Source organism: Bufo bufo, chromosome 5, assembly GCF_905171765.1.
Source record: "Bufo bufo chromosome 5, aBufBuf1.1, whole genome shotgun sequence".
Classification (NCBI taxonomy): domain Eukaryota; kingdom Metazoa; phylum Chordata; class Amphibia; order Anura; family Bufonidae; genus Bufo; species Bufo bufo.
The window spans coordinates 15,551,208-15,623,296 of NC_053393.1; the positions used below are offsets into that span (position 1 = coordinate 15,551,208).

General features: G+C 45.3%; 2 protein-coding genes across 2 annotated transcripts; both read left to right on the forward strand.

The window, feature by feature from the left end:
• Positions 1-9,254: 9,254 nt before the first annotated feature.
• Positions 9,255-21,088, forward strand: LOC121002104 (secreted Ly-6/uPAR-related protein 1-like). Its single transcript, XM_040433412.1, has 3 exons — positions 9,255-9,513; positions 12,535-12,651; positions 20,614-21,088. Exons 1-3 carry the CDS (start codon positions 9,396-9,398, stop codon positions 20,826-20,828), a joined length of 450 nt encoding a protein of 149 aa, XP_040289346.1. The 5' UTR covers positions 9,255-9,395; the 3' UTR covers positions 20,829-21,088.
• Positions 21,089-27,979: 6,891 nt separating this feature from the next.
• On the forward strand, positions 27,980-49,925 carry LOC121002069 (ly6/PLAUR domain-containing protein 2-like). Its single transcript, XM_040433370.1, has 3 exons — positions 27,980-28,264; positions 37,383-37,505; positions 49,354-49,925. The coding sequence occupies exons 1-3, from the start codon at positions 28,216-28,218 to the stop codon at positions 49,482-49,484; spliced, it is 303 nt and encodes a 100-aa protein (XP_040289304.1). The 5' UTR covers positions 27,980-28,215; the 3' UTR covers positions 49,485-49,925.
• Positions 49,926-72,089: the final 22,164 nt, after the last annotated feature.

The window sequence follows — 72,089 nt, forward strand, 5'->3', positions numbered from 1 at the left end:
GTAGTTATATTCTTGTACATAGGAGCAGTAATTATAGTAGTTATATTCTTGTACATAGGAGCAGTATTATAGTAGTTATATTCTTGTACATAGGAGCAGTATATAGTAGTTATATCTTGTACATAGGAACAGGTATTATAGTAGTTATATTCTTTGTACATAGGAGGCAGTATTATAGTAGTTATATTCTTGTACATAGGAACCGTATTATAGTAGTTATATTCTTTGCACATAGGAGGCAGTATTATAGTAGTTATATTCTTGTACATAGGAGGCAGTATTATAGTAGTTATATTCTTGCACATAGGAGCAGTATTATAGTAGTTTATATCTTGTACATAGGAGCAGTATTATAGTAAGTTATATTCTTGTACATAGGAGCAGTATTATAGTAGTTTATTTCTTGTACATAGGAGCAGTATTATAGTAGTTATATTCTTGTTCATAGGAGCAGTATTATAGTAGTTATATTCTGTACATAGGAGCAGTATTATAGTAGTTATATTCTTGTACATAGGAGCAGTATTATAGTAGTTATATTCTTGTACATAGGAGCAGTATTATAGTAGTTATATTCTTGTACATAGGAGCAGTATTATAGTAGTTATACTTCTTGTAAATAGGAGCAGTATTATAGTAGTTATATTCTTGTACATAGGAGCAGTATTATAGTAGTTATACTCTTTGTACATAGGAGGCAGTATTATAGTAGTTATAGTCTTGTACATAGGAGGCTGTATTATAGTAGTTATAGTCTTGTACATAGGAGCAGTATTATAGTAGTTATAGTCTTGTACATAGGAAGCAGTATTATAGTAGTTATAGTCTTGTACATAGGAGGCAGTATTATAGTTGTTATATTCTTGTAAATAGGAGCAGTATTATAGTAGTTATATTCTTGCACATAGGAGCAGTATTATAGTAGTTATATTCTTGTACATAGGAGCAGTATTATAGTAGTTATATTCTTGTACATAGGAGCAGTATTATAGTAGTTATATTCTTGTACATAGGAGGCAGTATTATAGTAGTTATATTCTTGTACATAGGAGCAGTATTATAGTAGTTAGTATTATAGTAGTTATATTCTTGTACATAGAAGCAGTATTATAGTAGTTATATTCTTGTACATAGGAGCAGTATTATAGTAGTTATATTCTTGTACATAGGAGCAGTATTATAGTAGTTGTTATTCTTGTACATAGGAGGCAGTATTATAGTAGTTATATTCTTGTACATAGGAGGCAGTATTATAGTAGTTATATTCTTGTACATAGGAGCAGTATTATAGTAGTTATATTCTTGTACATAGGAGGCAGTATTATAGTAGTTATATTCTTGTACATAGGAGCAGTATTATAGTAGTTATATTCTTGTACATAGGAGCAGTATTATAGTAGTTATATTCTTGTACATAGGAGGCAGTATTATAGTAGCTATATTCTTGTACATAGGAGCAGTATTATAGTAGTTAGTATTCTTGTACATAGGAGGAGTATTATAGTAGTTATATTCTTGTACATAGGAGGCAGTATTATAGTAGTTATTTCTTGTACATAGGAGCAGTATTATAGTAGTTATATTCTTGTACATAGGAGGCAGTATTATAGGAGTTATATTCTTGTACATAGGAGGCAGTATTATAGTAGTTATATTCTTGTACATAGGAGCAGTATTATAGTAGTTATGTTCTTGTACATAGGAGGCAGTATTATAGTAGTTATATTCTTGTACATAGGAGGCAGTATTATAGTAGTTATATTCTTGTACATAGGAGCAGTATTATAGTAGTTATATTCTTGTACATAGGAGGCAGTACTATAGTAGTTATATTCTTGTACATAGGAGGAGTATTATAGTAGTATATTCTTGTACATAGGAGGCAGTATTATAGTAGTTATATTCTTAACCATATTTCTTTTATTGAGGTAAGAAAACAAGGCCACAGTGCCCACACAAGACATCAGTATCATAACATTAAAAGTTACAGTAGTTATCCAGCATACAAGTCATGTGTAGACAATACTAGCGATTATCATCATCATCACCATAAAACAAACATCAAAAGGAGGAAAAAGGGGAGGAGGGGGAGACAATGGGTTAGGGGGGGGAGGGGGCAGAGAAGTGAGGGAATCCTGCTCTATCATGGTGAAATTCCTATGTGATTTCCCACGGGGACCACAGCTTTAGGAAACAATGGCGAGAGTTGTTTTCCCAATGCGCCAATTCCTCAAAGCGGTAGATATGATCTACCTTGTCCGTCCACATATCTAGATTTGGTGGGAATCAGTTTCCACAAAAGGGGAACCAGTAATCTCGCAGCTGTATCGAGCATTGTAGGGAGATTATTCTTAGCAGGGTTATCGTGCTATTAGGGCACCACAGTAGGATAAGTTTGGCATCTAATACGACTTTAGTTTTGCAAACGCTATTAATCATTGATTCTATCAATTTCCAAAACGGTTGGATCTTATGGCAGAGCCACCAGATATGTGATAATGAACCGGTTTCTATGCCACACCTCCAGCACACCTCGGGTACCTCAGGATTAAGTTTGTGCAAGAATTCAGGAGTTTTGTACCATCTACTTAGTAGCTTAAAAGAATTCTCCTGAATTCTTACACAGCGACTGAAGCCATGAGAGTGGGCTAAAACAAAGGCTCTCTCTGGTTCCGTCAGGATCATGGAAAGCTCTCGCTCCCATGAGGTCACATAGCCGAGCTCTGGAGGTAAAGAGGAAAGCAATTCCTTATACATCTGGGATAATGGCCTAAGAGGAGGCCTAAGAGGAGGCCTAGGGGCCAGGACTTTCCTCTCAAGCCAGGAAGGGGAGCTATTACTAGCAAAGTTCACTACGCATAACTTAGTATCTCTCTTAAAGTCTGCTAAGTGGAAAAAAGGAGCTGACTTGATTTCGGGGCGATCCATTATTAAATCCCATTGCAAACTACCGTCTGGGAGAAGGAAATCCCGCAGGGACAAACCAGCGAGCCTAGACCAAATCCCGGAGGGGTTTTGACACAGAAGGGATGAATATAGCTCTGTAACAATTTAAGAGGCATACAGGGGTTAGGAAAGTTAAACTGCTGGGATTTGACCATTTTAGACCATTCTACTAGCATTCCTTTCCAAACCGGGGAAGAGGCTAGTGATTGGCGTGAAAAGGACCTAACTACCCCCATAAGTGAGCTGATCTTGGCTGGTGAGTAATACAGATTCGAGCCGTGAGCAAAGAGAGTTAGATTTGTGGGACAGGGCAGATATACATCTACATAACTGAACAGCAGTATAATATGACTTTACATCAGGCATCCCAAAGCCCTCCAAACTTCTTGTCCCTTGTAAGGACAGAGTAGGCGAGAGCGTGAGACTTACCATTCCAGAGGAAGCGCGTGAACACTCGGCGGACTTCTGAGAAGTATGAGTTTTGGCAGCCATATGGGAATGGCTTGCAGCAAATAAAGAAATTTGGGGAGAATGAAAGTTTTCAGATAGTTTTTCCTCCCTATCCACGAACAAAAGGGAGTTTCAGATTCTGTAGGTGAGTGCGAACCTCTTGCAGGAGTGGAGCATAGTTAAGGGAGGCTAGTCTTGAATATTGGCCGAAACACGGTTCCTAAAAATGTAATGTCTCTGGAGGCCCAGGTAAATGGGGTGGCACGTTTTAGACTATTGACTACAGATTGGGGACATGAAATATTAAGTGCCATGGATTTCCCATAATTTATTTTAAAATTGGATACAAATCCAAAATCCTCAAAAGTATTCAACAACTTGGGCAAGCCTCTGCAGGGTTGGAGTCATAACTAAAAGGTCATCCGCGAAGCTGCAGTAACATGGGTTTGCGAGCCAATCTGAAGCCTTTGATAGCAGGGTCTGACCTATTTTTACACAAAAGGGTCTCCATGACCAGTACAAACAGTGCCGGGGAGAGGGGGCACCCTTGTCTTGTCCCGTTGGTGATGCGAAATGTGGGGACAATGCTCCATTGACTTGACCATGGCAGGAGGGGGGCCGAATAAAGGGTGTTAACAGCACTAAGTAAACTGGTCCGGAGGCCAAACTTCGACAGGGTCCGCGACATAAAGAGCCAGCTGACCCTGTCGAAGGCTTTTTTCCGCGTCCGTGCTCACCAGGACTAAAGGCTTAGAGGATCTCTTGGCCAATTCACAAGATGTAGAAGCCGCACCGTATTCTCCGACCCCTGTCTGCCATGGACAAAACCTACTTGTTCCTCATGTACAATGTCAGGGAGGACCTCCTGAAGCCTGGTAGCCAGAATTTTCGGCCCACCACTTCACATCATTATTGAGTAAAGATATTGGCCTATTAGTTTACTGCAGCATGTTGGATCTTTGTTTTTCCTTATGGAGGACAGTGATGTGCGCCAATAAGGAATGAGGAGCAAGAGACCCCCCTGTCAGAAGGTAGTTGCACAAGTTCCTGAAACGTGGGATTAACACATCCTGAAAGGATTATAGTATGCAATGGAAAATCCATCCGGTCCGGGGCTTTTGCCGATGGGGATAGACATAAGGACCTTGCGAACCTCGGAGTCAGAAATAGGCTTAGTCAGGAGGGAAAGTTTTTAATGGGGAAACAGAGGGAAGATCTAGAGACTGCAAGATTTGTCAGTAGCCTCGGATAAATCTCCTGGTGTAGTCCCATTAGGGGGTGGCAAATTATATAAGGCCTCATAGAAGGCACAAAATGCTTTAGCAACATCTGGAGTGACTTATGTATTTGCCCTTGGAGTCTTAATAGAGGAAACAAAGGAGTCAGAAAACTGCTTCTTGGCAATTGCCGACATCAGTCTGTTTCCTCTATCCCCATGTGCATAGGCCTTGAATCGGGAACGAAGTACCAACTTTGCTGAGGTGACATTCAATAGATTTTTTAGTTTTGTTCTGGCTTCAGTTAGTTTCTGCTAGGATGCTTATAGCCCGAGATTCCTTATGAGAGGATTCTAAACTGGGTTATGTTCGCCAATAAGCGCCAGGGCTAGTGTCCTTTGTTTTTTCAAAAAAGCTCCCAAAGCTATAAGCTCCCCCCTGAGGACCACCTTATGGGATTCCCATAATATAGAAGGAGAAGGAGGGCGACTCTGGGGGTATCATTAAGCGTGAAAAAATTCAGATATTGAGGCCTTAATTTATCTGCATGTCTGGGGTCTAGAATCAGGGGGTATCATTAAGACGCCACAAGCGCTCCCTTCTCTGTGGTCCAAACAGGAAAAATTAACAATGACAGGGGCATGTCGGACAATGTTATATTACTATCCGGGGCTCCAGAGACATTACGCACGTGAGAACTCGACAGGAAAATGTAATCCAATCTGTGGAAAGATAGTTTAGCATGTGAATAAAAAGTATAATCTCGGCCATTGGGGTTTAGGGCCCGCCAGATATCTAATACTTTAAGTTTCCTCAGGGAAACTTTTTAATCTTCTCAGGAGCCTGTAAGATACTGAAGGTCTGCCCGCCGAGGTGTCCACCGCTGGCTCCAGGGCAACATTGAAGTCGCCCCCCAAAACTAGTAAGCCCTCAGAGAAGGAGGACAACGCATTAAGGGGTCTGAACGAGCCATGGTACTTGCCTTTTTATGGGAAGCGTATAAGTTAGCAAGGGTCACTGGAGATTCGCCCAGTAAACCCTTTACAAAGATGTACCTGCCCTCAGGGTCCGCTGAGATAGCTGAGTGCTTAAAGGGAGGCATTTATGCACAGCTATACTAACCCCTCTACTGGTGGAATCATGAGTACTGTGAAACCACTGGACAAATTTCTGGGGGGAAGTTTAGGAACTTTGCCTGTTCTAAAATGGGTCTCTTGCAAAAAGGCCACAGAGACCTTATCTTTCAGAAGGAGAGATAGAGTTTGAGACCTTTTACATGGCTCGTTCAGCCCGTGCGCGTTTAGTGAGGGCGACTATTATAGAAGACATTTCTGCATACATTCAGGTGGGTAAATGCAAAATACAACCATGGAAGTATGGAAGAGCAGCACAGATGATATGAGCAGGGAGAAGGGAAAAAAGGTAAGGGGAGTACAAAAGAACAAAAAATGAGTAAGAGAACATTAAACATGTCAAGTTGACAAGTGAGTAAACTCAGACTAGATACCCGTCCGAGGAGGGTTAGGCCTCTACCTATCACCAGCCAAGACAGGGATTGGACTGGCGAGGGGGCAAGTAAAGCACCTGTGGTCTAAACAAAAGAGACCAAAAACAGAAAAGTGTCCAGCATCTTAATCCGTCCGGTCATCACCCTGCAATGAGGAACGAAGTGTAATACTCTAGAGGTAGTATCCTTTAGCGACAGAGACACGGTGCAAAAACATTCAAATATGACACAACAATAAGCCCAATGAAAAGGTAGGCCATAAAAATAAAACCGTAAAATGCTGAAAACATAGAAAATGTAAAGAGGCTAGTCTGCCTTTAGAACCTTATATCGTAGAGGTAAGCAACAGTCATCTCCAATTCTGTGGGAGGTAGAAATATCAGCAAGGAATGCCTGTAGAGTGCTTCTAATCAGGTGGGATCTCTGTCAATCCTGTTGCGGCCCGAGCGATCCGACTTGCCTGTAACGCCGTCTGCCATGCGGATACGCGAGGTGGTGTGGGAAGAGCGCCATCTTGGTCAGCTGGCAGCCATGAGGGAATTTTCCACCGGAGAACGTCCAGAGACCCGCCAGACAGAATCCAGGTCTGCAGGTGAAGCGCACGGTGAGTAGCTTGCCATTTCTGAAATTGCCAGCCCAAAGGGGTATAGCCAGCGGAATGGGGTCGAGGTTTTCCTTAGGATTTCTAGGAGAGGTCTGAGGAGACGTCTTTTGGTCAGAGTGGATGGCGCAATGTCCTGAAACATCTGAATCGGGGTATTTTCATACTCCAACACTTCCATCTCTCGTTGCCTTTTTAGGAGGGCCGCGGTGTCTACATAGCTCAGTAGGCCGCAAATTACGTCACGTGGTGGCTCTTGTGGTTTAGGCCTAGGGCGCAGCGCCCTGTGTATGCGCTCCACCACGATCCCCTCCGCTCTGTCTGGCCCAAGCATTTTGGAGAACAGCTCACGCGCCACAGTCGGTAAGGCCTCCGTCGCAATCGACTCAGGTAGGCCGCGTATGCGTATGTTGCGCCGGCGACTCCGGTTCTCCTGGTCTTCTAGTTTCAGGAAGGCCTCATTCAGTAGAGCTTTGTGGGAGGCCAATACTTCTGATGCTTTGCCTTGATAGGCTATAATGGCGTCCTGCGTACCCTCTAGCGTGACCACTCTCTGGCCTAGGTGCTTCATATCGTCTTTGATGTCCGCCAGATCTTGTTTAAGAGGTGTAAGGGCCGATTCAAGGACCCGGCGGAGGGTCCGCTCTGATAAAGGCGAATCTCTGGGCCTCCTGTCTGAAACATCAGAGCCGCTGCCCGCATCGGATAGTTCTCCTGCGTCAGAGTCCTGGGCAATAGACGCCGCCATATTGGCGCCTTTCTGCGCGGCAGCTCTCGGTGCTTTTCGTAGGAACTTCTCCATCTCAGGCTGTCTGGAGCGCAGTGGGGTAGACTCTGAGCTTCCTCTGTTCTTTTCTTTGCCAGGTTTCCCCATAATCAGGTAAAATATAGGCTTTTATAGGGTAAATGAGCCGGAATGCTGGAGGAGCTCAAGCTCGTGCGGCCATTCAGCTGCGTGGCTAGGCTCCGCCTCTATAGTAGTTATATTCTTGTACATAGGAGCAGTATTATAGTAGTTATATTCTTGTACATAGGAGCAGTATTATAGTAGTTATATTCCTGTACATAGGAGCAGTATTATAGTAGTTATATTCTTGTACATAGGAGGCAGTATTACAGTAGTTATATTCTTGTACATAGGAGCAGTATTATAGTAGTTATATTCTTGTACATAGGAGCAGTATTATAGTAGTTATATTCTTGTACATAGGAGAAGTATTATAGTAGTTATATTCCTGTACATAGGAGCAGTATTATAGTAGTTATATTCTTGTACATAGGAGGCAGTATTATAGTAGTTATATTCTTGTACATAGGAGGCAGTATTATAGTAGTTATATTCTTGTACTGTACATTTTCCTGTAGCTGGGCAGCATGGAAATATGCAGGTAGATATGCTTAAGATATATTTTGGCCAGAATTTTTTTTTCTACCAAAACACTATTGATCAAATAGTCCTCATTTTTAATTTTCTGTTTCTAAAGATGGCACTTCTTCTAATACTGTCTTTTCCAATAATCTCTGGAGGAGCTGTAGAACTGGATTTTTGATTGCATCTTGAAGAAGTTCTCCTGATCTGGATTCTGCCGCCTTCACGTCGGGCCCTATTCACTATAGCAGGGTCCACCAAATATCTAGCTGCTACCCCGCTGATGTCTGGCCGATTAACGGTAATCTATGCCGGAACAGCCTGCTGGACAGTGCGGTGCAAGTGTGAAACTAGCTTTATTTGTTTAAACCACAATGTTATGTTGTCCTGATGACTTGGAGATACTACTAATCCTCAACATCAAGATCTGTATCGGTCATAGTCAAGAATTAGAATGTCTAGTTATTTCTGTTATTTGGTGTAGCCTCAGTACAGTGTAACATATGGGAGGAACCCTCATTTACACGGCTTTAGTCTATTAAAAGGTTGACTCATGCAGACAACCCTTTCTGAAAGAGAAGACTGAGAGGTTAGGTAGAGGTTAGCGTTTGTGGAGGCCGCTGTGCAAAAGAACTTGGAAGAGATCGCCATCAAAGCTCTGGAACCTGGAACCCCCTAATAGCAGCCAAATGAAACAAAGGGGGCTGCAGATGCATGTAGACTTGTCCATGCTTCTGAGTCACTGACGCTCCCAGACATCAGAAGTTGCCGCTCTTCTCTACCTTTCTTGGTTGGATAGGATTATGAACAGAAATTAGGGAATACAAATGCACGCCAAACTTTCCAGGTCTTTATTTATGAAAAATGTGGAAAACCTTGTATAATTTTTTTTTTCACTTCACACATATTTGTTACTTTGTGTTAGTCTTTTACATAAAATCCCAATAAAATATATTTAAGTTTGTAGGTCTAATGTGAAAAAATGTGGAAAAGGTCAAGGGGTATGAATACTTTTTCAAGGCGCTGTATCTGGCACATAATAAGATTCACCTCCGGACAATAAGCAGTTTTCTGCCTGCTTTTATTGCTGCATTTCTCAGCGTTTAGGGAGGGACCCCGCGACCGCACTGTTATTTTACAGTTATTTCATCATATCTAGTTATTATTGAATTGACTAATTCCTATAATCAACCAGGTCACAAGAGATAGTTTTATTACCTGGCATAGACTGTATACCTAATAATATAAAAAATGGGACTTGTGACATTATGATTATTTAATGTAGGTGGTAATAATGGGCGAGTGATGAGTATAAAACACAGGTACCTCCAAGAAGATCAAAACACACCGAGGAACCTGAGGACCATGAGAGCATCAGCTTTCTTCTACCTGGTGGCTGCAGCTGCGTTTGCTTGCCCTATAGGTAAAATGGAAAGGATAGATCTGCTGGGATGTGGGATTTATGATCATACTATTTATTGCTAAGTTGGTGCCAGCTACCATAATAGATGGTAACTGGTCAAAAACACAGGGAGGCATCTACAGTATGACTTAGGTACAGCATCTGAGCTATATCTCTAGAAGCCAATGTTCAGCCTCTTGACTTTGAGACATAAGTTAGGAGTATAGCCAAGTCAGTACATCATCTGCAGACAAGTGTTTTGGGGTGAATTCCCCTCATCAGCGCAGAGCAGTGAGAACTGGCTTAATTGGGTGAGAGGCCTTTGTCGGGATCCGTGGAGGGGGTACTATTTCTCCTTCCAGCTAGTGCTATGAGAGGCACAGCTTTCTTTTCTTTTTGGACAGTGACACGATTTGCATACAGATGAGAATTTCATGGTCTGTGATACTCCAACAGGCGCTGTCCACAAAGAGAAATAGTAACTCTTCCTCCAGATCTTCTCTGCGCTGATGAAGGACAATCACCACAAAACTGTCTGGTTTGACCATAATTATGTCTCAGGGCCTGTTAAAAAGTGGTGACACCAGCAGCAGCTTCATTTTCTTTTTGGAGGCAGATTTAAAACACATGGAAGTAGATTTATTGAGACTGATGTTTGTATACCAGTCTTAACCCCTTAGTGATCGGCTAATTTTGGGCCATATTGACCAAGCAATAATTATTTTTTTTTCATTTTTTTCATCGTCACCATCCAAGAGCTATAACCTTTTTATTTTTCTATCTATGTAGCCGTATGGGGGCTTGTTTTTTTGCGGAATAAGTTGTGGTTTTTAATGGCACCATTTTGGGGTGCACATAACTTACTGATTAAGTTTGATTAACTCTTTCTTGGAGGGGGATATGAAAAAACAGCAATACTGCCACTGAGTTTTTACATTATAAATTATGTGGCGTTCATTTTTCTGCATAAATAACCTGATAACTTTATTCTCTGGGTCAGTACGATTACAGCGTTACCAAATACATATACGTTTTACTATTGTTGTGCAGCAAAAACCCTTTTCTTTTTGAAAAAAAGTAGAAAATGTTTTTGCATCGCTGCATCCCAAGACCCATAACTTTTTTATTTTTCATCCTATAGAGCTGTGTGAGGGCTTGATTTCTGCAGGGCGTCTTGTACACTTTCCTGGTATCATTTTGGGGTACATAACACTTTTTGATTGCTTTTTATTCCATTTTATTTGGTGGTGAAAAGTAGCAATTGTTACTTTTTTTTTTACGGTGTTCACCGTATGGGATAATTTACATGATATTTGTGTAGTGCGGGAGATTTTATTTTCGCTATTTTCGCTATTTTTTTCCATTGAAATAAAAAAAACTTTTTTTAATGAAGAAAAGCTTATTTTTTTGTGGAAATTTTTTATTTAATACATGTTTTTTTTTTTACTTTTTTTTCAACAATTTAACAGTTCCACAAAGGGACTATAATAAGCAACTTTTTGATCCCTTCTAAAATACGTTGAACTATTCATATAGTTCAACCTATGTTAATGTCAGTGCTACGGGCTGGAGACAGGCTTGGGGCCTACAGTAGGCCCTGGACCTGTTTCACTGGCATCAGCAACGGTTCTCAATTATAGGATGCAAATGGGATACAGAGGGAGTCCGCTCCCTCTGTAACCGCTTACATGCAGCGGGCGCTATTGCCTGTGGAATGTAAAGGGGTTAAACAGCCCGGAGACCCGTGCAGTGCTTAGACTGGGCCACCATAAAAAGTCATATCGGCGGTCACTAAGGGGTTAAAGGGGCTTTCCAGTATTACTATGGTTTTGAACAGATATGTATAGATGATTATCTCATCTACATCCTCCCCAAGCTTTTTTCTTTTCAATTTCGACTCTCCTGACCCATTTTCATCATGTGAACAGATGTTTCCATCCTGTATGTAGCACTTCCTGTTGCTGTAACCAATCAATCCCATGATGCACTTTCTCTGCCATAGCTCCAGCCCCGCCCCCAACAACACCCTGCTACTTTATAGCTCCACCCACCCAGCTAGTTTCATGGGCACTCCCCTATCATTGCCCCGCCCATGGACATGACATCACAGAAAATAAAGAGCTGCATGGACATGGTCATGTGACCACAGCCCAGAACGGGAGATAGAAGCGATAAGGGTAATGATTTTTTTTTAAGGATGCTGATGCAAGCCAAAAGACCCCTTTAAAGATCTGTCTATTGAAGTACCAAGTATTAAAAGGTATGTGCCTCATAATAAATTTGATGCATCTCTAGGCTGCCCTAAATGGCTGTTACCAGCAGAAATAAAATGGTGTAGCATTTTTTATCATTTTTTTGTCTTCAGAATTGACAAATTTGCCAGAACATTTCTGACCATGCCATATCAAGTTTAAAGGCTATGGACACCCATAGGACAATTTTCTAATGATTGCATTTGACTCATTTTGTGGTAAAAATAATTTTTTTAAATAAAATTTCTTAATTAAACATGTTCAGCCATTTCTGAGATGCAGGGTTAAAAGTTAGTCTGTTTGGAAACTTTTACTCCCTTTGAATCCCGTCATCTGACGGCTCATGTGTAACTCTTATCTCTGATCTCCTGACCTCATAAACACTCATATATAACTCGAATCTGAAAATATGTGGCTTAAATAAGTGTTTATGAGGTCAGGAGATCAGAGATAACAGTTACACATGAGCCATTACCTGACAGGATTTGGAGAAAACAGACTATGACCACTTCCAAACAAAGGAAAGAATCCGTGTTTCTCAGAAACGGCTGAACATTTTCAATAAAGACCAATTGAAAAATTATTTGTAGCCCAAATTATAAAAATGCAATCGTAAAAGGCGTCCATGGCCTGTAGCCTGTTTCACAATAGCATACACAGTGATGTGATCATAGGGTTGTCAGCTCTAGCAGAGACTTCACAGACCGAATAGCGTGACATTGATTTTACTAGAAGAAAGAGAACATATCCCATTATCATCAATTGCTTGATAAACGTTGTCTGTCCACAGCTCACGGTCTGCAGTGTTACCTCTGCCAGTCACCGACCGCTGCTCTGCAATGTACAACAACCACTAACTGCACAAATGAAGAGACCTGGTGCTACACAACTGTCTATGGACCTGCTGGTAATAGTGACCTTCCATAGAAATACGTAGAATAACTGTAATTACTTACATTGTATCTACATATGATGCTTACATACATTACATTACTCACCTTGTACTGATCCTCAGTTACATCCTGTATTATATTCCAGAGCTGCACTCACTATTCTGCTGTTGCAGTCACTGTATACATACATTACTTATCCAGTACTGATCCTGAGTTACATCCTGTATTATACTCCAGAGCTGCACTCACTATTCTGCTGGTGGGATCACAGTGTGCATATATTAAATTACTTATCCTGTACTGATCCTGAGTTACATCCTGTATTATACCCCAGAGCTGCACTCACTATTCTGCTGGTGCAGTCACTGTGTACATACATTACATTACTTATCCTGTACTGATCCTGAGTTACATCCTGTATTATACTCCAGAGCTGCACTCCCTATTCTGCTGGTGCAGTCACTGTGTACATACATTACTTATCCTGTACTGATCCTGAGTTACATCCTGTATTATACTCCAGAGCTGCCCTCACTATTCTGCTGGTGCAGTCACTGTGTACATACATTACTTATCCTGTACTGATCCTGAGTTATATCCTGTATTGTACTCCAGAGCTGCACTCACTATTCTGCTGGTGCAGTCACTGTGTACATACATTACATTACTTATCCTGTACTGATCCTGAGTTACATCCTGTATTGTACTCCAGAGCTGCACTCACTATTCTGCTGGTGCAGTCACTGTGTACATACATTACTTATCCTGTACTGATCCTGAGTTATATCCTGTATTATACTCCAGAGCTGCACTCACTATTCTGTTGGTGCAGTCACTGTGTACATACATTACATTACTTATCCTGTACTGATCCTGAGTTACATCCTGTATTGTACTCCAGAGCTGCACTCACTATTCTGCTGGTGCAGTCACTGTGTACATACATTACTTATCCTGAACTGATCCTGAGTTACATCGTGTATTATACTCCAGAGCTGCACTCACTATTCTGCTGGTGCAGTCACTGTGCACATACATTACTTATCCTGTACTGATCCTGAGTTACATCCTGTATTGTACTCCAGAGCTGCACTCACTATTCTGCTGGTAGAGTCACTGTGTACATACATTACTTATCCTGTACTGATCCTGAGTTACATCCTGTAATATACTCCAGAGCTGCACTCACTATTCTGCTGGTGCAGTCACTGTGTACATACATTACTTATATTGTACTGATCCTGACTTACATCTTGTATTATACTCCAGAGCTGCACTCACTATTCTGCTGGTGGAGTCACTGTGTACATACATTACATTACTTATCCTGTACTGATCCTGAGTTACATCCTGTAATATACTCCAGAGCTGCACTCACTATTCTGCTGGTGCAGTCACTGTGTACATACATTACTTATATTGTACTGATCCTGACTTACATCTTGTATTATACTCCAGAGCTGCACTCACTATTCTGCTGGTGGAGTCACTGTGACAACCACCCGCCAATCCCGTCGTACTATGCCAGACAGGTCTCGTCCGCTAGAGACTTCTGGAGGCGAATCCACTGTGAGCACAGTCAGGGGAGCACTCAGGAATTTTTTGTCTTGGGGGGGTCCGAAAGGCAAAAAATGAGGCACGTGTAATGCGCTGTGCCAATTCTTTTGCCCGCCCATTTTTCAAAGCCCCCTTCATATTTAAAAATGTGGGGCACGTAGCAGGCTGCGCCGATTCTTTTGCCTGGCCATTTCTAAAAGCGCTGTAGGACTTGAAAAATGCGGCGCACAATGTTTTTAGCCCCGCCCATTATTTAAAGCCCCTCCTACATATAATAGGCCACTCCCAACAAACACAGTAAAGCTGACATTCTATAGTTGAGGCCTGTCATCATACGGAGAGGGGGGGGGCCTGTCCTGGCTGCACTGCCTGCTTATACAACAAGCTACAGCCAGGAAGCTCCTCCGCTCTCCTCCCTCCCCAGATCCTGTTTAAGACCTGTGGTTCCCCCCACCATCTGCCACCCGCCCGTGGCCTGCTGCCCCCCTTGGCCGTCCTCACCCAGCTCTGAATCCTCCTTCTGCAAATGGCGGGGGGGGGAGCCGGAGCATCTCCTCTCCTACATACTGTAGCACCTCATACCTCTTACATCCAGTGATGTCACCTTTGTTGTAGACGTTCTCTTTCCTCATCTTCTCCATTCAGACCAGACCGCCATGATGATTTTTCAGCCATCGCCCGTCTCTGCAGAGATTGACGAACAGACATTAGTTTCCCACATTTCCATCATCTTCACATCTTCTGAACACCCTTTCCTGCCACCCCCAATACTGTGCCCGCTGTGCCCCCAATACTATACTGCAGAAACAGTCCCCCTGGAAATACTACTACCACACAGATAGTGCCCCCAATACTGTGCCTGCTGTGCCCCCAATACTATACTGCAGAAACAGTCCCCCTGGAAATACTACTACCACACAGATAGTGCCCCAATACTGTGCCCGCTGTGCCCCCAATACTATACTGCAGAAACAGTCCCCCTGGAAATACTGCTACCACACAGATAGTGCCCCCAATACTGTGCCCGCTATGCCCCCAATACTATACTGCAGAAACAGTCCCCCTGGAAATACTACTACCACACAGATAGTGCCCCAATACTGTGCACGCTGTGCCCCCAATACTATACTGCAGAAACAGTCACCCTGGAAATACTGCTACCACACAGATAGTGCCCCCAATACTGTGCCCGCTGTGCCCCCAATACTATACTGCAGAAAGAGTCCCCCTGGAAATACTACTACCACACAGATAGTGCCCCCAATACTGTGCCCGCTGTGCCCCCAATACTATACTGCAGAAACAGTCCCCCTGGAAATACTGCTACCACACAGAAAGTGCCCCAATACTGTGCCCGCTGTGCCCCCAATACTATACTGCAGAAACAGTCCCTCTGGAAATACTACTACCACACAGATAGTGCCCCCAATACTGTGCCCGCTGTGCCCCCAATACTATACTGCAGAAACAGTCCCCCTGGAAATATTACTACCACACAGATAGTGCCCCAATACTGTGCCCACTGTGCCCCCAATACTATACTGCAGAAACAGTCCCCCTGGAAATATTACTACCACACAGATAGTGCCCCAATACTGTGCCCGCTATGCCCCCAATACTATACTGCAGAAACAGTCCCCCTGGAAATACTGCTACCACACAGAAAGTGCCCCAATACTGTGCCCGCTGTGCCCCCAATACTATACTGCAGAAACAGTCCCTCTGGAAATACTACTACCACACAGATAGTGCCCCCAATACTGTGCCCGCTGTGCCCCCAATACTATACTGCAGAAACAGTCCCCCTGGAAATACTACTACCACACAGATAGTGCCCCAATACTGTGCCCGCTGTGCCCCCAATACTATACTGCAGAAACAGTCCCCCTGGAAATATTACTACCACACAGATAGTGCCCCCAATACTGTGCCCACTGTGCCCCCAATACTATACTGCAGAAACAGTCCCCCTGGAAATACTACTACCACACAGATAGTGCCCCAATACTGTGCCCGCTGTGCCCCCAATACTATACTGCAGAAACAGTCCCCCTGGAAATATTACTACCACACAGATAGTGCCCCCAATACTGTGCCTGCTGTGCCCCCAATACTATACTGCAGAAACAGTCCCCCTGGAAATACTACTACCACACAGATAGTGCCCCAATACTGTGCCCGCTGTGCCCCCAATACTATACTGCAGAAACAGTCCCCCTGGAAATACCACTACCACACAGATAGTGCCCCAATACTGTGCCCGCTATGCCCCCAATACTATACTGCAGAAACAGTCCCCCTGGGAATACCACTACCACACAGATAGTTCCCCCTTAAACAATTATTGGCACACAGTGCTCTAAAAAATAACTGCGCCCAGACACTAATAGTATAAAGATAATGTCCCCCAAAAATAATTGTGCTAAGCTGATACTGTGCCAGGGTGCCCCCCAAAGTAACAGTCCTCCCCAAAATCCCACCAATAGGAATAATTATCTGCCAGAGCACACTTAGTAGTAATAATGCCCCTATAGTGCCCATACTAGTAATCATGTTCCTCATAGCCCCCCAGTAGTAGTAAAGCTCCCCATAATACCCCCTAGTAGTAATAATTCTCCTTATAATATGACAGTACATGAAATACCCCCGCTTAGTGCCCGCAGTTAAGCTAATGTCCCCATAATGTATGCCAGTATAAAATACCCCTAAACAGTGCCCCAGTAAATGCCATCATAGTGCTCCTCTTCCCCTTCCCCATAGTGTCCCCCATAATATGCCAGTACAAAAATGCCCCTTCTTAGTGCCCCCAGCAGATGCCCCTATAGTGCTCCTCTCCCCCACAATGTGCCAGTAAAAAATGCCCCTTCTTAGTGCCACCAGATGTCCCAGTAGTGCTCCACTCCCCCATAGTGCCCCCAAATAATGCCCCATAGTTCCGCTCTCCCCTATAGTGCCTCTCATAATGTGGTAGTAAAAAATGCCCCCTTAGTGCCACCAGATGCCATAGTGCCCACCATAATGTGCCAATAAAAAAGGCCCCTTTAGAGCCCCCACTTCCCCATAGTGCCCCCAAATAACGTCCCCATAGTACCACCAGATGCCCCATTGTGCCGCTCTCCCCTATAGTGCCCCCTATTATGAGTCAATAAAAAAAAGCACCTTTAGAGCCCCCAGATGCCCCCATAGTGCTCCACTCCCCCATGGTGCCCCCCCATAATGTGCCAGTAAGAAATGCCCCCATAGTTCCCCCCCCAAAATGGGCAAGAAATAAATGCCCCCAAGTGCCACCCCCCAAAAAATGGGGCTGTCAGAACAACAGGGAAGGGAGACCCCTCACCCTCCCCTGCCCCGCCTCAGCACAGCCACCTGTATCGCTGTCCTCAGGACGGCGATACAAATGAATATGGAGATGAGCGCTTCCACAATGGAAGTGCTCATCTCCTACTGCCCCCCTCCCCCCAACGCCACTGGCAACAAGAACCAGGGCCGCGCCGCCTGTAGTGATTGGCGTTGCGGCCCTGAGAGATTAAAAAAAATAATTATTCACTGGTTGTTCTGGGCGGGGGGTCTAGACCCGCTGGACCACCCCTGTCGGTGCGCCACTGAGCACAGTAAACATTTAAGAATGGTTGGTGTGCCCATACATCATGCAATTGCCCATACATCATACATCGCGATTGTATGTACAATCGGTAAAAAAATTTTATCGATTTTGCGCTGGAAATCAACTTAATTTGCTGCCGCCGCTCTTCGTCTTGAATCGGGGAGAAGAGACCCCGGCTAGCTATTCCTAAAGGGAAGAAACGGTTATTTGCAATCTAGCTAACAAATCAACAATTTATGAAAATAAGACAATGCGGTAGTATGTCTCTTCTGAGGACAGAGCTCTTAGCATTGACCAAATAATCAAGTAACAAGGGCAAAACTGGAATGATTAATAAATTGTTAGTTTTATTATAAAAACTATACACAGAAATATACATTAAAACTGACAGGTAAATATGCCTGCCATTCAAACAGATTGGTTGGATAGAAATAAGTAAGAGATGAAAGGGAATAGAATGTCTGTAAGTTCAGAATTACCGTGGTAGAGTCCAGTAAAAGATAAAGTCTTTGCAATGAATAATCCAAGATGGCGGGGTGCCCGTGTCCAGTGGGTGGTCGTGATGTTATTCGACTTCAGATGGTAGATGAAGGACCAGGATCTGAGTGGGTCACTGTGTTTTACCCTCTCTGGAGCTGGGAGTGGCTATGACACGCATAAGTCCAGCCTTGGGTAATTGGAACAGGGGGCAGTTCTTGCCCTAGAGAGAGAAAATCTGGCAGAATCCTTGCTTTGCCAGTTTCTTCATACACGTAGGTCAAATAAAAAAATAGAATTCATTATAATCAGTAGAACTTTACAAATCATATGATACCAAATATGACTGGAAGACAATACTGTGTGCCTGAGAACCTTTATATCTCGGAGTGGGAATCTCCGATTTGCTTGCGGATTTCCTGTAAGGTGTGTTAGAATAACCTCAACCATTTCGGAAGAGATTGTTCATTCCGTATTTTCCTAACCCATTAAATATGAAGAAAATATGGGGAAAATATGCAATCTATGGATTGGAGGTGACTTTAAGGTCATCTCCCTTCTTGTACCAACCAGCTGCGTGATAAGGATCTGTCATTCTCTCTATAAGTTTAGGGGTGTTAGGACCCCTGCTGTGCTGGGGCTGCTCAGAATAGAGAGAGGGCACTTTTATGGGGTTTTGTCAAGATAATATCAGATTGATGGATATGTAACCTGGCAGGAGTTTCTCCTAGGGCCAGGGAGCTGGGAAGGTGAATTAACTTCTGAGTTGAGAGAGTTTTAACTCTTTGTGTGAATGAGAGGGCTCTTGTGAACAGGATGCATTCGCAATTTCTTCGGTAATCGGTATTGCCGAGATCGCGAAGCGTCACAGGTATTGCCGAGATCGCGAAGCGTCACAGTCACTGTGTACATACATTACTTATTATTTATCCTGTGCTGATCTTGAGTTAAAAGGTCAGGACAAACTAAGGTGGGTGAAGGTTCCTTGACAAATATTAGTACAACTTCTGGTACCCAGATGTCACCTGACCCAAACCAAAATATGCTGAAGTCTCTGAGTGCTACAAAGCCAGCAACTACCCTAAACTTTAATGGAGAGAGTCATGCACTTACCTGTTGACTTTTTCACAAAGGATCAGTGAACAGCACTATTCAGGTTTCCCTATTTCCTTGAGACGTTTGGCTCCTGGAGATGAGCAGTGTATAAATAGTGACCACCAGGCCTAGAACTAGCTGGCAACCTACAACTTATCTGGTGTGGCAAGATGGTTGAGGATTCCACCGGTGACAAATAGGGATGAGCAGCATAGGGCAATATTCAAATTTGTGATATTTTGCAAATATTTGGGAGAATATTCGCGAATTCGCGAATTCGTTATCTCAGTCATTATTTTCTTGATTGTGTAAATTGGCAATTGAAAAATTTGCGATAAAAATTTGCAGTACGAATATTCGCAGTACAAAAATTCGCAATCAACACTACTCCTAAAGTCAAAGATATTGCAGCCTTCTCATTGGCCCACAAGCTAGAAGCAGGGAGGGATCATGTGTACTGTTTAAAAAAAATCTTGAATATTCTAAATTATGAATATTCAGTATATCACTATATTCTAAATGTTCGCGAATTCTCGAAGTGCCGATATTCACGATAAAAATTCTCAACTCGAATATTCATGATCAACACTAGTGACCAATTCTCAGAAGAACAGGGCAGGTAGGGAGGTGGTATGGGGTCACTGGATATTTTGCCCCCTCCATCCATATACCCAACCCTATATAAATCAGTTTTATGCCCACGACTTATGTGAAATACAAAAACTCAACCACAATCTACATCAATGATCTGGAACCAGGTTTAAGCAAAATAAGTCTAGAACACTGTATTTTAGGCATGAATCTCTCAGCCAGGCTGGTAATTGGAAGGGCACCTCTCTTACTAATATTTTATATTAAAGGGGTTCTCCACTTTGGAAAATGCTTACTTTTTATAAGAGTTCCTTGTCAATAAATTGATCATAAACCGTTTTCCTGTTGGAACCTAAACAATCATACGTAATGTGTGAGTAAACCCGACAGTAAGTGTTTTCCTGCAGCGCCACCACAGGGGAAATTAAGTATTACACAGTGTTCATTCACATCAATGGGCTGTCTGTGTAATGCAGGACCAAGTCCTCCTGACCAATAAATGTTCGTTGTAGCCACTCTTCACTCTGACCAACAGATGGAGGCTCCTGATCAGTGGTCCCCCAATACTACTGGATAACCCCTGTGTACAGTATGCAAATATGCTTATGTAATGTAATTGTGCCATTTACACCGTGTTTTGTCTTTTTTTAAGCCTACCCCTTCAAAGAAAACAGGATTGTGGTCCGTGGTTGTGCCAAGGACTGTACATCTAGTAATCCCAATAATCTGGGCGTGACAAGACCCACCATCTGCTGCCAGTACGACTTGTGCAATGTTTTGAGCAAAGCACTGAGGACCGAGCTAGTGACCCGGGAAACCGTACTGCTCGGCATAGCGGCCAGCACCATACTCCAACACTGGGCATAAGAGGACTTCTCCAGGAGAATGGACTGAAAACACATAAAAATGATCGGTTCACGATGACAGTTCTTCTACAGTTGTCACCAAAAATGTTCATACTGAGCAAGCAGAGAATCGCCAACCATAGAAACTTTCAACTCAAAACCAATGTCTTACATAATGACAATTGACTCTTCCAAACCGAGACCTTCAGCCAGTGTCAGACTGGGGTGCTTAGGGCCCACCAGTAGAACTGATTCAGGTTTTTTTTGCGTTTTCCTCATAGTAATTCAAGATCCATCTTTTTTTAAATTTTTACACTGACTTAGCTGTGCTAGACTAGAGCTCACCATATGGGGGTATATATCTTTTATTGATTAACCTTTATTAATTTTTTGGGGAGGTGGGAAAAACAGTAACTCTGAAATAGTTTGTCATCTTTTAGTACTGTGTAGAATAAATAACTATATAACTGGCGGCAATACCAAATATGTCTAATTTATTTTTACATTTTACTAATTGACAGCTTGTTGATTTGTGGAACAAGTTATAGTTCTTTTTAGCATTATTAGGGGCTCTATATATATATATATATATATATATATATATACAGTACAGACCAAAAGTTTGGACACACCTTCTCATTCAAAGAGTTTTCTTTATTTTCATGACTATGAAGGCATCAAAACTATGAATTAACACATGAAGACTTATATACATAACAAACAAGTGTGAAACAACTGAAAATATGTCATATTCTAGGTTCTTCAAAGTAGCCACCTTTTGCTTTGATTACTGCTTTGCACACTCTTGGCATTCTCTTGATGAGGTTCAAGAGGTAGTCCCCTGAAATGGTCTTCCAACAGTCTTGAAGGAGTTCCCAGAGATGCTTAGCACTTGTTGGCCCTTTTGCCTTCTTTTTGTGGTCCAGCTCACCCCAAACCATCTCGATTGGGTTCAGGTCCGGTGACTGTGGAGGCCAGGTCATCTGGCGCAGCACCCCATCACTCTCCTTCATGGTCAAATAGCCCTTACTTTCAAAGTTTTCCCAATTTTTCGGCTGACTGACTGACCTTCATTTCTTAAAGTAATGATGGCCACTCGTTTTTCTTTACTTAGCTGCTTTTTTTGTTGCCATAATACAAATTCTAACAGTCTATTCAGTAGGACTATCAGCTGTGTATCCACCTGACTTCTCCTCAACGCAACTGATGGTCCCAACCCCATTTATAAGGCAAGAAATCCCACTTATTAAACCTGACAGGGCACACCTGTGAAGTGAAAACCATTTCAGGGGCCTACCTCTTGAAGCTCATCAAGAGAATGCCAAGAGTGTGCAAAGCAGTAATCAAAGCAAAAGGTGGCTACTTTGAAGAACCTAGAATATGACATATTTTCAGTTGTTTCACACTTGTTTGTTATGTATATAATTCCACATGTGTTAATTCATAGTTTTGATGCCTTCAGTGTGAATCTACAATTTTCATAGTCATGAAAATAAAGAAAACTCTTTGAATGAGAAGGTGTGTCCAGAAGGTGAGAAGGTGTATAATCGCATAGCGAATTAAACACAGCTGTCTCTATAGTCAACTTTCCTATTTGATTGCTAGAATTAGCGAAGTTGACGAATATGGAGCTAAAACGAAGATGGAGAATACTTCGTTATCTTCGTTTTGAGGAATATGACGAATACAATATTCGCTAATTCTACCAAGCCAACCATAGTAAACCGGGTCTAAGTTGAAATCTAAATGCGATTAAAAGTTATATTAATCGCATTGCGATTTCAACGTAATTCTCAAATCCGACAGTACATTCTAGTATGGAGACGTTCCCATGGTGATGGGGACGCTCCATGAGCACGGAAGTTGGCAGAAGCAGCAACGGGCACTGACTGGAGCAGCCAGGAAGCCAGGAATCCTAAGGACAGGTAAGAACTACTTTTGGGAAGTGGGAAAGAAAAAAATATAACAATAAAAATAAAAAAAATAAAAAGAATATTCGAAAAAACAAATTTATAGCACTATATTTGAAATATTTGCGAATTAGCGGAGAGCCGATATTCGCTAAAAAAAATTGATATTCGAATATTCGCGCTCAATACTAGTCATGAGTGTGTCAACTATTAACGACAACTCTTTGCGGTTGTTTGCAGTGCGTTAAACAGGGAGTTTGGTCTGTCAGAGTTTGGTCTGTCACTGTGAAGCGGGCGTAACCCTTTGTAACGGACCGTTTCAGCAGACAAGGGGTTAAAATCCGTTTAGGCGATAAGCCCCTTTCTGAGAGACAGGCACAGCTACTGCAGGACACCAACCTCCCGAACTGGATACAAAGTAGCACTCCAAACTGGAACCTCACGAATAGCTGCTAGCAGACGAACAGGAATCAGCTTACACTTCTGGCAATCGGTCTTCTAACAGCATACAGCGAATCCCCCCAATAACGAGACAAGGCTCCGTGTTGAGGGTCAAGCAGTGGTCTGACTGTACTTCACGTACAGCCTCTTTTATTCATAAACCACAAACATAGTACTGCCCACAGGGGTTTGAAATGCAACCAATCAGTAATTTACAACACATACAATGTAAGTACAGCCCATCTGGTGTACACGCCCCTAGGGGACCAGAATGAAGACTGTGACATAGGACAGATAAACAGCACTTAGGACACACAGACACAACACATCCCCACAATGCATCATGGTTTCCTCCTCTCTGCCCTCGAGACACCCGAGGCGTAATCCAATTATCTCTCAAGACAAAGAAAAGTCACCAATACACATGTGCAGACAACAGAACAGACATCACCCTTTAAACACACAATGGGACAATGGCACAATAGAAACACACCCAGCATTTCCTCCCAAGCTGACAAGTTACACTTATTATAAATTGTTACAACTTTGTGAGTTTACATTGGCCATACATATAACTAACATCAATTTAAACAGTATAACTTGGGGACAAACCTATCCAAAATTCTCTTGAATAGGTCCAGGGGTTTAAAAGTTAGTATATGGCCCATAATCCAGGGGCAAGAGGCCAGCAGCCAGTCCTCTCCAAAACCCAGTGGCGAGGTTGGTTTCGCCACACATCTCCCCCCCCAGGGAAGACTAACCAGATACCTGACCTCACGCCGGTCGGTACCTGAGTTAGTCTGGCAGCCCACCCACAACCAAATACTGGACCTGTTGACTTTAGTAGCCTGTCTCTGTCCAGTGAGTCCACCAAGGTTATGTTGGAAGCTGGTACTCCCGGTCTCTGTGTTGCTCCCTGGCTTGGAGTGGAGGTTGCTTTGTGGGCAGGGATCAGCGGTACTCTGCCCTGGTGCCAGCGCTACCACGGAAGAAGCCTGGTTGGAGCCTGGTTGTTGGAGGGGGAGACCGACTGTCCCTACCCCCTGTGCTGTAAGTGCAGAGACAACGGTCCCATCTGCACTGTTGTGGGGCTTACTGTCTCCCCCTGGTGCGTTAAGCTGCCGCTGGGGAGAGGGGGTAACGAGCTCCTCTCCCATACATACTTCCAGCCGCTGGGGAGGGCGACCGACCGTCTCCGCTCCCAATACAGTGTCCTGCTGCTGGGGAAAGGAGACTGGGCTCTCTATTCCCTGCTGGACACTCTGCCGCTGGGGGACAGGACCGACTGTCTCTGCCCCCTGTAACTCCGCCTTCCGCTGGGGAATGGAGACTGGGCTCCCAATTCCCAAAAAATCATGCTGCTGCTGGGGGGCAGGAACGACTACCTCTGCCCCCTGTAACTCAGCCTGCCGCTGAGGAGGGAGGACACTGCTCTCCTCTCCCTGCATTTCACACTGCCTTCCCGGCATATCACTCTGCTGCTGGGGGACAGGAACAACTACCTCTGCCCCCTGTAACTCAGCCTGCCACTGGGGAGGGAGGACGCTGCTCTCCTCTCCCTGCACTTCACACTGCCGCTGGGGAATGGAGACTGGGTTTGTCACCTTACTGTCCTGCTGAGCCTTTTCACTGGCGTGGAACAGCTGCTGGTAGCCCTGTTCCAGCTCCATCTCCCGGGTCACCAGGTGGACCAGGTCCTGCTCAATCTCATGAGTGTCGTCCCAGTCATACCTGCTCTCCCTCCATTCCAAGAGATCATGGAACCGGGCTTGTGTAGGGCTCCCAAACTCCAGCTCTGAAAAAGTCTCCCATAACAAGCCAGGACCATCAAACTCCTCTCCCTCCGGCTTGTCATGCTCAGCTGTCCTGGGTAGGTACTGTGCCCCATACCACCAGAGGGCCTGGTAGGCATCTTCCAGCCACAGCTCCCGCCATGCTAGGAGTTCCAATTCCTTTACCCATTCCTCCCGGGGCTGCTCTCCCAGGAAGGGCATCCGCAGGGCTACTCGCTTCTGCAACCGCTGGTCTTCCGTGGGGAGTCTCTCGTCCTGCATATACTCCACAATACCCAGTACCTGGTACCAGATGCCTTTGCGGACTGCATCTCGGTCATCCATGACACCCTCATCGTACTCCACTGCTGTTTCCATTCTGGTGCTGTCAGGGTCGCTGTACTGGGACATGCGTTGCCCTCAAATTGTAATTCCAGGGAATGATGTTTCTTTGTAGCTGTCCTTCTGGGCTGTGGGAACGATCCCGCTGCTTGCCACCAATGTAACGGACCGTTTCAGCAGACAAGGGGTTAAAATCCGTTTAGGCGATAAGCCCCTTTCTGAGAGACAGGCACAGCTACTGCAGGACACCAACCTCCCGAACTGGATACAAAGTAGCACTCCAAACTGGAACCTCACGAATAGCTGCTAGCAGACGAACAGGAATCAGCTTACACTTCTGGCAATCGGTCTTCTAACAGCATACAGCGAATCCCCCCAATAACGAGACAAGGCTCCGTGTTGAGGGTCAAGCAGTGGTCTGACTGTACTTCACGTACAGCCTCTTTTATTCATAAACCACAAACATAGTACTGCCCACAGGGGTTTGAAATGCAACCAATCAGTAATTTACAACACATACAATGTAAGTACAGCCCATCTGGTGTACACGCCCCTAGGGGACCAGAATGAAGACTGTGACATAGGACAGATAAACAGCACTTAGGACACACAGACACAACACATCCCCACAATGCATCATGGTTTCCTCCTCTCTGCCCTCGAGACACCCGAGGCGTAATCCAATTATCTCTCAAGACAAAGAGAAGTCACCAATACACATGTGCAGACAACAGGACAGACATCACCATTTAAACACACAATGGGACAATGGTACAATAGAAACACACCCAGCATTTCCTCCCAAGCTGACAAGTTACACTTATTATAAATTGTTACAACTTTGTGAGTTTACATTGGCCATACATATAACTAACATCAATTTAAACAGTATAACTTGGGGACAAACCTATCCAAAATTCACTTAAATAGGTTCAGGGGTTTAAAAGTTAGTATATGGCCCATAATCCAGGGGCAAGAGGCCAGCAGCCAGTCCTCTCCAAAACCCAGTGGCGAGGTTGGTTTCGCCACACCCTTACACTACCTGATCGATACAACATCATACCTGATCGTATACACACACTGGATGTTTTAAAGCACGTTATTCCAAACAATTTAGGAATGTTAGGTGATTTATGCCCTTTATGGATTAAAACCTGACTCTGCGTCAACTACGTAATTTTCCATGGGAGTTTTGCCATGGATCCCCCTCCGGCATGCCACAGTCCAGGTGTTAGTCCCCTTGAAACAACTTTTCCATCACTATTGTGGCCAGAAAGAGTCCCTGTGGGTTTTAAAATTCGCCTGCCTATTGAAGTTTATGGTGGTTCACCCGTTCACGAACATTTGCGTAAATTTGCGTTCCGAAAATTTTTTGTTCGCAACATCTCTACTGTCAGTGAATGAGAACCCTTAAGCCCCTTGCAGACGAGCGTGTCCGGATTAGGTCCGGATGTGTCCCGGTGCATTGCGGCAAACCCGCGCGAGTAGGTACGCAATTGCAGTCAGTTTTGACTGTGATTGCGTTCCGTTGTTCAGTTTTTATCGCGTTTTGCACGCGCGTGATAAAAAACTGAATGTGGTACCCAGACCCGAACTTCTTCACAGAAGTTCAGGTTTGGGTTCAAGGTTGTGTAGATTGTATTATTTTCCCTTAAAACATGGTTATAGAATGCACAGTACAATAGGGCTGGAGGGGTTAAAAAAAAATAATAATTTAACTCACCTTAATCCACTTGTTCGCGCAGCCCGGCATCGCTTCTGTCTTCTTCTTTGAGGAATAGGACCTTTGATGATGTCACTACGCTCATCACATGGTCCATCACATGATCTTTTTTTTATCATGCTGATGGATCATGTGATGAACGTAGTGACATCATCAAAGGTCCTATTCCTCACAAAACAAAACAGAAGAGATGCCGGCTGCGCGAACAAGTGGATTAAGGCGAGTTAAAAAAAAAATTTTTAACCCCTCCAGCGCTATTGTACTATGCATACTGTATTCAGAATGCTATTATTTTCCCTTATAACCATGTTTTAAGGGAAAATAATAATGATCGGGTCCCCAGCCCGATCGTCTCCTAGGAAACGTGCGTGAAAATCGCACCGCATCCACACTTGCTTGCGGATGCTTGCGATTTTCACGCAGCCCCATTCACTTCTATGGGGCCTGCGTTACGTGAAAATCGCACAAAGAGGAGCATGCTGCGATTTTCACGCAACGCACAAGTGATGCGTGAAAATCACCGCTCATGTGAACAGCCCTATAGAAATGAATGGGTCGGGATTCAGTGCGGGTGCAGTGCGTTCAACTCACGCATCGCATCCGCGCGGAATACTCGCCCGTGTGAAAGGGTCCTTAGAGGCAGTTAACCCGTACACGGCTAGTCCTGCTCTCAGCTGAGAGGTGAATACTATTGTATCCAGGCTGAACAATGCTCCGGACTGCAGACTGATACAATGTAGCAAACCAGCAGAGAGATCTGTGCAGCGGCCGCTGATGCGTTTTGCTCACAGAGCATTGTCTGGACTTTCTTAAAGATGTCTGTTTACCAAGGCTGTGTATAAGACGTCTTGAGGGAAGTGAGCGTTCTGACATGCTGATACTAGAGGATCCTGGGGCCATTGTATAAAATATTCCAATTAGGTTGCAGCTCCTTATGAATATGAAAGGAGTATTGGAGAGCTCATTCCAGCCTCTGTGACACAGATTCCCAGTCCTTCCATGTGATGGGACAATCAGTTAAGAGATGACTCTTACTCAATTACTGACTATTTTTGGACATAAAAGGCATATAAAAATGCAGGCGAGGAGCATCGACGTGATAGCCTTGCAATGATCTTCTCAATTATGATAATACCAGGGCGGTGGAAATATTTTATAGGGAAAGACAGAGGAGGCTGAGACCTTTTCATCCCCAAGAAGCTGCAGGAGCAAGAACACATCATGAAACTTCTAATCTGCATTGTGCTCACCATTGTCTCTCTGGAACTGGGTAACGTACACTTTAATGTGCAATGTATATGAATAATAGTAATAATAGCAATCACAATTGTTAAAAATGTTCTAATGCATTTGATAAAAATTATTAGGTTTTTATTAGATTAATTATTATTTGCTTTCTTGTTGAACTTGATAAATATTTAAATGTTTTATATTTTTATTTATTGAAATAAGAATGTATTAACCCTTAGGCTACCAGCGCCGTACATGTACAGCGCTGTTGTGATGTGTAAACATGACGTGCAGCGGGCGTCATGGCCTGTTTCATACAGCAGAGACCTGTGGCTAATTACCGCGATCGGCAATAAGGCCGATCGCGGTAATTAAATGCTTTAGATGCATTGATCAAATGAGATCACGGCACCTAAATGCGCAAAAACCTGGAAGCTGGCGCTTCCGGGTTTCCTACCTATGCCCCGTGTGCCCAATCCGGACATAGGTAGTTGCGCTGAATACTGGTAGCCTTACTGATTAGGCCAGTGTTTCCCAACCAGTGTGCCTCCAGCTGTTGCAAAACTACAACTCCCAGCATGCCCGGACAGCCTTTGGCTGTGCAGGCATGCTGGGAGTTGTAGTTTCGCAACAGCTGGAGGCACACTGGTTGGGAAACACTGGATTAGGCTAACAGTATTCAAACTGCAATTCTTATTATGGCCACCAGATGGCAGGCCAGGATAAGAAATGAGCAAAAGTGAGCAAAATAAGCTAATAATAAATTCCTGACAAACCGAAATATTTTTTTTTTTAATAAACTAATATATGAGGCACATAATGATCACAAAAAATATAAATAAATGTTAAAAAATATATAAAAGTTTAAATCACTCCCCTTTCCGTATAATTAAAAAATAAATACCTAAATAACAATAAATATAAACATCATGGGTATCACCGCAACCAAAAATGCCCATACTATTAAAATAGAAAAAGAAATTGCAATACGGTGAATGGCGTAATGGAAAAAAGGGTCAAAATGGCCGATTTGTCTTTTTTTATTGCTTCTATTAACCAAAAAATATAATAAAATGTGATCAAAAAGTCACGCATACTCCAAAATAGCATCAATTAAAAGTACAGATTGTTCCGCAAATAATGAGCCCCTAAACAGATCAGTAGACATAAGTATAAAAAAGGTATGTAGGTCAGAATATGGTGATATATATAAAAATAAAAAAAATCGCAAAGTTTACATTTATTTTTACACTATTTAGACATAAATAACGTGTACATATGGAGTATCGTTGTAATTGTACTGACCCAGAGAATGAAGGTCAAGGGTCAGTTTTGCTGTAAACAAAACGCAGTGTGAACAAAACCCGTAAAACGGTGGAGGGATTAAGTTTTTTTTTTCCAATTCCACCCCATTTGGAATTTATTCACTGCTTCCCACAACATTTTCTGCCATAATTAATGGTGGCATTACAAAGTACAACTTGTCCCGCAAAAAATAAGCCCTCATACTGAGCTCTACTGAGCTGTTTAGTGACCAGAAAAATAAAAAAGTTATGGCTCACGGAAAATAGGGAAGAAAAATGAAAACGAAAAATGAAAAAACCTCCGGTAGCCAAAGGGTTAATAGCAATAAATAGAGATGAGTGAATTTTTTAAAAATTAGATTCGCAGGTTTGCAGAATAAAAAAAAAAAAATTGCTTCAATCTGAATTTATTTGCGGTGAATTACATTGCAAAATGGCTATTTCCTGGCTGCAGAGAGCCTGTATAGCGGTGTAGAACACTGTGCCTGTATAGCGGTGTAGAACACTGTGCCTGTATAGCGGTGTAGAACACTGTGCCTGTATAGCGGTGTAGAACACTGTGCCTGTATAGTGGTGTAGTACACTGTGCCTGTATAGCGGTGTAGAACACTGTGCCTGTATAGCGGTGTAGAACACTGTGCCTGTATAGCGGTGTAGAACACTGTGCCTGTATAGCGGTGTAGAACACTGTGCCTGTATAGCGGTGTAGAACACTGTGCCTGTATAGTGGTGTAGAACACTGTGCCTGTATAGCGGTGTAGAACACTGTGCCTGTATAGTGGTGTAGAACACTGTGCCTTTCTAGTGGTGTAGAACACTGTGCCTGTATAGTGGTGTAGAACACTGTGCCTGTATAGTGGTGTAGAACACTGTGCCTGTATAGTGGTGTAGAACACTGTGCCTGTATAGTGGTGTAGAACACTGTGCCTGTATAGTGGTGTAGAACACTGTGCCTGTATAGTGGTGTAGAACACTGTGCCTGTATAGTGGTGTAGAACACTGTGCCTGTATAGTGGTGTAGAGCACTGTGCCTGTATAGTGGTGTAGAACACTGTGCCTGTATAGTGGTGTAGAACACTGTGCCTGTATCTCGGTGTAGAGCACTGTGCCTGTATAGTGGTGTAGAACACTGTGCCTGTATAGGGGTGTAGAACACTGTGCCTATATAGTGGTGTAGAACACTGTGCCTGTATAGCGGTGTAGAACACTGTGCCTGTATAGCGGTGTAGAGCACTGTGCCTGTATAGTGGTGTAGAACACTGTGCCTGTATAGTGGTGTAGAACACTGTGCCTGTATAGCGGTGTAGAACACTGTGCCTGTATAGTGGTGTAGAACACTGTGCCTGTATAGCGGTGTAGAACACTGTGCCTGTATAGCGGTGTAGAACACTGTGCCTGTATAGCGGTGTAGAGCACTGTGCCTGTATAGTGGTGTAGAACACTGTGCCTGTATAGTGGTGTAGAACACTGTGCCTGTATAGCGGTGTAGAACACTGTGCCTGTATAGCGGTGTAGAACACTGTGCCTGTATAGTGGTGTAGAACACTGTGCCTGTATAGCGGTGTAGAACACTGTGCCTGTATAGCGGTGTAGAACACTGTGCCTGTATAGCGGTGTAGAACACTGTGCCTGTATAGTGGTGTAGAACACTGTGCCTGTATAGCGGTGTAGAACACTGTGCCTGTATAACGGTGTAGAACACTGTGCCTGTATAGCGGTGTAGAACACTGTGCCTGTATAGCGGTGTAGAACACTGTGCCTGTATAGCGGTGTAGAACACTGTGCCTGTATAGCGGTGTAGAACACTGTGCCTGTATAGTGGTATAGAACACTGTGCCTGTATAGTGGTGTAGAACACTGTGCCTGTATAGCGTGTAGAACACTGTGCCTGTATAGTGGTGTAGAACACTGTGCCTGTATAGTGGTGTAGAACACTGTCCCTGTATAGCGGTGTAGAACACTGTGCCTTTCTAGTGGTGTAGAACACTGTGCCTGTATAGTGGTGTAGAACACTGTGCCTGTATAGTGGTGTAGAACACTGTGCCTGTATAGTGGTGTAGAACACTGTGCCTTTATAGCGGTGTAGAACACTGTGCCTGTATAGTGGTGTAGAACACTGTGCCTGTATAGCGGTGTAGAACACTGTGCCTGTATAGTGGTGTAGAACACTGTGCCTGTATAGTGGTGTAGAACACTGTGCCTGTATAGTGGTGTAGAACACTGTGCCTGTATAGGGGTGTAGAACACTGTGCCTGTATAGCGGTGTAGAACACTGTGCCTGTATAGCGGTTTAGAACACTGTGCCTGTATAGTGGTGTAGAACACTGTGCCTGTATAGTGGTGTAGAACACTGTGCCTGTATAGTGGTGTAGAACACTGTGCCTGTATAGCGGTGTAGAACACTGTGCCTGTATAGTGGTGTAGAACACTGTGCCTGTATAGCGGTGTAGAACACTGTGCCTGTATAGTGGTGTAGAACACTGTGCCTGTATAGTGGTGTAGAACACTGTGCCTGTATAGCGGTGTAGAACATTGTGCCTGTATAGCTGTGTAGAACACTGTGCCTGTATAGCGGTGTAGAACACTGTGCCTGTATAGTGGTGTAGAACACTGTGCCTGTATAGTGGTGTAGAACACTGTGCCTGTATAGTGGTGTAGAACACTGAGCCTGTATAGTGTGTAGAACACTGTGCCTTGCAGTAACACAAATAGGGAGTCTGCTGTGGTAGTGAAACAATACTGTGAGTCCGTATGACATGCAGATGACAGGCGTCGCTCTTAGAATCACTGCACACTTCACTTATTTGTGCAGTCACTGGGCCAAAACTGACCAAATAACTGAAGTATGAACTCAGCCTTACAGGTCGATGTTAGCGCCAAGCAGAAACGCGCTCCTTTTACACCGTCCTCAGCTGATTCCACATAGATGTCTACAGAACCTGTTCTATTAAACGCTTATACAAGTGGAGCCCCCCGACAGAGTGGAGAGGGTGTCAGCAGTAAGTTTGTGTTGTTGTCACTGATTATTTTGCCCTTCCTCTGATCCGTCAGAACAATAACCCCCCAAAAAAACGGATCCTGTCTGTGGTGCATCCGCCTTCACTCGGTCAGCATTTGGTCAGTGATCCATCAGTATTGGTAAGGCAAAAAAACAGGAGTGGATCCAAAACAGAGATGACACGTGAATGGAATATTTGCATGTCTTCTGTGTTTTGTACCCACTCCTGCTTTTGGCTACCAAATCATAAGTCAATTCTGATGGGACCATACAGGCCTTACAGCCGATACACAAACAGGATCCTTTGTGCATCTCATTTTTCCTTCCTTCTGACAGATCAAAAGAAGGGTCAAATAGATGATTATTTCAGCCAAAAAGACTAAATAGTGGCCCAGTCATGAAGTGGGGAGGGTGGGAACAGCATGACCACATAGTTGCAAGGTGACATAGTGTGGAGGTGGCAGCAGCATGAGGAGCTACACAGTGGCAAGGTGACATAGTGTGGAGGTGGCAGCAGCATGAGGAGGCCACAAAGTGGCAAGGTGGCATAGTGTGGAGGTGGCAGCAGCATGAGGAGGCCACAGAGTGGCAAGGTGACATATTGTGGAGGTGGCATCAGCATGAGGAGCCACACAGTGGTAAGGTGACATAGTGTGGAGGTGGAAGCAGCATAAGAAGGCCACAGAGTGGCAAGGTGACATAGTGTGGAGGTGGCAGCAGCATGAGGAGACCACAGAGTGGCAGGGTAAGATAGTGTGGAGGTTGCAGCAGCATGAGGAGACCACAGAGTGGCAAGGTGACATAGTGTGGAGGTGGCAGCAGCATGAGGAGGCCACAGAGTGGCAAGGTGACATAGTGTGGAGGTGGCAGCAGCATGAGGAGGCAACAAAGTGGCAAGGTGACATAGTGTGGAGGTGGCAGCTGCATGAAGAGACCACAGAGTGGCAAGGTGACATAGTGTGGAGGTGGCAGCAGCATGAGGAGGCCACAGAGTGGCAAGGTGACATAGTGTGGAGGTGGCAGCAGCATGAGATGGCCACAGAAGGGCAAGGTGACATAGTGTGGACTCCGTTCGCCCAGGCAAACCAGGTGCAGAACAGCGTGAGAGTGACGATAGGGGTTGCACATGGCTTGCATACACTACATGCCTCCAACATAATTCTTGGATCTCTACATGAAAATAATGTATTTGCTGTAAATCGTGAGAGGAGCATAGATGGAGACATTTACTTCACAAGAGATACAGAGCAGTGGAGTTCAGCCACCTCTATTTGCTTCCTGCTGTTTACTGCTCCTAAATTAAAATTGGGGGAACCAGCTTCAGCTTTCTCTGATGTGTATGCCTACGGAGTCCTTTTGTTAGGACTTTGTACAGGGAGCAAGAATTTTACGCACAATTCTGATGGAACTCCTGATCTTCCCAGATGCCTCAGTGTCAAGGTCCTTGAGTTTGCTGGTTCCTGATAGTCTCGTGAGCTCCTGATTTATACTTCGTTCCTGGACTCAGCTTCTCGTCTGCTCCCTGCCTGTTTGTCTTGTCTCTTCTGTTGCCGACCTGGATTGCATGACCTGTACCTGTGCCGCCTGCCCTGACCTATTTCCTGTCTGACCACATCTCTGCCTTATCCTTCGGTCCTGCACTGTTGCTTCTGTTAATGACCCTTCCTGCCTGTCTGCGCGTGTACTTCTGGTACCTACTCAGGTACCAGCTGCCACTGACTCGGGGATTGCTCTGGAGTAGCCCCTTGCAACTACCTTAACGGCTCAAGCCTATCCTCACCATCTGAGGCTCTAGTGAAAACCAGGTAGTTGCTTAGACATTCCCCTCCAGAGTATAGCCAGTCAGTGGCACAGTGGGTTCACACCTGCTGATCCGTGACATGTAGATGTAATTTTATTATTTGGGGACGTTAGAAGGCTTAGAATTTTCAAAGAAATTCTTAAAATTTTTCAGAAAATTTCCAAAACTATTTTTTTAAGGACCAGTTCAGGTCTGATGGCACTTTGTGGGGCTTACATAGCGGATACCCCCCATAAATGACCCCCATTTTAGAAACTACACTCCTCAAGTTATTCAAAACTGATTTTACAAACTTTAACCCTTTAGGTGTTCCACAAGAGTTAAAGGAAAATGGGGATAACATTTCTAAATTTCACTTTTTTGGCAGATTTTCCATTTTTTCCTGTAGCACATCAAGGGTTAATAGCCAAACAAAACTCAAAATCTATTTCCCTGATTCTGCGAATTACAGAAATACCCCACATGTGCCCATAAACTACTGTATAGGCGCATGGCAGGGCGCAGAAGAAAAGGAGCACCGTATGGTTTTTGGAGGGCAGATTTTGCTGGGTTGGTTTTTAGACACCATGTCCCTCCCATTTGAAGCCCCCTGATGCACCCTACAGTAGAAACCCCCACAAAGTGACCCCATTTTTGAAACTAGTGGATAAGGTGACCGTTTTATTGATACTATTTTGGGCTACATATGATTTTTGATCGCTTTATATTATGCCTTTTGTTTGGCAAGGTTACCAAAAATAACTGTTTTGGCACAGTTTTAAATTTTTGTTTTTTACAATCTTCATCTGACAGGTTAGATCAGGATTTATTTTTATAGAGCAGGTTGTTATGTCTGCGATGATATCAAATATGTCTACTTTCTTTGTTTGTTTTAGTTTTACATAAGCATTTATGAAAAAAAATCATGTTTTTGTGTCTCCATTTTCTGAACGCCATATTTTTTTTATTTTTCTGCCGATCGTCTTGTGCAGGGGCTTGACATTTGACAAGCCCCTGCACAAGGAGTTGACATTTTCACTGGTGCCAATTTTGGGTACATAATATTTTTTGATCATTCAATATTACACTTTGTTGGGCAAGTAGACCAAAAGATTGGTTGTTTTGGCCCATTTTTTATTTTACAGCATTCATCTTAGGGGGTATATCATGTGATATTTTTATAGAGGAGGTCGTTACGGATGCAGCGATACCTAATATGTCTATTTTTTGGGGAGTTTTACACTCCATTTACACTCTATTTTCTGAAAGCCATATTGTTTTTATTATTTTGGGTGATTGTCTTAGGTAGAGTCTTATTTTTGCGGGATGAGGTGACGGTTTGATTTGTACTATTTTGGGGTACATACGACTTTTTGATCGCTTGGTATTACACTTTTTGTGATGGCTTTTTTGGCACAGTTTTTATTTTAAAAAATATGGACGGCATTTACCTTTTGGGGGTAGAGTGAGTGATATTTTTATAGAGAAGTTAGTTACGGATGCATCGATACCTAATATGTCTATTTTTTTTGCTTTGTTTTTGTTTTACACAATAAAAGCATTTTAGAAAAAAAAACGTATTTTTGTCTCCATTTTCTGAAATCACGGAAAGCCATATTTTTTTCATTTATTGGGCGATTGTCTCATGTAGGAGCTCATTTTTTGCGGGATGAGGTGACAGTTTGATTGGTACTATTTTGGGGTACATGTGACTTTTTTGATCACTTTTAATACCTTTTTTTGGGAAGTGAGGTGGGCAAAATTTCAATTCCATCATAGTTTTTCTTTTTTATGGCGTTCACCGTCCGGGGAAAGTAACATGATCCTTTTATAGATCAGGTTCTTACGGACGCGGTGATACCAAACATGTCTAGTGAATTTTATATTTTATTTTTTTCATTTTTAATCAATAATAAGTGTGCAGCTTTAAAAAGAAATTCTTTTTTTTTTTTTTTTTTTTACTCAGACCCACTTGGTTCTTCAAGATCCAGTGGGTCTGACGGCTCTACAATACACTACAGTACACTGTATAGTGTACTGCAGTGTATTTTCTTTCGCAGTAAGCCTGATCAGGCTCAGCTATACCATGGCAAGCCGGATGCCTGTGAAGGCGTCCAGTTGCCATGGTAACCATCGGGATGCTGCCACGCCACAGCAGCGGCCCGATGGGAGAGGGAGCTCCCTCCCTGTTAACCCCTTCCATACAGCGGTCCTTACGGTTAAACAAACAGGAAATTTGTTTTGTATTTTGTTATATAATTCTATACAAATAACTTGTATTGTATCTTTTTGCAGTGAAAGTTATTAATAAAGTCTAAATGCTCCTGGTAAGGGCTCATGCACACGACCGTATGTATTTTGCGGTCCACAAAAAATACGGATGATGTCCGTGTGCATTCCGCGGAACGTAACAGCTGGCCCCTAATAGAACAGTCCTATCCTTGTCCGTAATGCGGACAATAATAGGACATGCTTTATTTTTTTGCTGAACGGACATACGGAAATGGAAAGCAAATAAAGTAAGTTCCTTTTTTTGCAGACCCATTGAAATGAATGGTTCCGCAAACAAAAACAAAAAACAGAAAGAAAATACATTTGTGTGCATGAGGCCTAAAGCAGAATAAATACCCCCAAGCCCTAGTGCAAAATCATTGACCAACAAGACTGCACAGATAAGAAGTAGTAACTTGATACAGTGTTGCAACCCCAATAAGCACTCCATAGACACCCCCAAATACTGTGTGCACCCCCCTAAACTCCCATTTTACAGCCTTTCTTAGACTACACGGTTGGTTACATAGATCATAGATGACTCCCAATCACATTGTACAAAGCTGAAAGCAAGATACCGTACATACCAAGTGTATACAAAAGTATTCTGCTAGTCCCATACATTGTGTAGACTTCCACATGCTGCACTCCGAAATGGGACCAGCTCGCAGAAACGTCCCATAGGCTCAAAATGGCCATCTGTCAGCACCTCCCCTCCCCCGCGCTCTTGACTGTAGTTAGGTTGCTTTCTACTGCTCCATCACTGCTTGTTATAAACTCCCTTCCTTGTTGATGTCTTCTCCAGTCTGCTCGCTCCAGTGCTACATATGTCTGACCCCCACTTCAAGTGACCAATGCTTAACGAAGAAGAACTGCACGCGGAGTCAAAACTGGTGTGCGTCCACCATCTACGGCCCGACAACATCCGGTAAATACCCTGCAAATACTGGTTTCAAAACTTTCATTGTAAACTTGAAACTTTTTGAAAGCAAAAATCCTTGAAGAAAATAAAATGGTAAAAAAAAGTTGTTGAAAAATATCACTTTTACACAGATATAAGTGATAAAATAGATAAAAGTTTGTCTTGTGTGTGTAGACTTCTTGATGATGTCTTTGATGTAGAGAATGTGTAGACCCTGAATTCACGATGTTGGTTTGTACAAAGGTGTAAGTTTTCTAAGGCCATGTTCACACTACAAAAGACACATCGTAAAAAATCCAACGTGTATTTGCGGTGGTCGAGATCCAAGTCTGATCCTCGAACTTGCAACTTGTCAAATTATGGATCCTAGAACCCCCCACCATGGTCTCCATGTGGATAACATCCACCGCTGTATGAACGGCAATGTGGATTCCCATTGTAAACAATGGGACACAGATTTCAGTGGTTTTCTAAACATCAGGATGTGAAAACCAGGACAGTTCTGTATCCTCTTGTGTCCAACTGGAATCCGCACTGCTGTTCACATGGCTGTGGATTTGAAATCTGTGTCAAGAGACATGAATGGGGCAAAATTTACGGTCTGATCCGTAGCATGACAAACTGCAAATCTGAGGGTCAAGCTCAGCATGGCTTTCCACAGCCAACAAAGTAACGTGTTATGAAAGTATCGTGAATTTATTAAAAGTAACGTGAATATAGAACGTATGCGATCTGGATTGTAGACTGAAGTGTATGTAATCATCCTGAGTTTGGCCATATCAATTATGAAGTCTCAAGTGTGCTTGGAATTTATAAAATGAGTGTTGACTTGCAGTCTTGAGCATAAAAGTGGGAATTTTAAAGGGTTTTCTACAATATTGACGGAATCCCAAAAATTCAGCTTGCAAGCAAATCCAAAGTTTTTGCGATTAGATGAGTAGTCTGCACAGCAGGGCGATGAAGACAATAGGAGAAAAAAAATAGCATCTAACCTTAATGTTTTTTCTTTTTTATATGATCTACAACTGATTTTGGCTTCAAAAACTGCCTTAAAAAACCTGAAGGGTTGGAGCAGAGGTTTTCAATAGTGTAAATTAAGTGTACAGTCGTGGCCAAAGTTTTGAGAATTACATAAATATTGGAAATTGGAAGAGTTGCTGCTTAAGTTTTTATAATAGCAATTTGCTTATACTCCAGAAATGTTATGAAGAGTGATCAGATGAATTGCATAGTCCTTCTTTGCCATGAAAATTAACTTAAATCCCCAAAAACCTTTCCACTGCATGTCATTGCTGTCATTAACCACCTCCGGACCGCCTAACGCAGGATCGCGTTCCGGAGGTGGCAGCGGCTGCGCACAGTCACGCATATATGCGTCATCTCGCGAGACGCGAGATTTCCTGTGAACGCGCGCACACAGGCGCGCGCGCTCACAGGAACGGAAGGTAAGAGAGTTGATCTCCAGCCTGCCAGCGGCGATCGTTCGCTGGCAGGCTGGAGATGTTGTTTTTTTTAACCCCTAACAGGTATATTAGACGCTGTTTTGATAACAGCGTCTAATATACCTGCTACCTGGTCCTCTGGTGGGTCCCCTTTGTTTGGATCGACCACCAGAGGACACAGGTAGCTCAGTAAAGTAGCACCAAGCACCACTACACTACACAACACCCACCCCCCACCGTCACTTATTAACCCCTTATTCACATTGATCACCCTTGTCACCCCTGATCACCCCATATAGACTCCCTGATCACCCCCCTGTCATTGATTACCCCCCTGTCATTGATCAACCCCCTGTAAAGCTCCATTCAGATGTCCGCATGATTTTTACGGATCCACTGATAGATGGATCGGATCCGCAAAACACATACAGGCGTCTCCCTGGAGCCTTCCAGGGGGGGTTGATCAATGACTGTGGTGATCACCCCATATAGACTCCCTGATCACCCCCCTGTCATTGATCACCCCCCTGTCATTGATCACCCCCCTGTCATTGATCACCCCCCTGTCATTGATCACCCCCCTGTCATTGATCACCCTCTGTAAGGCTCCATACAGACATTTTTTTGGCCCAAGTTAGCGGAAATTTTTTTCTTTTTTTCTTACAAAGTCTCATATTCCACTAACTTGTGTCAAAAAATAAAATCTCACATGAATCACCATACCCCTCACGGAATCCAAATGCGTAAAAAATTTTTAGACATTTATATTCCAGACTTCTTCTCACGCTTTAGGGCCCCTAAATGCCAGAGGCAGTATAAATACCCCACATGTGACCCCCATTTCGGAAAGAAGACACCCCCAGGTATTCCGTGAGGGGCATATTGAGTCATGAAAGATGAATTTTTTGTCCCAAGTTAGCGGACGGGAGACTTTGGGAGAAAAAATTAAAAATATCAATTTCCGCTAACTATGTGCCAAAAAAAAAAATTCTATGAACTCGCCAAGCCCCCTCATTGAATACCTTGGGGTGTCTTCTTTCCAAAAATGGGGTCACATGTGGGGTATTTATACTGCCCTGGCATTCTAGGGGCCCTAAAGCGTGAGAAGAAGTCTGGTATCCAAATTTCTAAAAATGCCCTCCCTAAAAGAAATTTGGGCACCTTTGCGCATCTAGGCTGCAAAAAGTGTCACACATCTGGTATCGCCGTACTCAGGAGAAGTTGGGGAATGTGGTTTTGGTGGTGTCATTTTACATATACCCATGCTGGGTGAGATAATTATCTTGATCAAATGCCAACTTTGTATAAAAAAATGGAAAAGTTGTCTTTTGCCAAGATATTTCTCTCACCCAGCAAGGGTATATGTAAAATGACACCCCAAAACACATTCCCCAACTTCTCCTGAATTACGGCGGATACACATGTGTGACACTTTTTTGCAGCCTAGGTGGCAAAGCGGGCCCATATTCCAAAGAGCACCTTTAGGATTTCACAGGTCATTTACCTACTTACCACACATTAGGGCCCCTGGAAAATGCCAGGGCAGTTATAACTACCCACAAGTGACCCCATTTTGGGAAAAGAAGACACCCCAAGGTATTCCGTGAGGGGCATGGCGAGTTCCTTGAATTTTTTTATTTTTTGTCACAAGTTAGTGGAAAATGACTGATTTTTTTTTTTTCTACAAAGTCTCATATTCCACTAACTTGTGACAAAAAATAAAAACTTCCATGAACTCACTATGCCCATCAGCGAATACCTCTGGGGTCTCTTCTTTCCAAAATGGGGTCACTTGTGGGGTAGTTATACTGCCCTGGCATTCTAGGGGCCCAAATGTGTGGTAAGGAGTTTGAAATCAAATTCTGTAAAAATGACCTGTGAAATCGAAAGGTTGCTCTTTGGAATATGGGGCCCCTTTGCCCACCTAGGCTGCAAAAAAGTGTCCACACATCTGGTATCTCCGTACTCAGGAGAAGTTGGGGAATGTGTTTTGGGGTGTCATTTAACATATACCCATGCTGGGTGAGAGAAATATCTTGGCAAAGACAACTTTTCCCTTTTTTTATACAAAGTTGGCATTTGACCAAGATATTTATCTCACCCGCATGGGTATATGTAAAAAGACACCCCAAAAACACATTCCTCAACTTCTCCTGAATACAGAGATACCAGATGTGTGACACTTTTTTGCAGCCTAGGTGGGCAAAGGGGCCCATAATCCAAAGAGCACCTTTCGGATTTTACAGGTCAATTTTTACAGAATTTGATTTCAAACTCCTTACCACACATTTGGGCCCCTAGAATGCCAGGGCAGTATAACTACCCCACAAGTGACCCATTTTGGAAGAAGAGGACCCCCAAAGGTATTCGCTGATGGGCATAGTGAGTTCATGGAAGTTTTTATTTTTTGTCACAAGTTAGTGGAATATGAGACTTTGTATGAAAAAAATAAATAAATAAAAAATCATCATTTTCCACTAACTTGTGACAAAAAATAAAAAATCTAGGAACTTGCCATGCCCCTCACGGAATACCTGGGGTGTCTTCTTTCCAAAATGGGGTCACTTGTGGGGTAGTTATACTGCCCTGGCATTTCTAGGGGCCCAAATGTGTGGTAAGGAGTTTGAAATCAAATTCTGTTAAAAATGACCAGTGAAATCCGAAAGGTGCTCTTTGGAATATGGGCCCCTTTGCCCACCTAGGCTGCAAAAAAGTGTCACACATCTGGTATCTCCGTACTCAGGAGAAGTTGGGGAATGTGTTTTGGGTGTCATTTTACCATATACCCATGCTGGGTGAGAGAAATATCTTGGCTAAAAGACAACTTTTCCAATTTTTTTTATACAAAGTTGGCATTTGACCAAGATATTATTCTCACCCAGCATGGGTATATGTAAAATGACACCCCCAAATCACATTCCTCAACTTCTCCTGAATACAGAGATACCAGATGTGTGACACTTTTTTGCAGCCTAGGTGGGCCAAAGGGGCCCATATTCCAAAGAGCACCCTTTCGGCATTCCACAGGTCATTTTTTACAGAATTTGATTTCAAACTCCTTACCACACATTTGGGCCCCTAGAATGCCAGGGCAGTATAACTACCCCACAAGTGACCCCATTTTGGAAAGAAGAGACCCCAAGGTATTTCGTGATGGGCATAGTGAGTTCATAGAAGTTTTTATTTTTTGTCACAAGTTAGTGGAATATGAGACTTTGTAAGAAAAAAAAAAAAAATCATCATTTTCCGCTAACTTTTGACAAAAAATAAAAAGTTCTATGAACTCACTATGCCCATCAGCGAATACCTTAGGGTGTGTACTTTCCGAAATGGGGTCATTTGTGGGGTGTTTGTACTGTCTGGCCATTGTAGAACCTCAGGAAACATGACAGGTGCTCAGAAAGTCAGAGCTGCTTCAAAAAGCGGAAATTCACATTTTTGTACCATAGTTTGTAAACGCTATAACTTTTACCCAAACCATTTTTTTTTTACCCAAACATTTTTTTTTTATCAAAGACATGTAGAACAATAAATTTAGAGCAAAATTTATATATGGATCTCGGTTTTTTTGCAAAATTTTACAACTGAAAGTGAAAAATGTCATTTTTTTGCAAAAAAATCGTTAAATTTCGATTAATAACAAAAAAAGTAAAAATGTCAGCAGCAATGAAATACCACCAAATGAAAGCTCTATTAGTGAGAAGAAAAGGAGGTAAAATTCATTTGGGTGGTAAGTTGCATGACCGAGCAATAAACGGTGAAAGTAGTGTAGGTCAGAAGTGTAAAAAGAGGCCTGGTCTTTCAGGGTGTTTAAGCCATGGGGGCTGAGGTGGTTAAAGGACCTGCTGAGATCATTTCAGTAATCGTCTTGTTAACTCAGGTGAGAATGTTGACGAGCACAAGGCTGGAGATCATTATATCAGGCTGATTGGGTTAAAATGGCAGACTTGACATGTTAAAAGGAGGGTGATGCTTGAAATCATTGTTCTTCCATTGTTAACCATGGTGACCTGCAAAGAAACGCGTGCAGCCATCATTGCGTTGCATAAAAATGGCTTCACAGGCAAGGATATTGTGGCTACTAAGATTGCACCTTAATCAACAATTTATAGGATCATCAAGAACTTCAAGGTAAGAGGTTCGATTCTTGTTAAGAAGGCTTCAGGGCGTCCAAGAAAGTCCAGCAAGCGCCAGGATCGTCTCCTAAAGAGGATTCAGCTGCGGGATCGGAGTGAGCCACCAGTGCAGAGCTTGCTCAGGAATGGCAGCAGGCAGGTGTGAGCGCATCTGCACGCACAGTGAGGCCAAGACTTCTGGAAGATGGCCCCCTGGTGTCAAGAAAGGGCAGCAAAGAAGCCACTTCTCTCCAAAAAACATCAGGGACAGATTGATCTTCTGCAGAAAGTATGGTGAATGGACTGCTGAGGACTGGGGCCAAAGTCATATTCTCCGATGAAGCCTCTTTCCGATTGTTTGGGGCATCTGGATAAAAAGGCTTGTCCGGAGAAGAAAGGTGAGCGCTACCATCAGTCCTGTGTCATGCCAACAGTAAAGCATCCTGAGACCATTCATGTGTGGTGTTGCTTTCTCATCCAAGGGAGTGGGCCTCACTCACAATTTTTGCCCCAAAACACAGCCAATGAATAAAGAATGGCACCAAAACACCCTCCAACAGCAACTTCTTCCAACAATTCCAACAACAGTTTGGTGAAGAAACAATGCATTTTCCAGCACGATGGAGGCACCGTGCCATAAGGCCAAAGTGAACAACTAAGTGGCTCGGGGACCAAAACGTTGACATTTTGGGTCCATGGCCTGGAAACTCCCCAGATCTTAATCCCATTGAGAACTTGTGGTCAATCCTCAAGAGGCGGGTGGACAAACAAAAACCCACTAATTCTGGACAAACTCCAAGAAGTGATTATGAAAGAATGGTTGCTATCAGTCAGGAATTGGCCAGAAGGTGATTGAGAGCATGCCAGTCGAATTGCAGAGGTCCTGAAAAGAAGGGCCAACACTGCAATACTGACTCTTTGCATAAATGTCTTGTAATTGTCGATAAAAGCCCTTTGAAACGTATGAAGTGCGAGTAATTATATTTCACTACATCACAGAAACAACTGGAACAAAGATCTAAAAGCAGTTTAGCAGCAAACTTTGTGAAAACTAATATTTGTGTCTTCTCAAAACTTTTGGCCACGACATGTACTGTGTATGTTACTAGGCTGGTTGCTATTTCATGTATTCAGACTGTGATTTCACTACATATCAATATTTAAAGCTACAGTACTCCATTTTTTTAATGTTAGGTGCCAGCCACCAGCCTAAATAACATACAAAAATCAGAGATTTTACTGGCTAATGTATATTTGCACTAGACTCTACCCAATTGCACATTTTTTACTTAAAAAGTAAAGTTTTTTAAATTTAATAAATGTACCAGCCTGACAGTACGTAATTTTCCTACGTCACAGTCATCATCTACTGACTGTGGCAGCATTTCTTTCTGGACAATTGTTGAAAAATGCTATTACAAAATGACATTTATCACAGGACTAGTGTACCGCCTGACATATTTTCCTGCATCGCAGTTACGGTATATTGTAAAGGATTCTGTCCAACTGACCATTTGTTTCTACCAAACTGTGGCCTGGTAGCAAGCAATGTAGTTTCTGCTGTTGATGTCAGACGTGGAGCAAAGCTCAGACGGCAGCGTCTCTGTGCGGTCGTCTCCCGTGTGACTATTTTTCACAACATTGCTGCCTGGCTGACAAAACCTTTGTAGTGTGCAAGCTCTGCAGGCAACAAAAAGCTGTGGCCATTCAAGCAAAAATGTAAGAAACTAAAGCTCTCCGTCGCCACATGAGGCCAGCAATGTGAGCGATGTGACCTCCTCCCCATCATCATTCTAGTAGCCTGACCACGTCCACAAATGCTTTGTTGCCATCATCATCGGCTATAACTTCTCCTGCTCAGACTCCTCTTCCTCCTCCTCTGCTCATCATCAGTCATCCACAATTAGAATGTGTGGGCAGGAAACAATATGCCCCCATTAACCTGTGTGCAGACCGAACGCTCACATAGTCACTACCTGTAGAGAACTGATGGTGGGCACTCATCTTCGATGGAAGATACCTAGCCGCCAATATTTCTCAAAAAAGCCATCCCTGCCTTGTACTGTCACGCGGTGGAGAACGTAAGGAGAGGCAGTAGTTGTATTACTGGGATACACTCTGTACACCCAGCAGACGTCTGACGCCCACGTATCTGACCAGGAGGCCCCGGATGAGTCCCTGCTTCACCGCCTGTGCCAGCGCTACCACTACAAGTAGCAGAAAGCAGCAGCTGCCAATATAGCTTAAGATGGAACAGTTTCTTCATGTACGCCTACATGACGCACATCAATAAATATTTCTTCATGCCTGCCTGGACTGTGCTCGTTCTGCATCAAATACCTGTTCCCTGACCATATGGACTAGTTATGCTATCAGTGTACTGTCTTGTCAAGCCTCCATTTGCTGTTAGGCATAGCAGGAGGTATCATCACACTTAAGTGCTCAAAATTACCTACACAAGTGTAGAAAACATCTACACATCTCCAGCTCATGCCAATGAATAGATCTGCCATTGCTGCCATTGTCTATTTATCACTGGCCCAATGATGCCACTGCTTTGTCTGCCTGTCCATAATGTTCCATACTGTACTGCTGCTGCTGCCACTACTACAGCCGCTACTACTACTCTACATAGCTCGACATCACTGCCTTGCACATTAGGCTCTAAACTGTGCTGCTGCTGCCACTACTACAGCCGCTACTACTACCTCAAACCAACTGGACATCACCTGCCTTGCACATTAGGCTCTAAAACTGTGCTGCTGCCACCACTACTACAGCCGCTACTACTAACCTCTACATAGCTGCACATCTTCTGCCTGCACATTAGGTTCCAAACTGTGCTGCTGCCACTACTAATACCCCTTTACTCATGCACATCTCTTGCCTTGCACATGAGATTACCATACTGTGCTGCTGCCACTACTACTACCCCTACATAGCTGCACATCTCCTGCCTGCACACAGGGATGGACTGGGACAATAAAGTGGCCCTGGACTTCAGCCAGACCGGCCCACTTTATTTTTCCCAAACACACTCAAAAAAATAATGGTATCCACAGATCCCCCCCATAAGTGTCATCCACAGACCCCCCCCCATAAGTGTCAATGTCATCCACATGACAGACCCCCCCCCATAACAGTGCCATCCACGGATCCCCCTCCCTATAACAGTGCCGTCATCCATAGATCCCCCTCCCCGCCACTCACAGTAGTATACATTAATAAATCGGTATCCTGCAGGCTGCAGACAGTAACTTTAATTTTAACACAGGCTGTGGGGATAATAAAAACTGAGCATTGTGATGGTGATCACCTTACTAGGCAAGCCACTGCCAAACAGTGCACAGTGCGTGCCATACAGAGCCCACATAGGGCACCACCTATGCATACAAAATGAAAGAAAGCAAGGGGCACATCCGTGCAGGACGTAATTTGCAGCAGCAAAATCCTCAACAAAATATGTGAGTTACATGCAGATTTTACAGCAGATCTGTGCACTGCAAAGGAGGGAATCCGCAGCATAAACTGACTGCAGACTTAAAACCGCCACCACAGGTCAATGTATGCTGTAAATAGTGTGGATTTAATGGATGCAAATCTACAGCATATCAGTGCACGCATCCTTAAAGGGGTTATGTCTCTTCAGCAAGTGGCATTTATCATGTAGATGCAGTTAATACAAGGCACTTACTAATGTATTGTGATTGTCCATATTGCTTCCTTTGCTGGCGGGAGTCATTTTTTCCATCACATTATGCACTGCTCGTTTCCATGGTTTTGACCACCCTGTAATCCAGCAGCGGTTGGTCATGCTTGCACACTATAGGAGTAGCCGGGATTGTGGGAGTGCACATAGTTTGGTGCTTTTTTCGACCACCAATGCTGGATTACAGGAGGTCGTAACCATGATGACGAGCCATGTATAAATGTGCTGGGAGACATTTTGTCTCTATGGCACTATCTGCCTAATTGTGATTCAGTGCCCCACATAGAGCACGATAGTGCCCTCCTATTCACAGAAAAATAGCGCATTTGTACCCATATAGTACCTACCTAGGTGCATTAGAAAGTGCCATACTTTGGGCTCTATGTCGGCACTGTATGAACTGTGGCCAAAGTACTGTAGGTTTTCCTTTAGGTAGGTACTGTATGGCACCATAAGCAAGAAATACACCATTTATCTGTGCATAACATGGCGCGATCTGAGCACTGTATGACCGTGGAAGACCTGGGCATACTATGCTCAGATAAGTTGTGTATTTAGTGTCTACAGTGCCCACAAAGTGCCATATCATACCTACCTAGAGCTAAAACGTGGGCAGAAAGTGCCATACTTTGCCTATAATTATACTCTGTCTACACAAGTATGGCGCTTTCCGAGTATGGGTTCTATATGGCACTATAGTGGGCACGACAGGCACTAAATGCGCCATTTATCTGTGGATAGTATGGCACTATCTGCCCCCAATCATACAGTGCCCACATAGAACCAATATCGCCGTACCGTACCCACAATATTATATGGCAGTGCCAGAGCGCCATATGTTGACTATGTGGCAGATAGTGCCCTACTATGCCCTGATAAATAGTGCCCTTAGTGACTGCAGTGCCACACTGTACCCACCTAGAGCCAATCTGTGCACAGAAAGTGCCATACTTTGTCCACAGTGACAAAGTGCCCTTTCTGTGCACAGTCTGGCTCCAGGTAGGTATTCTACTACACGTGGGGGCACAGCGCTCATCTCTTTAGTAAAGAGTCTTTTCTACCTTACATTCAGCTCCCGCCTCCAGCCTCCAGTAACAAGTGCGGGCGGCAGCGCTCACTCACTGACGTCACGCGCCTGCGCCGCCTAGTGGGAGGAGCAGGCTTGTGACGTCAGTGAGTGAGCGCCGCCCCCACACTGCCTGCTGGTTACTGGAGCTTTACCCCCCTGATGGCGGCCCTGGCCGGCCCTTAATTCGATCGGCCCACCGTTATTCTCCCGGTACTCCCGATGGCCAGTCATCGCTGCTGCACATTAGGCTTCCAACTGTGCTGCTGCTGCCACTACTACCACCCCTACAGAGCTGCACATCTCCTGCCTGCCATTAAGGTTCCATACTGTGCTGCTGCTGCCACTACTACCACCCCTACAGAGCTGCACATATCTTGCCTTGCACCTTAGGTTCCATACTGTGCTGCTGCCATTCCTACTTACTACCCCTACATAGCTGCACAATCTCCTGCCTGCACATTAGGTTCCATACTGTGCTGCTGCTGCCACTACTACCACCCCTACAGAGCTGCACATATCTTGCCTTGCACTTAGGTTCCCATACTGTGCTGCTGCCATTACTACTACTACCCCTACATAGCTGCACATCTCCTGCCTGCACATTAGGTTCCATACTGTGCTGCTGCTGCCACTACTACCCCTACACAGCTGCACATATCTTGCCTTGCACCTTAGGTTCCATACTGTGCTGCTGCCATTACTACTACTACCCTACACAGCTGCACATCCCCTGTCTTGTCCTTCAGTTACCATACTATGCTGCAGCTGCTGCTGTAGATACTACTACACCTACACAGCTGCACATCCCCTGTCTTGTCCTTCAGGTACCATACTATGCTGCTGCTGCTGTAGATACTACTACACCTCACACAGCCACACTCTCTGTCTTGTCCATCAGTTCCTTACTGTACTACTGTTGCTTCTGAGAGGGAGATTTATTTTCATTTTTTGTCAAAACAAAAGCCACTGATTCATCCCTTTCCCAGAATACCCCCCGACTCATGTATTTTGGAGGGGAATTGGTGGAGACAGAATATCTATATGTATTGTCTTTAACATAACACCAAAAAGGATCATTTTTGGGATGTTTTTTTTATTTTTTTAAGTTTAAAAGCATGACAGTTATTATTAAGCAGTCAGTTTGTTAGCACCGTCAGCACTTACTCATAGATATAGGAGTCACTGTCACTCGGACGTTACTAATGCTGTCCTGGTGTTAAAGAGCTTGAAATGAGTTGGGTACAGTCCTAGGAGGCCTCGGAGTGTCATACACGACTTTTCAGGGCAACCAAAGCACTTTAGTTTCAGACAGATTTCATTCGGCTCGACCCAAAATGAATTTTGAGAAGTTCATTCATCTCTAATTACCAATATTTGATTGTGAAGATCCAACTGATCAGCTGAATGAAGGGGCCCATGGCGTTCCAGCGTCCCTCAGATCTAGACTCGCTGGTGCCTAGTAAATATCTTGTTCTGCCCTTTTCACATGTTGACACCAAAATCATTTATGTTTTTTTAGGTTATCCATTCACGGGAAGTCGTTACGTGGTCAGAAGCTGCGCTGAGAAATGTCAGTCCACCAATCCTAACTACTTGGGGGTTGACAAAGCCGCTTTTCTGCTGCCAAGGAGATCTGTGCAACACGGGTAACGATACTAGTGCGCCAAACGGATTAATGGAGACGAAGACGAGCTACTACACAATCCCTGCCGCCATCTACTCCATCTCACGGCACACCGACTGATATCATGATTTAAAGGCAAATGGACATCGTAGTCTCAGTGCCTTGGATGAACTTTGATCTAAACCATCTGGAGGCACACACTTGGAGTGTATTTCATAACGAGTATGGGGTCTGTTTGAAGATCCTGAAAGAGGGCCCAGCAATGGACTGCTTCCTGTCTCACAGCCTTTGTGCTTGCCTGTAGCCACCACTAGAGGGAGCTCACTGCATCAATACTATCTGTACATGCAGAGAGCTCCCCCTAGTGGCGGCTGTTATCATTCAGCTCTATGACTGTGTCAAGAAAAGTGAGGAATATGGTAAAGACATTATAGTGGACGTTAATTGTAATAAAGAGTTTTTGCTATGGGTCATTTCTTTGTAACCCCCCCAATGTGTACATATTAATGTATGTTTAGGTATTTTTAGGTTTTATTTTTATTTTTTTTACACTTTTCTATAATTTTCTATTGAGGATAAGTCTTTTACAACCCAGAAGTATAGGGAGTCAAAGTGAGAAGAGAGAAATGTGGAAATAATGGAAGGATTTATGTGTCCCAATAAACGGACAACTTATCCATCCTCCTCATAGGAAGAGCCTGGAGTTGACCACAGAGGTGCTGGGCCCAGGAGCACACAATCAGCATGGATTGCAGTGGTCTTTTATCCCTTTGGCCTCATGCACACGACAGTGTTTTTTCACTGTCAGTGATTTGGCTTCAGTGGTCCGTGTCCGATTTTGCTTCAGTTGTGTTCCTTGTGTCTTCTTTTTTTTCCGTCTGACAGGGGAAGAAAAAGGAAGGTTAATGAAAAGTGTAATTTTATTTGCACCAAGGTCTTGTAGAAAATACGGACACAGACGCGGACACGGATGACATACCAGTTGAGGACATATCAGGGATCACCATAGCAGCCATAGCAATGGCTATGGGGCCCTACGCCACTGGGGGGCCGGGCTGCTGGCTGAGGATTTTTTATTTTTTTTATTCATCTGGCGTAGCTACAGGGGTTGCAGGCCCTCCAGGACAGACAGAGAAAGCGCTATCTGCAGGCTGTGGGGCGTGTGATAGGGGGCGGCCGGAGGCAGAGAGGCATACCTGCAGTGAGGAGAGGGAGTGGTCCCGCTCCCAGTCTGGGCGGCAGTCCTACTGGCTAGAAGTGGAGGAGGTGGAGCATACAGCGAAGCTTGCGTGCTGCTGGGCCTGGCAGCGCTGCTGGAGTGAGGGCGCGCAGACGTTCAAGTGGCTGTGTGGTGAGGGCTGCTTGACTCTGGGTCTGGTAAAACTTACTCTGGACCATTATATCAGGGGAGGAGGGGGGGGAGCAGGACCCGGAGGTCTGGACCAGTACATTTAAGGAGGAAGGGGGAGCGGGACCCTGGAGGTCTGGTCTGGACCATTATATTGGAGGGAACAGGACCACTGGAGGACTGGACCATTATATTTAAGAAGGGGGGAGCAGGACACTGGGAGGTCTGGGACCATTCTATTTAGGGGGGAGCAGGACCCTGGAGGTCTGGACCATTATATTTAGGGGGGAGCAGGACCCTGGAGGTCTGGACCTTTATATTTAGGGGGGAGCAGGACCTGGAGGTCTGGACCATTATATAGGGGGGGAACAGGACACTGAGGTCTGGACCATTCTATTTAGGGAGGAGGGGGAGCAGAGGACCCTGGATGTCCTGACATTATATAGGGAGGAGGGGGGAGTAGGACACTGGAGGTCTGGACCCATTATATTTGGGAGTAGGGGGAAGCAGGAAACTGGAGGTCTGGACCATTATATAGCGGGGAACAGGACACAGGAGGTCTGGACCATTCTATTTAGGGGGGAGCAGGACCCTGGAGGTCTGGACCATTATATTTAGGGAGGAGGGGGAAGCTGGACCTGGATGTCCTGACCATTATATAGGGAGGAGGGGGGAGTAGAACACTGGAGGTCTGGACCATTATATTTAGGGAGGAGGGGGAGCAGGACCCTGGAGGTCTGGACCATTATATATGGGGAGTAGGGGGATGCAGGAACCTGGAGGTCTGGACCATTATAAGGCATGAGGGTGCAGCAGGACACTTGACGAAGAGGGGATATCTGTGACATCAGGGGGTTATATAGTATATGATGCTATTATATGTCATGGTATTATACACGGATATTTGGATACAGTTCTAAGTAAGTATAAAAGAACAGATGGGTAGTATTGTGTGTTTAGATTAAATCTTAAAGCTTTCCCCTCTCCTTTAAAGGTAACGTTTAATGATGACACGTCAGCAACTTAAAAAAAAAAAAAGCAAGTCTGCGAAGAAGAGGAGGACACTTCACAACTAGTGAACGTACAGGTCTCACAAGAAGTCTAATTTCCCCCGCCCCCACACACACACACACTTTACTTTAAAATACAATTACTAATTTATTTTTATTTTTTATTTTTCATGTTTATTAGATTTGCCACTTTATCAGTTACTGAATGGTTTTCAATTTTGACTAAAAATGTTCAATATACTTATTTGTTTTTCCTCTGACTTTTCTATGCTCATGGCGGTGGAGATTTAGGATGGGTGTGGGGGGTGGGAGGTCTAGGAGGAGTGTTTGGGTGGGAGCTCTGGAAGGGGTGGGAGGTCCGAGAGGTATGTGGGGATGGGAGATCCGGGAGGGGGGGTGGCCCATAAATGTTTTTGCTATGGGCCCAGTCATTTCTAGCTACGCCCTGGCAACCTGGACCGGAGAGGGGGGTTTGTGCTCTAGGATTACTGTCTAGAATGGATCTAATTGTAACAGCCCTTCAGCTGGGAGAAGGACACAACAGGTTTTCAGCCTCTGGATGTAGACAATTCACTGACAGTAAGCAGAAGTCTACAAAATGGTGAGGAACGAGGATCTGGTTACATGTCCTGGTAATCATCTAATTGCCCATGTGTTAATGCAGGGATGCCCAAACTGCGGCCCTCCAGTTGTTGCAAAACTACAACTCCAATCATGCCCTAATAGCTGTAGGCTGTCCAGGCATGCTGGGAGTTGTAGTTTTGCAACAGCTGGAGGGCCGCAGGTTGGGCAGCCCTGTGTTAATGTGTCTTTAGGGAGGATTAAGCCAAACATCCCCATGACCCTTTGCTAACAGGACACCAATAATGCACCCAAACCTACTAGGTATAAAAGATCCATCCACAGGAGCTTCACCAGTCCATCTATGAGGGGGCCAAAAAACGCCTTCTGCCTGTTATGAGGAGTCATTTGGGTTCCTGCATTTCTTTGTAAAGTAGCGGGTGCAATGACAGGGAGCGGCGATAGCGCCGATCGCCGTCATTGTACTCCTCAGATGCCCGCGTTCATACATGATTGCGGCATCTGATATAAATAACAGAGTGTAAAATAAAAATAAAAATGAATCATACTTACCTGATCCATTTGCTTGCGACGGACCGCCTGCCGCCATCTTGCTTGAAGACGATGTAATCACGCTGGCCGGCTTGGTGACGTCACACATCACCGCTCGCGGGATTTCAGCCATGATCTTCAAACAAGATGGCGGCGGCCGGGCCCGTTGCAAGCAAATGGATCAGGTAAGTACGATTTTAGTGTTTTTTTTTTTTTACACTATTTCAGGTTAAATCGATTCGCTCCGACGAAGCGCGAGGAAATCCAGCTTTGCGACTAATCGAGGTTTTCCGCGGACTTCGATTCACTCAACACTACCTGTGACACTGCACCGTGATGGCAGATCATGCCACTACCATGGGGCCTTTGGTAAAGTGGCACCAACCTCTCCTTCCTCTCGATGGCGTTTTTTTCTCACATGTATTTATGTCAGTGCATAGAGGTTTTTACAACTCCTATTGACTTCAATGGTAGCTGTGTATTGAGCTCCACCTAGTGGTGACTGCAAGCAGACAGTTTTGTAATATAGTGCGCGAGTGGAAGCAGGAAACACAGAGCTGTGTGGGGGCGATTTATCCGTGTATTTATGCCAATGATCCTCTTTTACTGACATAGAAGTCGGGTAAAAGTGTGAGTCCTCCGCAAATAAAAAATATTAGTAAATTCCGGGATTTCGTGTACACTCTCTGCTCATCCCTTAAGGCTCACGTGATGACGACACACAGAACACGTTTCCCGGGCCGATCCCGAGCCTTTACTCTATTCTTCCATCCGATTGAACTGTGACCCAGTAGATGGCGCTGCTGTTCTTTTCTTAAAGTTATAGGAGTAACTTAATAGGAGAGGAAATACACAGTCTATGAAGGCTTCCTGGTCTTCAGGTCAGTATGATGGTTTACCAATCCTTTAAGGAACAGGCTGTGGCATAAAACTCCCATCATCCTTGCCGGCTTTTCCAGAGCTGCTTTCTGCTCTGGTGAATAGAGGATCCTGAGTGGCGGACTCCCTTATATATTCTGCTTAATGCCACATGGCATGCTGCGCCCTTCAGTCACCACTAGAGGGCGTTCGTGTATAATACATTGCCCGATCCTGGCAGAGGAGCACTGCATCTGCAGACAAGGAGACGCCGTCCATCACTTTGCCCTTAGGAAACACAGAGAAGGATAAAGACATGAGCGGGTAGCACTTTTCTCCAGGCCCTATTGAGTCGTCTCTTCGATGTCCTTATGGAAAGACTATTGGGTTTAGCCTCCTGGTTTTGAATCGTGTGATTACAATTCCACAATTCCCAACGTTTTGGAAGGTTTGGACACGTGACATAACTAATTAGTCCTTAACTTTTATCTTTATTCTGCATCCAGGGCGGACCGCCATGATGACTTCTTCCAGCCATTAGGCAATAGTGCCCCTGAATACAACAGAGCCAATGAAATAGGGAACCTACACGGTAATAGCCCGCTGTAACGCCAATACGGAAAAAATATAAAGAGGAAAAACTGTGCAGTAAATGTTTTTGTATTAGGCCCTGCTTCTAACACCCACGCAACCCCTATACATACACAGTGAAGATACCTAATTAAAGGGGCCCCCCCACATAGAAATAGTGCCCTCATACAGTAAAATGCCCCAATCGCCCTCCTCAGGGTATGCCCTTAAAGGGGTTGTCCCGCAAAAAACATTCTACAGTTATCAAACCAGCACCCGGATCTGAATACTTTTGTAATTGCATGTGATTAAAAATTCAGCATGAGTTATTCAATAAAATGTGCCTGTACAGCGCCACCTGCTGTTTGTTTTTTCTTATTTCTTTGTCCTGCTCACTGAGATGGCCGCACGTGCTCAGTTTCATCCTTCAGCTGCCTCCTGAGCTGTGATAGGGAGAGCTGAGACACGCCTCCTGAGCTGTGATAGGGAGAGCTGAGACACACCTCCTGAGCTGTGATAGGGAGAGCTGAGACACACCTCCTGAGCTGTGATAGGCAGAGCTGAGACACGCCCCCTGAGCTGTGATAGGAGAGCTGAGACATGCCCCCTGAGCTGTGATAGGGAGAGCTGAGACACACCTCCTGAGCTGTGATAGGCAGAGCTGAGACACACCTCCTGAGCTGTGATAGGGAGAGCTGAGACACACCTCCTGAGCTGTGATAGGCAGAGCTGAGACACACCTCCTGAGCTGTGATAGGCAGAGCTGAGACACGCCCCCTGAGCTGTGATAGGGAGAGCTGAGACATGCCCCCTGAGCTGTGATAGGGAGAGCTGAGACACACCTCCTGAGCTGTGATAGGCAGAGCTGAGACACACCTCCTGAGCTGTGATAGGGAGAGCTGAGACACACCTCCTGAGCTGTGATAGGCAGAGCATGGATACACCCCTTGAGCGGTCAGCTTGATATAAATCTAGCAGAGCAATGAATGGGGAGATCTCTGGATCTATGTGAGGTACGGCGCTGGTTCTAGCTTTGTTAGAAAGAGATTGTCATGTAATGTATGATTTTCCTTTTTTACATGACAATCATGGGATAACCCTTTAAGTGCCCCCATACAACATACTGCCCCTTAGTGCCCCCCCACATGGCAATGAATGTTCACCTCGCTCACAACAGGATGACATCACTGCATCGCACCTGCCTGTGCAAACTACCGTATGCGGGGTCCGTGGGGGATGCGGGGCTGACAACTGCTTTAGTATTGCATTCAAATATACCCACACGCAGTGAGAAACTTTTACCGCCACGGGGTGGTAACCCTACGCCACAGGATGACCCTTCTCTGGATATTCGGGTCACTTTCTAAACCATCCTAGATAATACGACCACACAAGTGCTGCGGATCCGTATGTTCTCTAAAAAAAAAAAAAAAACGTGTCCTATTCTTGTCCGTTTTGCGGATAAGGACAGGCATTGTTACAATGGTTCCACAAAAAAAAAAATGATGTAACACGGATGTCACGCAGATGTCATCCGTTTTTTTTTTGCGGATCCGTGTTTTGCAGATCGAAAGCTACATACGGTCGTGTGCATGAGCCCTTACTCTACACGCACTGACCTGTCATTCCAGTTACAGACCACTAGGTGGCAGGATTCTCTATGAAGAAGAATATCTGTCAAATATTCCATTCCACCGTCTCTTTGTTCTGTCTTTGCCTGGAAAAGCTGGGTGAAATGTCGCACTGACACCTATGAGGGTCGTCATCCAGCTTTCCCAGGCTCCTAAATGTTTAGATTTGTAGTAATATAGGAACATGGGATCTATGGCTGCCTAACCACTGCTGCACAGGATCCTGGGAAAGCTGGGTGCTTGGAATTGAAGCCCTAGATGTTGCCATCCAGATTTACTAGTTATGACCAAGGTCCGACTGATGGACTCAGCTCCTCAATCATACTATTACCTAAGATACGTTCTGTATCCATTTCTTGTGTTTTTTCTCAAGATCTCTGCTTGCTGTCACTTGATATCTGAATTATCCTTTCAACTCGCGGCTACTAATATTATTCTTGAAACATATTCAGTCACAGGAATACGTTATTACAATGCCCCGGCCTGGAGTATGGGGCCAACAGGGGTTCCTCATTGGGCCCGACCTCTGACATCTCCTCTGGTGGGCCCCAGGGCCTGGATCTGAGGTGTCTCATGGAGACGACAGGACTGCGGCGGTGTATGCGAAGAAGATGTTCTGATAAATCCGGGTGTTGTCTGCATTGTGTAACATGAACATTCAGGGCGATTGCACAAGGACCAGGGTCAGCGCCCAGGGAGGATCTACACCTATATACAGTATATACTGCGCTCCGCCGGCACCCTCATGTAGATTTGGCCTCCAGTCTTATCCCGGCTTCTCCTGTCTTGTCTTTGGGGCTTCCTGTAACCAAAAGGGAAGAAAACATTGTAACATTTAATACAATGAGTTACAATTTACATCGATAATTCCTTCCTGAAATTCCGTGAACGATCCGATCAAGATCAACAGACTCTGAGTGGAAATTTCCATTGAAATCAATGGGAGCCGTAAAGGCCGCATACCCCCCCCCCCCCCCCCCCCCCCCCCCCCCCCCCGCGCTTCAAATGGATAACCGATATAGATCAGATCGGAAAGCACTTGGAGTTGTGATGCAGATTCTGCACCTACTTTCTCAGCGTTCTAATACGACCAGGAGCTCCTCGCGGACAATTTCCACAGCGCGTGGATGAGAAATGCTACTTCGGTAGATTTTCCGCAAGCAATTCCACTGTGGAAAAACCTGCAGTGTTTAAGCTACCTGAGGCTGCGCAATGACTTTTCTCTGTAGGTCTATGTCCTAGGACAGACGAGACTGCCATCCCTTCAGTGTCCTGCAGGGGGCTGCAGGGAGAAGGATAGACAGCAAGGCTGAGGACAGACTCATATGCCTTGTCTGTCCTGAAGGGGGCTGCAGGGAGCAATAGGATAGATAATAAGGCTGAGGACAGACTGTTATGCCCTGTCTGTCCTGAAGGGGGCTGCAGGGAGCAGAAGGATAGATAGTAAGGCTGAGGACAGACGGTTATGCCCTGTCTGTCCTGCAGGGGGCTGCAGGGAGCAGAAGAATAGATAGTAAGGCTGAGGACAGACTGTTATGCCCTGTCTGTCCTGCAGGGGGCTGCAGGGAGCAGAAGAATAGATAGTAAGGCTGAGGACAGACGGTTATGCCCTGTCTGTCCTGCAGGGGGCTGCAGGGAGCAGAAGAATAGATAGTAAGGCTGAGGACAGACTGTTATGCCCTGTCTGTCCTGAAGGGGGGCTGCAGGGAGCAGAAGGATAGATAGTAAGGCTGAGGACAGACTGTTATGCCCTGTCTGTCCTGCAGGGGGCTGCAGGGAGCAGAAGAATAGATAGTAAGGCTGAGGACAGACGGTTATGCCCTGTCTGTCCTGCAGGGGGCTGCAGGGAGCAGAAGAATAGATAGTAAGGCTGAGGACAGACTGTTATGCCCTGTCTGTCCTGCAGGGGGCTGCAGGGAGCAGAAGAATAGATAGTAAGGCTGAGGACAGACTGTTATGCCCTGTCTGTCCTGCAGGGGGCTGCAGGGAGCAGAAGAATAGATAGTAAGGCTGAGGACAGACTGTTATGCCCTGTCTGTCCTGCAGGGGGCTGCAGGGAGCAGAAGAATAGATAGTAAGGCTGAGGACAGACGGTTATGCCCTGTCCTGTCTGCAGGGCCGTCTTTGCTGCAGGGCAAAAGGGGCAGCTCCTGGGGGCCCAAGGCAGCTCCGTTTCCCGACTCCCACATTCACTTGTTGTCTATGCGAGCGAGTGGCGTGTGGCTCGCTGGTCGCATTAGTGAAGGACTTGTCTGTCAATTACAATTACTTACTGCCGAGTCTGCCGGCCAGTGCCATGCTAGCTCCTCCTCCCGACCTCTGACCCGGGCCTGCCCTTGCGTCCCTACGGTACGTACGCTGCCTGCCTCTGCGCCACATTCTCCCGCTGCCGCCTGCCTCGGCCCTCAAGTCCCTCAGCTTGCAAAGGCGGCCGCGTCACAGAGGAGACGCCCAGTCCATCAGCACCACCATCACTGGTCTAGACCCTCAGTCACGGTCACCTCTAGACGATCTGTAAGTCCCTTGTCGCTGGTGAGCACGGCCGGCTCGCGTGTCTAAAGGAAGTGGAACTGTCTGACTGGCTGCACGGTACAGTCAGTGGCAGGTGAGTCTGGGACACATGACGTGGCAATAATCATGTGTCTGCTGCCTGGTAAAGACCTGTGTCACTCATGTCATGTGTGATGTGTCATTCTGCAGCACGCCAGACCTGCAGGGTATTGTGAAGTGAGGTCACGGTTATGGGCAATCGAGGGTTACTCACTGTATTGGAGGAGAACCCTGGGCAGGCATGCGGCAGGGAAGGAGAGGTAGACACAGTTCCTCTGGGGCACACTCGGTATGTAGGGACCAGGCCTGATGGTGGATGAGGTGCCCTGGATGTTGCAGGTGTTTTGAGTGCCTGGGGCAAGGTCCCTTTAAGGATCGTGACGCCAGTGCCTGTAACGGTGGCACAGCGGTTTCTAGTAGCAAGAAGTGAGGTACACAGGTGGTATAGTGAACCAAACGTTGCTTTACTTATAAGAGTCCAACTTTGCACAACAAGATGGTAATGCAGTCCCTTATTTCATATGCTTCACAAGCAGGCTCAATTCAAATACTGGCAGGTATAATTCTGTGCAAGATACTCAGAGGGTAACAACAACACACTCAGAATCAGGTTGTACCTTCTCCTCAGAAATAGTGTACGCTGTTCTTTAGAACTCCTGTCTGGTTTCTATCCCAAGGCCCGGATGCCTAAATGCTGGCTTTAATCCTTGGTAAATAATCTTCCTCCCGTATTGACTCTTGCTCTCACTTTATAGTTCCTCTGCCCATCAGCTTACTTATCTGAGCTGGTTGCACTGTCTCTGCTTGGCTTGAGGGTAACTGCAGGTTTCTCCCAGGAGGCACATCTCTTCTACTGGGGTTGATTCTTCTTGTGCTATTATAGGTCCAATGATACTTCAGGCAGGCTATGGTCCTTCACTAGCCTCCTGGTCATAGCTAGCAGCCAGGACTATCTAGCTGCATGTTGCCTTCTCACTTCTGTCTCCACAGACTCCTGACTATGACCAACTCCTCCCTGTCTGGGCCTGAACATTTATACTAGGGGCTCCCTATCTCCCTCTAGTGTCTAGGATGCTACACTACACCCTCATAGGCCTGCTATGCATGTCACAGGGGAAATATACATGAAAAAGCACATAGAAAATACATTAACATACATGGTCAAATATAATATCACTGTCCTTTAGGAGTAGGAGTAACACGTGACCCAATTGACCCTTGTGTAGTGCCCACCCCTACCTAGTGGGACACTACAATTCCATTAGTTATGCCATACATCCGTGTGCAGATACTAGTCCTGTACTCCTGAGGCTGCATGTGCTTACAGTCCCTAAATAAATAATACTGCAGGGATTAGCAACCGTATGACAGGCGTTTATCACCGACCCTCAGGACGACCGTCGCTCGGAAGAGCTTAAAGTGTAACTGCCATTTAATTATTTTTTTTGCTAAAGTGTAGGGCAAGTGATAAGTAACATTTTTAGAATATAGTTTATTTAGCCCAAACTTTTAATTTTAGTAGAAAACTGTGGCTGAAATGAGCGTTGCTAAGGGCCACCCGTCTTCTATTTGAAAAGGGGAGACGGGCTGTGCGGGAGCTGTGCTTCTGCCTCCTGTGCCCCCGCGGGGGCCACAGGTCGGGTACACTAACTAGCCTGCCTTCCCTGCGATAATCACTCATGAAGACCTGAGGGCCTTAGCATTTCAGGGGGCCCAAGGAAATTCTTGCCCAGGGTCCAATCAATATTAAAGACGGCCCTGCCTATCTGTCCTGAAGGGACACTGCAGGGAGCAGAAGCATAGACAGCAAGGCTGAGGACAGACTGCCATGCCCTGTCTGTCCTGAAGAGGCGCTGCAGGGAGAAGAAGGATAGACAGCAAGGCTGAGGACAGACTGCCATGCCCTGTCTGTCCTGAAGAGGCCCTGCAGGGAGAAGAAGGATAGACAGCAAGGCTGAGGACAGACTGTTATGCCCTGTCTGTCCTGAAGGGGGCTGCAGGGAGCAATAGGATAGACAGCAAGGCTGAGGACAGACTGTTATGCTTGTCTGTCCTGAAGGGGCGCTGCAGGGAAGTCAGGGGCTCCTCTCAGATGAGAGCTGTGAACTGCGAGCATGTACACGGAGCCTCACTTATGCGGCTATCCTAGGACCCTGTGCGATGAGGCTGATCCTGATCTCTATGATGCTGTTAGATAACTTCCAGTAAAAGAAAAAGTCCAATCATGACCATTAGGTGGCGATACTGAGTCGGAATAATATCTACACTACAGACACATTATACAGTGACAGCCGTAGTCATATAGGACCTTCCAGCTTCAGTAGATGGACAGGTGTTAACTCCTTAATGACCAAGGTTTTAATGTGTTACATTAATGTCGGGACCACATACAAATTACGGAAATAAATAAATTTCCCCATTTTTTTTAAATAAATGTAATCCTGTCCCGCTTCAAGTCTTGGGCGGTGCGTGACGATGTCATCATGCTGGACGGTGTGGTGACGTCATACATCACCGCGCACAAGATTTTGCGCAGGATTTTCAACCAATATGGCCGCAGCGTCCTCTTTGTGCTTAAAAGGGTGAGGAATGATTTAAAAAAAAAAATTTCAGGGAAAATTGAGTAGCTACCATAAAAGCACGAGGAAATACGGCTTTGTGACAAATCAAATTTTTCCTGGAATTCGGATCAAAGTCCACTTTGGACACTTTGATTCACTCGACGCCACAGCTGGGGGCGCTCTGGAGAATATGGAGGGGCGAGGGCTGGACCCTGACTATAGAGGCTAGAAATGGTCCTTACCTTCCGTTCCGAAGTAAATAATCGCCGCCATTATCTATTACGTGGCGGTATTCATCAGATTGCTCCGCTCTCTGTTATAATCCTATACTGCGTGAGGTCTGATCCGGATTATCACGTCGGCATCTAATCTAATTTGTTCAAGGGCGAGAACAATGATCTAATTCTTCACGTTTCCACCGATGGAAAATGTAGAGTTTCCTTGGAATGAAATCCAACCATGAAGAGCGCTGCTCATATGGGCAAGGCTGAAACCCAAGTTATGCCCGCGAGTCAGCGGCGTGGAAACGGGATTGTTATGCTTAATTCGTTTAATGTGATTTATGATATAATTGTACGAAATATCATTATTCACAGAAGAAAGGATAAGGACAATAATCGAAACACTGCGACTGGTGCCGACCCAAAAAACGTAGCGAGAACAGATTGTTATTTCCGGACCCAGCGTCAGAAAAACTGCAAAGATATGGAAAGTAGAGATCCCAATATAAATTACTAGAAAAAGAGAGATAGAGGGATAGATAGATAGATGGATAGATAGATAGATAGATAATAGATAGATAATAGATAGATAGATAGATAGATATGAGATAGAGATAGATAGATAGATAGATAGATAGATAGATAATAGATAGATAGATGATAGATAATAGATAGATAGATAGATAGATAGATGATAGATAGATAATAGATAGATAGATAGATAGATAATAGATAGATAGATAGATAGATATTAGATAGATAGATAGATAGATAGATCCCAACCACCGTCCTGAAACACCCGGTCTATATGTGCCTTTCATAGTGCGCCCTGCGCTGCCTGTGCCGTTCATAGTGCCCCTTGCACTGCCTGTGCCGTTCACAGTGCGCCCTGCGCTGCCTGTGCCATTCATAGTGCGCCCTGCGCTGCCTGTGCCGTTAATAGTGCACCCTGCGCTGCCTGTGACGTTCACAGTGCGCCCTGCTCTGCCTGTGCCGTTCATAGTGCGCCCTGCTCTGCCTGTGCCGTTCATAGTGCGCCCTGCGCTGCCTGTGCCGTTCATAGTGCGCCCTGCTCTGCCTGTGCCGTTCATAGTGCGCCCTGCTCTGCCTGTGCCATTCATAGTGCGCCCTGCTCTGCCTGTGCCGTTCATAGTGCGCCCTGCTCTGCCTGTGCCGTTCATAGTGCGCCCTGCTCTGCCTGTGCCGTTCATAGTGCGCCCTGCTCTGCCTGTGCCGTTCATAGTGCGTCCTGCTCTGCCTGTGCCGTTCATAGTGCGCCCTGCGCTGCCTGTGCCGTTCATAGTGCGCCCTGCGCTGCCTGTGACGTTCATAGTGCACCCTGCGCTGCCTGTGCCGTTTATAGTGCGCCCTGCGCTGCCTGTGCCGTTCATAGTGCGCCCTGCGCTGCCTGTGCCGTTCATAGTGCACCCTGCGCTGCCTGTGCCGTTCATAGTGCGCCCTGCGCTGCCCGTGCCGTTCATAGTGCGCCCTGCCCTGCCTGTGCCGTTCACAGTGCGCCCTGCGCTGCCTGTGCCGTTCATAGTGCCCCTTGCACTGCCTGTGCCGTTCACAGTGCGCCCTGCGCTGCCTGTGCCATTCATAGTGCGCCCTGCGCTGCCTGTGCCGTTCATAGTGCACCCTGCGCTGCCTGTGCCGTTCATAGTGCGCCCTGCGCTGCCTGTGCCGTTCATAGTGCGCCCTGCTCTGCCTGTGCCGTTCATAGTGCGCCCTGCTCTGCCTGTGCCGTTCATAGTGCGCCCTGATCTGCCTGTGCCGTTCATAGTGCGCCCTGCGCTGCCTGTGCCGTTCATAGTGCGCCCTGCGCTGCCTGTGACGTTCATAGTGCACCCTGCGCTGCCTGTGCTGTTCATAGTGCGCCCTGCGCTGCCTGTGCCGTTCATAGTGCGCCCTGCGCTGCCTGTGCCGTTAACAGTGCACCCTGCGCTGCCTGTGCCGTTCATAGTGCGCCCTGCACTGCCCGTGCCGTTCACAGTGCGCCCTGCTCTGCCTGTGCCGTTCATAGTGCGCCCTGCTCTGCCTGTGCCGTTCATAGTGCGCCCTGCTCTGCCTGTGCCGTTCATAGTGCGCCCTGCGCTGCCTGTGCCGTTCATAGTGCGCCCTGCGCTGCCTGTGCCGTTCATAGTGCACCCTGCGCTGCCTGTGCCGTTCATAGTGCGCCCTGCGCTGCCTGTGCCGTTCATAGTGCGCCCTGCGCTGCCTGTGCCGTTAATAGTGCACCCTGCGCTGCCTGTGCTGTTCATAGTGCGCCCTGCGCTGCCTGTGCCGTTCATAGTGCGCCCTGCTCTGCCTGTGCCGTTCATAGTGCGCCCTGCTCTGCCTGTGCCGTTCATAGTGCGCCCTGCTCTGCCTGTGCCGTTCATAGTGCGCCCTGCTCTGCCTGTGCCGTTCATAGTGCGCCCTGCTCTGCCTGTGCCGTTCATAGTGCGCCCTGCTCTGCCTGTGCCGTTCATAGTGCGTCCTGCTCTGCCTGTGCCGTTCATAGTGCGCCCTGCGCTGCCTGTGCCGTTCATAGTGCGCCCTGCGCTGCCTGTGACGTTCATAGTGCACCCTGCGCTGCCTGTGCCGTTCATAGTGCGCCCTGCGCTGCCTGTGCCGTTCATAGTGCGCCCTGCGCTGCCTGTGCCGTTAATAGTGCACCCTGCGCTGCCTGTGCCGTTCATAGTGCGCCCTGCGCTGCCCGTGCCGTTCACAGTGCGCCCTGCCCTGCCTGTGCCGTTCACAGTGCGCCCTGCGCTGCCTGTGCCGTTCATAGTGCCCCTTGCACTGCCTGTGCCGTTCACAGTGCGCCCTGCGCTGCCTGTGCCATTCATAGTGCGCCCTGCGCTGCCTGTGCCGTTAATAGTGCACCCTGCGCTGCCTGTGCCGTTCATAGTGCGCCCTGCGCTGCCTGTGCCGTTCATAGTGCGCCCTGCTCTGCCTGTGCCGTTCATAGTGCGCCCTGCTCTGCCTGTGCCGTTCATAGTGCGCCCTGATCTGCCTGTGCTGTTCATAGTGCGCCCTGCGCTGCCTGTGCCGTTCATAGTGCGCCCTGCGCTGCCTGTGACGTTCATAGTGCACCCTGCGCTGCCTGTGCCGTTCATAGTGCGCCCTGCGCTGCCTGTGCCGTTCATAGTGCGCCCTGCGCTGCCTGTGCCGTTAATAGTGCACCCTGCGCTGCCTGTGCCGTTCATAGTGCGCCCTGCGCTGCCCGTGCCGTTCACAGTGCGCCCTGCTCTGCCTGTGCCGTTCATAGTGCGCCCTGCTCTGCCTGTGCCGTTCATAGTGCGCCCTGCTCTGCCTGTGCCGTTCATAGTGCGCCCTGCGCTGCCTGTGCCGTTCATAGTGCGCCCTGCGCTGCCTGTGACGTTCATAGTGCACCCTGCGCTGCCTGTGCCGTTCATAGTGCGCCCTGCGCTGCCTGTGCCGTTCATAGTGCGCCCTGCGCTGCCTGTGCCGTTAATAGTGCACCCTGCGCTGCCTGTGCTGTTCATAGTGCGCCCTGCGCTGCCCGTGCCGTTCACAGTGCGCCCTGCGCTGATGATTGGCAGGAAAACTCTAAGGCATATTGGTACATCATAGACTTTTTCCAGGGTGCGGGTGCCCACAGAGAGGACTCTGAGTGCTGCCTCCGGCACCTGTGCCATAGGTTTGCCACCACTGTCCTAGGGGAATGGTGACTCTCAAGTACAGTAGTCCTGAACTTCACGAGGAATGTTTTATGGTATACAGACCTCCTATAACATACACGTCAGGAGAGGCAATAGCTCCTCTATAAATCCAGTGACTCACAATTGTCATCTTCTCTGAATATGGTCTCTTTCCTTTTCTTCTCCATTCAGCCCAGATAACCATGATGACTTCCCCTGATAACTGCAACATTTGCCCCTCAGTTCTGCAGCCATCACAGCCTTTATTGGAACACAAATAAATTCAGACCCCAAAATCTATACAGACCCAGATCCAGATCAACCTCCCCCCAAACAAATACAGACCCCAGAACAAACTCCTTACTACACCCTTGAAATATATTCAGAGCCCATCATAGAAGACCCCCTAAATGTAGACCAAGGGCAGACGCCCTAAGGCTAGCTTCACACTAGCACTAAATTCTTCCAGTAGAAGAACCGTGCCGGAGCCCATTGACTCACACCGTGCAGCACCCATACCGGATCTCAGCACAAATGCCGGAAACAGATCTCTGCTGGGTCCCATTATAGTCAATGGGGTCTGGCGGTTTCTGGCTGTGCTGGATGCAATGAACTCTGGCAGGCAGGTCCTCTACCAGAACAGTTCAGCGCTAGTGGGAAATCAGCCTAAAAAATACAGAATCCCTAAATACAGAGCCAGGGCCACCGTCTAAACTAATACCGATTCCAGACCCTCTAAAGTAATACCGATTCCAGACCATCTAAATACAGACAACAAACCCACTTAATACACACCCAGGGCAGGTCCGCTAACCCAATACAGATGCCAGGCCCCCTAAATACAGACATAGCCCAGACTCCCTGAACTTATACAGACACCCAACCCCATACACTGACTGCATGCAGCCCACACTCTTCTCCTGCCTCTTTGCTGCTCTCGCCTATGGTTTGAGGACCTGCAGAGGTCATGTGCAGCTACTTTTGCAGGTCCTACTGATCATTGCACAAAGCAGCAGGTTTTCAGTACCTCTGCAGCGCCACCGCAGGAGACATGAAGTATTACACAGTTCTCAGTGAACTCATTGGGCTGTTCATGGGACGTCTAGAAATGCCGGATCCTCATCATCTTTGTAGCCTTCTAGAAAGATGATGGAGGTTATGAATGAGTGACCTTACCGATCTAATAACTCCAAATGTAATAACAAGGTGTCCATTAATGGGTTTCCGAAGGGTATGGCCAGAAGGTCAGTTTCTTGCCAAAACCAGGAGTGAAATTAAAAAACAGAAGAAGTCGTATCCGTCCTTCATACTTTCTCTTCTTTTTTGATCCACTCCTGATTTTGGCTTCCAGAACCGCGGTCAGTGATTTCCATCAGTGATTTTGAGCCAAAACCAGGTGCGGCTCTGAACACAGAACCGGAGCAGATCTCTCCCCTACACCTTTTATCTGTGGAGGCTCCAGTCCTGGTTTTGGCTCCAATCACTGATGGAAATCACTGACCAAACACTGACGTGTGAATGAGGCTTCAGTCTCTATATTATAAAGCAGCACAAGTCACAATAGAAAACATCAGACTAGAGGTAAGTACACGGTCCAAACAATGCCATGAAAGAAATGGTCGGGGGCAGCTCCTAGTTCATCGCCTATTCGGGAGAGAATCCTGCTAATTGGAGACATAGAATTACAACACCAAAGAAAGAAAAGGCCGGACTGGGGGTCAGAGCCTTTAGGGGAGGCCAACATGACGGGGGGTTGGATCAGGGAGACCCCGAGGGTGTGGGGATTGGATGATTTAATTTTAGGGGCGGGTAATCGGAGGGGTTTAAGTAGGCAGGGAAGGGAGAAGAAGTTGCCATTTTAGGTTAATCCAGCTCCCACCCACCCTGTTTTTATAGAAGTCGATCTTTAACAGTATGGGGGGGGGAGGTTCAGGTTGGTAAGGGTTGTTTTATAGGGCACAGAGATGGTGATAGCGGCAATCTGTCACGGCGGCTGTGGCGGTGGGAGGTCCTTTAAGTTGGAAAATTCTCAGGTGGGGATGATTGGAGGACCCTATGGTTGGGGCTGGACTCCCATGGTTGGTTGTGTGAGGCCATCAGTGGTGCCTCCGAACTGGCGCTCATCGGCTGGAGGCAAGATGGCTCACCCCTGGACGGGGTAACTCATTATTTGGGGCTTCAAGGACCTACCCTGTAATTAATTATATGTTATACATATGGAAAATTGGTATTGTGCATATGCCGTTGCATATGGGTTTTTGTTATGTTACGGTAAGTAAAAGGTTTATATTTCATGGTAATAAAACGGCTTCTGTGGCCGATAAAATCCAACCCTGGTGTCCGTGTTTTATTGGGGTCTTAGTTATTTATGGAGGTTTTTGGGTTATGGGGTTTTAGTGGGGAAGGCATCCAAAAGGTCAGGTAAGTATTACAGGGGTCGAGCGGAAGGTAACCAATACCTCCGTCATGTAAAACCGAAGCACAAAAGAGCCGATCCCACGTAAGCAGCATCTAATAGGATTTACCTGTGAGGAATGTTCTTCATCATGTCCAAAGTCTGATTAGTCATAGAGCATGGAAGAAAACAAAATCACCTGCAAGTGCGGTCTGCAGAGCCAAGGGGATCTAATAAATGTTCTGTCTGCTGGTGCTACATGGCATCCCACCGTTATACACCAGGGCAGAGCTTGGTTCCCCAGAACCAGGTGTATGCACAGAGCCACAGTAAAAGGTGCCACCTGCTGCTAGATGCCATTTCAGCCTTACAATCCAGGACTGGAGGGCCCAGAGTGCAGCTTACAGGGATATACATAGAGCCATGGGGGTCCTTTTATAAGACTGGTGTCATCTAATACGGCAGACTGGCTCTTAGGCCCTCTTAGGCACAGCACCCCCTAAACCTGCATCCCTGGACCAACCTGTAGGTTTCACAGAAGCACAGGAGATCAGGTTTGGTTGTGACTTGTAGTTCCCCTTGTTCAGAAAATCACATGGATTTAGACACCCCTACAAGGTACATGGATCATGTCTGACATTCAGTTCTCAATGGCTTTCTGGAACCAAGGGATTATTGTCATGGTCCAGGCATTATAAAAGCCACCAGGCCCCCAGGTTCACAGCCACCTGACTACTAGGGTTTTATAAAATAGAGCGCAGTGGCTCACCAGAGCTTTTGATGACCAAGAAATCTCTAGTGGTCCAAGTATTACACCTCCTAGTGCCCCCCTGGCCCTCAAGATTAGTTTGGGGCTCAACCAGACATTAAAAAAGCCACCAAAGACTATAAATATACCAGAAAAATGAGATGTGATGGGCACTGGGGCAGTAGGGTTTATACACTGAATGTTCTCCTGATCTTCAGGTACCAAACACTAGCTCTCCAGATGTCTACATCCCAAAAACATTAGCCCTTTCCAGGCCACCTATATAGACTAGTGGTTCCCGTGGTTCACTGATAGATTACAGTCTCCCAGAGAAAATGGCCAACTAGGTACACGATTGACTAGACCCCTGAAGGAGGCGCTCTAAGATGAGGCCTACTTGCTGATGTCCCAGCTGTGATTGTGCAGTGTCCCACTATGTGCTATATGTGGGCACTTTCAACTTTTGCTGCTAACTGTTATAATTCATGTATTAAATGTCTTGTATTTTTCGTAATATCAGGCTGGCATTGTCATTACATTTATTCGGCCCTAGGTGGTGCTGGCGCCAAATAATATATGTAGCCAGGGGTGTGCTAGCTTAGAGGAGGAAGTAGTTAGTTGGAGTGAGTTCAGTGTGGAGAAAGGAAGTTAATGGAGGAGGAGAACAGGCTCAGTCCAGAATGTAGCTGTCTTTCTTTCCTCTGGGCCCTGATCAAGCCTGGAGAGGACAAACCAAGAGTTTACTGCAGCCCATCACAAGACAGTAAGTCTAAGTATGAATATAGAGAAAGTCTAGTGAACATTAGAGCTCAGTCTAGCCATGGGACTTCACAAGCACAGGTGACCGAGAGGAACTTAAAGGTACCTGGACACAACTGGATAATTAGTGCGCAGAATTATCCTTTTTCACTAAAAACCTTCTGGGACATAGTGAACCTGAATCTTTCAGGAGAGCATCCTGCATCAAATAATGTAGCAGAGAGTTTGCCTGCCATGAGGGAGAACACCCTTATTGGATTGCTCAAGATAAATAGGAAATCATTATATTCAGTACCTGAGTGCTAGAAAGTGGACTTAGTGCAAATTTACCCAATCTTTGCCTGTAAAGTAACAGCATTAGAGAACTCCTCAACTGACAATTGCCAGACCTGTTATAAGGAATTCCGGTTAAACCAACAACTGGATTATTGCTTTTGCTGTATTGATGAACTACCAAAATAATCATCAAAAAGATGAAAGACAATGTGTGGAAATATACTCAATAATACCAAAAAACCGAGAGCACACATGTATAATCATGACATATTTTATTAAATGACATCATAAAAGACAACATATATATATATGAATAATTAAAGTATGAATAAATAAATAGCAGAAATGCAGTAAATGCTGCGAATAAGCAGCTCCCCAGTAGGTACACAAGGTAGAAAATCCCCCCTCAGGAATAATTATTATGGCTTGACAGCACATTGCATGAAAAGACCTAAACGGACTCCTCAAAGACCAAAGGAGGAAGTCCGTACCAGATAATACAGGTAGAAACCACAAGGGTTACCTAAGCCAAAAAAGGGGGTGAAGGCATAAATAGCATCAGAAGCAAAAATGCATATAATACAACCCATATACGGCCAAATAACAACAAGTGCCAGATAAATACCTGATAAAATGGAGTAGGGGGAACAACCTGAACCTCTAGGGAGCGCACCCCGACGCACGTTTCGCTCCGCTTTTTCAAGAGGCGTGTCTAACCTGCCTTCCTAGACTTCTTAAATACCCGTGTAATTGGTGCATCTAGCCACTCACGTCCCGCGATATGTGGATGCACAGGGGCCTTCATCTCCGCCCATCCCATCTTACCAAGATGGGAGATGAAATCTCGCGTGAGCTACATACGCTCACGTGACCGTACTGATCACATGATCGGAGTGAGCAGTTGATCACATGATCGGAATGGGCTCCTTCTATTACATCAGCGCCTATATTACAACCAGGTGGCCAAAGCAACCGATGATGTCAGAATGACAGCACCAAACGGCCCTCCTCTTAAAGCAGCACTAAACAGACACTAAGTATTCCGCTGCTAACTCAAGTATGATAATGAATCTATATAAGAAAATATGCAGCGGAAGACCACCGGACATCCACATAATAACAGTGGGGCATGTCGGCAACTATATAACTAAAAATCATGGACCCCATCTCCCAGGTTGACCCAAGGTAAGAGGGGGACTACATTAGACCAAATAAAGTGCAAGTGCATATATATATATACACACATAAATCCCATAAACACTAATCACACCAAATATAGTGTTATTCAATATTATATAAACAAACGCTGTAAACATAATTATACATATATAACTGCCATTAAAAAACTGAGTGTATATTCAATGATTCCATTAGATACAAAAAATATATATAATATGTATAAAAACAATAATCAATATACATATAAATTGGTGAGGTGCAATTTGAAACACACATGTGCAAGTGCCCAGTGACAAGTGACCATGCAGTGCAAGTGAGCAAAATAATAATAAATAGACTAAAAACCATCACCATAAAAAATATATAATCTTACTAAAATAATATATAAAAGTGCATGAATAAATTAATCACCAACACATGATTAATAATTGATAAAACATACAGGCAACATATACACTCACCTAAAGAATTATTAGTGCCCCCATACTAATACGGTGTTGGACCCCCTTTTGCCTTCAGAACTGCCTTCATTCTACGTGGCATTGATTCAACAAGGTGCTGATAGCATTCTTTAGAAATGTTGGCCCATATTGATAGGATAGCATCTTGCAGTTGATGGAGATTTGAGGGATGCACATCCAGGGCACGAAGCTCCCGTTCCACCACATCCCAAAGATGCTCTATTGGGTTGAGATCTGGTGACTGTGGGGGCCATTTTAGTACAGTGAACTCATTGTCATGTTCAAGAAACCAATGTGAAATGATTGGAGCTTTGTGACATGGTGCATTATCCTGCTGGAAGTAGCCATCAGAGGATACATGTTCTCATTCTGTTTACGCCAAATTCGGACTCTACCATTTGAATGTCTCAACAGAAATCGAGACTCATCAGACCAGGCAACATTTTTCCAGTCTTCAACAGTCCAATTTTGGTGAGCTTGTGCAAATTGTAGCCTCTTTTTCCTATTTGTAGTGGAGATGAGTGGTACCCGGTGGGGTCTTCTGCTGTTGTAGCCCATCCGCCTCAAGGTTGTGCGTGTTGTGGCTTCACAAATGCTTTGCTGCAGACCTCAGTTGTAACGAGTGGTTATTTCAGTCAACGTTGCTCTTCTATCAGCTTGAATCAGTCGGCCCATTCTCCTCTGACCTCTAGCATCCACAAGGCATTTTCGCCCACAGGACGGCCGCATACTGGATGTTTTTCCCTTTTCACACCATTCTTTGTACACCCTAGAAATGGTTGTGCGTGAAAATCCCAGTAACTGAGCAGATTGTGAAATACTCAGACCGGCCTGTCTGGCACCAACAACCATGCCACGCTCAAAATTGCTTAAATCACCTTTCTTTCCCATTCTGACATTCAGTTTGGAGTTCAGGAGATTGTCTTGACCAGGACCACCCCCTAAATGCATTGAAGCCACTGCCATGGGATTGGTTGACTAGATAATTGCATTAATGAGAAATAGAACAGGTGTTCCTAATAATTCTTTAGGTGAGTGTATATATATATATATATATTTAAAAAAATAATAATAAAATTACATCATTTCATTATATTACATTATATACCAATATATACCAGTGTATGCCAATCACCTCCCAACCCTAAAAGAGACGTCCAAGGTCCAGGTATCCCCCTAATCAACCACGATAGAAAAGTCCATCCAATTTGTCATGTTCCGACATCAATTAGAATGGAACGCCAACTAGACCGGGCATCAAGATCTTAACTATGTTTCTGAAATACATAAGATTATTGTTAGCT

What these genes read in the sequence shown, in the direction of transcription:
- LOC121002104 (XM_040433412.1), top strand. Translation starts at nt 9,396, where the DNA reads ATGAGTATAAAACACAGGTACCTCCAAGAAGATCAAAACACACCGAGG. An exon ending in TGCGTTTGCTTGCCCTATAG is followed by an intron (nt 9,514 to 12,534) that starts GTAAAATGGAAA and finishes GTCTGTCCACAG; the next exon opens with CTCACGGTCTGCAGTGTTAC. An exon ending in AACTGTCTATGGACCTGCTG is followed by an intron (nt 12,652 to 20,613) that starts GTAATAGTGACC and finishes TCTTTTTTTAAG; the next exon opens with CCTACCCCTTCAAAGAAAAC.
- LOC121002069 (XM_040433370.1), top strand. Translation starts at nt 28,216, where the DNA reads ATGAAACTTCTAATCTGCATTGTGCTCACCATTGTCTCTCTGGAACTG. An exon ending in CATTGTCTCTCTGGAACTGG is followed by an intron (nt 28,265 to 37,382) that starts GTAACGTACACT and finishes TGTCTTCTCCAG; the next exon opens with TCTGCTCGCTCCAGTGCTAC. An exon ending in CTACGGCCCGACAACATCCG is followed by an intron (nt 37,506 to 49,353) that starts GTAAATACCCTG and finishes ATGTTTTTTTAG; the next exon opens with GTTATCCATTCACGGGAAGT.